Below are 72089 nucleotides of genomic sequence, written 5' to 3' on the forward strand. Positions count from 1 at the left end.
TATGTGCTGAAAATTCAATGTGTATTTGAAGATAACGACCAGTAATCAAGCTCAAATGTCCTTCGGAGCATTACATTGGAGAAGAGCAAATACGGGCCTTTTAAAGAAAATCATCAGAGGTTGTACTATGGAGTAGTAAGCATCCCCTGTCGACCGGTCACACCCGCTGTTGCTCATCTCGCGTATCGAATCAACTCCATATGCAGGTGATAATGGTATTCTGCTAGTTGAATTCATCACGTTTATCCTAGTTTATTTTGTTAGATTGTCATTAGTGTCTTTCTCTAGTAAAATATCCAAACACAGGTATTTATGGACAGCCCCCCAACCCCACCCCCCACCCCTCGAATATACCCCTGGGTCAAATTTATTTTTCATGGTATTATTTACAACTATATTTAATAATTGTTAAATCTAGCTTAAGAAATGCAAAACTGTTTTACTCAGTTTGTGGTATTGGCAAGATATAACCATAGTCATTGTGAAAATCATAGTTAACAGCTTTTTAAATCCATTAAATAACAATATGATTGATTGTTTATTGTTTTTATCCCATTCGAGAATATTCCCTCTCATATACCAGTGTCGGAGGTTGTTGAAATCCATGAAACAAAAACCTCCGTCCTTTTTTGCGCTTCGAACAATCATTGGTATAAGGGAAAGGGTCCATAGGACTATTATATAAAGCCATAAAAATTAGGCTGAAGTGGTACCACCAAGTGGTTCCAAGGGCGGGTTAAATTTCAAGCAGCTATTATACCTCTTATCTTTGAAGTGTGCTTTAAATCATTACAGTGGCAAGATAGAGGATTTCTAGGACTATCATTTCCCGCAAACGGAATGGAGATGTAGTGGCACCACTAAAACAAACAAACACTGGTAAAAGATTAAGGGCCTTAGGGAGTACCCCTTGTCAGCTTCTTGAAGGGTCCCGATGAAGGTAAGGGCCAGTTAGCTAACCTGAACTTTGTTGATTTTCAAATTTTTCACGTATTGATATACGGGTTAAAGGTCAGCTATTATAGCCCTTATTTTGAAGTGTGCTTCAAATCATTATTGGGGCAAAGTAGAGGGTCCCTAGGACTATCTATTCCCACTAGCAGAATGGGGCTGTAGTGGTACCATTAAGTGGTGCCATGGGTGGGGGACGTATTTCTTGCAATCATTTTGAAACCATCTTTGGCTACTAGAACAAACTAACACTAGTGAAAGGTTAAGAACACTAAGGAGAATCCCTTGCCAGCTTTTTGAACGGTTCCGGGAAAGGGAAGGGGCCAGTTAGCTAACCCTAACTTTGTTGATTTTCAAATTGAATATTGAGATACGGGTTACTGGCCAGCTATTATAGCCCTAATCTTTGAATTGTGCTTCAAATCATTACTTGATCAAGGTAGAGGGCCCTAGGACTATCATTTCCCGCTATCAGAATGGAGCTGTAGTGGTACCACCATGTTGTGCCAAGGGTGGAGGACGTATTTAATTAAGCATTCATTTTGAAACCATCTTCGGCTACTAGAAGAAACTAATACTGGTGATAGGTTGAGAACCCTTGAAAGATTTTATCGGGTTTTGTCGAACTTGATGGGGTCAGTTGAACTTCATCGTTTATTTACATTGAATATTGAAACACGGTTTAAGGTCAGTTATTATATGTCTTTTTTGAAAGTGCATATTCATCATACCGTTAATTAATATGGCGTAGTAGAGGGCGTATCGGGCTATCATTTTCCAATCTTAGATTAAGACTTTAGGGGAACCACCCACTCGTGCTTTGGTTGAAAGGCCTTTTTGAAGTTTTTATTTCTTCGCAATCTTTGAACACCAGAACAAACCAACACAAGTGAAGGATAAGGGATCATAGGGAGTATTCCTTTTCAGTTTTTGAGCGGTCTTTTAGACTGGACAGGGCCAATATTCTGATAGAAAGTTTATTTTCTTCATGTTCACTTTTCAAGAAAATTTAAGCTTCGTCTATTACCCGCTTATCTTCGAAGTGTGCATGAAAACACTATTGTGGCAGAGGGGGGGGGGGGGCTTATCATTTTTCGCTTTTAATTTGGACCTGTAGGGGTTGCACTAAATGGGTTGTTTCATGCATTTTTTATTCCGCCGTCTTTGAATAATATAACAACCAACACTAGGCAAGGCTAAGGGATCATAGGAAGTATCCCTTGTCATGTTTTAAGACAGTCTTTGAGGCAATTATCTCATCCAAACATTGTCACATTTTAACATTGCACTGGGAGATAAGGTGGTTCATTTACTAAGGTGACTTATTGCTTATCTGTTTTCGTCTGTTGTCGTTTGTCGTGTGTTATATTTAAACATAATACAGCCTCTTTTTCTTTGTGACCTCTGTATCAAGTTCAATCAATTTTGGTATATATACTGAAACGCGAAAGAAACGCAACAAGCAGTAATCTACAAATATCTGAATCTTTTATTTAATGATATTTAATACTCTTTGCCATTTTTAAATGCCTGTTTTACAGATGATGAGATCGAATTTTCTCTAGCCAAGCGCAGTGTAGTAACCCTTGGACTTCCGGTTTAAGGACTGTCATTCATGCTAATGATACGTAAAAACCTGTTGAGGCGTGATGTGGCTCATATTTGCATCTACAACTCTTCATCACCTTTATTTTGAGATTTTCCAACTAGAGCAATGGAAATGTGTTCTTAAGTCATTTTCAGGAAGCCTTGGCATCGCTAACGAAAAAGAAAGGGAAATTTATTTTTCGGAACATTGCTTCATTACTTATGATGAACAGATTCAAATCCTTAAAACCCCATATTATTGCCAAATGTTTTGTTAAACATGCAATTTTTGATTTCTGTTAAGCGGACTCAAACTTAACTTCCGGTAATGGTATGAAAATCATTCAACCGTTAAATTACGATATTTACAAAGATGAAGATGTCCTTACATTTTAGATATAAAATTATATCTTATATGTAATATTTCCCCCTAAAATATGATGTTGCGTTTCTTTTGCCTTTCAGTATAGCATCTATGAGTAAAGAGAACAAAGTTGCGAATATCATGTTCCTGGCGCTTTGGAGCCGATTTATGTCCAAGACACGATGTAGCTACGATATCGACAGATTACTTATTTATAGTTTGCTACAATATTTCTTTTTTCTCGTTCGTATGTTACAATGCTTTCTATTTAAAAAGCTTTTCTTCCTGTGCATATTCACGATATCGTATCGATATTGAATCATGATTGTTCAATGGATATTGGTTACCTCCTTCAATGTTATGTTCAAAATTTGAGTTACTTGAATGTTTTTCCTGTAGTGTCGATATCGTCGATATTATTTCGATGTCGAATCATGTTTCCTCAAGCCTTTCTCGGTTCTCGGTGCTGTCCTTGCCATTGTGTATGTATGTCTTTGTTTTTAATATTTTGAATTAAGGAAGATTGTACTTGCTATCAATATTGTCGATATCGACGATATCGTATGGATATTGAATCATTTTCGACATCACTCTTGTGGCTGTATTTCTTTATGCAACATTTATGAGTATGCACTTTATGATTATTAAGTTTGCGCTACTGTCGAAATCGTATCGATATCGAATCATGATCAAGATTGCTCAACCCATAATATTTTTATCAACGCTCACCCTTACTCCAAATCCTTTCCCTAACCCTAACCTCCTGGAAAAACAACCCTTTGCCCTTTATTTGTCATCCTTATTTATTTAGATAATAATGAATCCATATCGACATCAGAATTGTTACCTTCTATAATTGTTATAACTTAATCTGGAAATAAATTGTACAGATCTGTATCGATATCAATGATATTATCGATATCAAAGGTATCGAAATAGAATTAAGTTTAATATTTATCCAGTATTCCAATTCCGTAGTACTGAACAGGATCGATATCATTACGATATCAACTTCTTGGAACATGAGGGATGGGGTTCAAACTACCAAATCTTATGTAACTTTTAAAAGTCTTCTTTACTCCTAGACATCAAGCAGACTTTTAGCATTTAGAAAATATGAAGATTACGAACAATCAAAGCAAAAAATACAAAATTGTTGGCAGAGCTGAAAACAGAGTAGAGATCAGGTGCCATGAATGAGTGAGCATCCCCTGTCGTACGGTCACACCCGCCGTTTTCTTTTGTTATTATTGAGAAACCAGAGAAATCAGAAGACAATTCATGTAAAAATAATGGACTTAGCGAGAGATTGTAGTTGCAATCAAAACCATTGTTTCAACCATAGAATTTGCAAAATAGTGTGTATAAACGAGAATCTTTATATCATTGTATCATCAACTTATTGGTCAATTGCTTGCCAATTTAATGAATTCCAATAAGCACTGATACCTCAAAAACAAACTGTGAAATTCATGGCCCTTAAATTAGGAAATTTGATGTAAGAGTTTAGCTTTATAGATCATATAGTAAAGTAATATTATTTAAAGTCTTCTTCTTTCAGCTTTATATTTAGGAGACAGAATGATAAGCAAGCGTGCCTCTATCAAAATTTTGAATTAAGGCCTCTTGGTCATGGTTATTTTGTTAGGATTGGGCTTTATTGGTCATACATGTATAGTGGAATTGCTTCAATTTTTTGAGAATCTTTTTCTCTGCTACTGGATAATAAGCAGACAAACTAAGTGCATGGTTATGAAAAGAAATAAGGAAGAGTGACCTTTCCAAAATTCTAAAACTGTCCAGTGGATCAAATTTTCTGGTTCTGAGCAGGATACCATTGATCTTATGAGTAAACTCTATACTGAGAGAAGTTATTTTCTTTTGTCCCTTCAGTTATGATAATTAATCAATATGAATACTGTAATTAATGGATCAATTAAAATAAAACAATTATAAAAGAATTTTTAATGTCTACTTAACAAAAAAGTAAAGGGTCATGGAATTAAGTTAACATTTATTTTTTTATGCAAGAGTTTGTGAGAATGGTTTTTATATGTGGCTGTCGAACATTCTGCTTTCTATGTGCACAAGTTCGATTACCGAGTGACCGAAATCACGTGCACATTTACAATAACCCCTTCCCAAGGTGAGAAACAACTGTCAAAGGTCTAGGTAAAGAAATTCTGTGTAAGAATTAAATTTTCAAAAATAATTAAAGACTTTGAAATTTGACAATTGCTGACCTTAATTAATGACAACATGCCACAGAGGCGACATATGGATGTACAGCACAGTGGTTGTACCATAGGCAGTTTGCAACTGGGTATGCCTCAAAGTCAGCTGGTTCGACAGTTAAACGTTAGTCAAAGCGTAACTAGGAGGTTAAAGGAAAGGTTCCAAAACACAAGGGGAGGGGTGTGTGCAACAAAGACTTCGCAGTGACAGGCCAAAAAGAACGACAGCTCATGTCTGCCGAAACCTTGAACAGGAAGTATAAGAATGATCATGGGTTGCAAATACCCACTCAGACGTTAAGAAATAGGATACCTGCAGCAAATCTGGATGTATGCAAGCCAGCATATCCGTCCACGTTTGACTGCAAGACATCACAATGCTCAACTTGAGTTTAGCAGGAACCATGAACATTGGCAAGTATGCCATTTGAGACCGATTCTGTTCACAGATGAATCCAAGTGTTGTGTGGACTTCCATGATGGTCGCATGAATTCGGGTATATTGTTGTTACCCTATTCTGTCGGTCCGTCTGTCACATTGTCTTCTTCCTAAAACTCCTCTTTTATTTTAAGCAGTAACCAATAAATCTTTTGGAATATGATAGGTGGTGTCTTGTAGATTTGCAATAAGGTTTTGAAATTTTCAATTTTACCCTAGAGGCAAAACGGGACCAAAAATGACGTTTTTACTACAAAACCTCGTTTCCAGAACTACTTTTACATTTAACATAGAAGACTAATCATCTTTTGGAACATGATTGGTGGTGAGCTCACACACACACCCTCACACACACACACACCCTCACACACACACCCTCACACACACCCTCACACACACACACACACACACACACACACACACACACACATATATATATATATATATATATATATATATATATATATATATATATATATATATATATATATATATATATATATATATATATATATATATATATATATATATATTTCCAAAAGTGTTTGAAACGTACGTGGTTTTTGTTTTGAAATGTATTCTTTATCACAAATAAAATAATTATTTTAATGGTGGCGTTATTTCAATAAACAGATGTATCCTGGTTTTGAAACGCTATTGAAATAATTATTTCAGTATTGAATGTTATAAATAATAGTGGTTGCAACTTAATTTAGCTTTTGAAATGCATTTTTAACCACTATTGAAATAATTATTCCAACAGTGCGCGTTATGTCAATAGTGGTTGCAACAGAACTTATGCATCACTGGATGATACACAATACAGCAACAATCTGAGGTTGGAAAATGGTAGCCATATGGGTCCTTTACAATTATCTGCACACATATAAATATAAAGGCGTGAAATAAAGTCTTCTACTATGCACCAGTAATTGTTTGATGGACTTTTTACAGATTCATGAACGGAACCAACATTTCATCCATATGACAAAAGTTTGGGTAAAGTAACTAACAGCAGACCTTTCCAAAACCTGATAAGGCCTAAGGTAATCTAGACTTCCTCAATGTTGATGTGTTCTGGTGGCCATGAATGATATAGAAATAAATGAACGATGTTCACTATAGTTAACTATTGTTACTTTAGTACATACTTATGCTTAAGTTAACATTTTAAAACTCTTCAACTGTTTTAGAGGTAATGAGATCAATATTTCATAAACTTTATACCAGTAAAGTAAATGTGCAAATAATAAATGAACATACAAGCAATTTTTCCTTTTGAAATGGAAAAATATCGTATGCTTAAAAGAATTAGAGAATGTGAAAAGTTGAATTCATTGCAAAAACATTATTAAAGAATAACCTTTGATTTACTTTAGAAAAAATAAAAATAATGTAAATAACTAGGGTAAAATAAGGTATTATGGAAATGCTTATTTCTCTCCAAATATCATTTAATGATCACTTCAAAGATATTGGGTATAATTTGTGACCTTTAACCCGTATACCAATAGACAATGTGAAAAACAACAAAGTTCAGGTGGGCAAACTTGCCCCCTCCAGTCACTGGAGCCTGTCAAAAAGTTGACAAGGGATATTCCTTAACGTTCTTAACCTATCACCAGTGTTAGTTTGTTTTATAGCCAAAGATGGTTTCAAAATGAATGCATGAAATATGTCCCCCAACCTTGGCACCACTTGGTGGTACCACTACAGCCCCATTTTGTTAGCGAGAAATGGTAGTCCTAGGGGTCCTTTACCTTTCCCTAGTAATGATTTAAACCACACTTCAAAGATAAGGGGTATAATAGCTGATTATCAACCCCGTATATCAATATATAATGAAAAAAAAAAGTTCGGGTTAGCTAATTTTCCCTTTCCCGGGAACCTTTAAAAAGTTGTAAAGGGATTCTCCCTAAGATCCTTAACCTTTCACTTGAGTTAGTTTGTTTTGAAAGCCAAAAAGGGTCATTACGCCTTTCTAAAAGGGTTATTACGCCTTTCTAAAAGGGGTTATTACGCTTTTCAAAAAGGCGTTATTACACTTTTTCAAAAGGCATAATTACGGCTTTCCAAAAGCCTTTATTATTCCTTTTGAAAAGCCATTATTATGCCTTTGACAGGCCCGTGCTTTTGAGGGGGGGGGGTGGGGGGGTGGCAGCCTCCCAAAAATTTGACAAGCAGACAAAAAACAAGAAATAAACCAAACCACCACCACCCACCACCCCCCGAAAAAAGCTAAACTGCCTAAACTCGAGGGGGATCTTTTTTCTAACTTTTCGGTAAAACTTTTTTTAAATGCAATGATTTGGCAGAGTTTAACCATACTGCTACAAAATGCCCAGGGATCAAGCAGCCAATCAATGAATTTTTTATATTTAAACTATAGCAAGACTATTCTCCAAAAAAGTGGGGTGGTGGAGCCCCCTCCCCCCTCGCACTCGTACTACCGGCCTGTTTGAAAAGGCGTTATATCCAAAAATGGAAAGGCGTTATTTTATATTAATAAATATATGAAAGATTGAATCAAAGCCAACTTAAATAATTTCAATATTCCTGCACATCTTGCAGAAAACTGTTTGCATGCGTATTTAGAGAAGTCAACACTCTTCTTGTGAAAATCCAGGATATAGGCAGAAGCAGCTTCGGGCTTTGCTAGCCATGTATTAGAAATTCATATCAGAATTTGAAAATATTTATAAAATAGCAGGCAAAATATTTGCATTGGTATAATGAGCAAGAAGCCTTCATCCAAATTTGTAAAATCCATGACCCTTGGAAGAGGTGTCTGGCATCAGATATGGACTAAGTTGGTTTAAGAAAATACGCAACGTACCTTGCCTACTAATAATTTTTCAAGATATTCTTTATTTAAGATTATAGTCGTAGACAAAAAATCAGCATGCATTACCAGGGATTTTGAAAAGGTATCAATTGATGATTGATTCATTGATTGTATGTTGTTTACGTCCCATTCGAGAATTTTTCACTCATATAGAGAGGTCACCATATACCGGTGAAGGGCTTCAAATTTTGACCTTTACTCGGCAGTGAGGGATCTTTATCGTGCCAACGCCTGCCGTTTTTCTCGGTTTTTAAGGTATCATCCGAAGGACCTGCAACTTTCACTTCGAAGTGCCGAGCGCAAGGCGAAGGAACAGTTGCTACCCATTTCTTATCGACTTATGTCAGTCGCGGCCGAGATTCGAACTCACGGCCTCCCAGTCACGAAGCTAGCGCTCTACCGACTGAGCTACCGTGAACGGTAATCAATTTATGAAAATTCTTGTATAATCCAAAGAAAATATACAAAAAATTACTGAACATATGCTAGTATTCTAGATGTTTTGCTTATCCAAACTTGTTTTTGAAGAAGTTTACAACAGCATATATATATAGACTTTAATAGCGATTCTCTGTAACCACTTAAACTTCTTTGCCACGCATGGTCACCGATTTTGATGAAACTTTGCCCATTATTACAACTTGACACCAGAAACATATATCAAATAAAATTTCGTTGCTATGTGTCTTGGTTGCCATGGTAACAACCAGAAAAGTTAGAAAAATTGAGCTTTTCAGCTACTTTGAATCTTTATTAAGCCTTAATAAAGACTAAGAAAAACAAACAAACCATTCTCACAAAAACCTGACACCTTGTTGCCACTTATGCTATAAAGAAACTTTTTAGAATTTATCTCTAAGAAAGTGGTAACCATGGGTACATTTGGAATACATTTTAGATGCTGAAAAATGCAGAAAAACGCTCAATATTCACTAATGATAGATGTTAAATGATCAAACTCAATCAACAACCGAAGAAAGAACAATAAAAATATTTGACCTTAAGAAATTAGGTATTGGCAATATTATTCTAAAAATAACTTTCATGGTTGCCATGGTAACACAGTGTAACCATGCAAAATATGTTGCTTAGATTGGGTTAATGCTACTATCTTCAGGAAAAACAATAAAATTCATGACTGGCACAAATACATCCCTAGGACCTTGCAACACCGAAAACATAAGAAAAATTGGGATTAATTGTTACTTTGGAGTGTAACCATGGAAACAATGTACCAGTTGTTTAAAGTGATATTTTTTTTTGCTGCCTTTGGAATTTACTTATCTTTTATTCAAGAAATATATTATTTGAATCACCTTGAATAGTACTTATCTGGTAGAACTAAAGTTGAATATCAAATATTGATAAAGTTTGTTGAAAAATACAACACTGTTGCTATGGTAACCAAGAAGGGAAAATGTTCGATTTTGTGAATTTTATATCAATATTAAACCCTATGTGCCAGTTTTTTGCATCCAGTTAGAGATTGGGTGGCAGTCAAAATTTAAAGTCAGGTTTATTGTTCATAATTTTCAATCATAAAAGTTTTGGGAATCTATATCCAAGGGTACGTATCCAAGGAAACAGAATATTTTTCAGATTTTTATGCATATTTTTTCGACTTATTTCCATAGCAACGCTCTATTTAAAGAATTGAATTTGAATTTTTTGAAATGTTAAAATTAGTGTCACATGAACGTCTTCAAAAATTGATCATTAGTTATATAGAAATATGCTTTTTAAAAAGATAGGATAAGACTAAAACACTAAGAGAGTAAATTTAAAATCCCTTTGTGGTATTAAAACCATGGCAACCATTGCTAACCTATAAGAAATATCATATTTCTTCCTTGGTATATGTTACAAGGATCTTTTGTCTATAATTTGCTTGCATTTCAACCTATATTTTTTTTTTATTCTTAAGTGTATGATTTTGTAAAATTAAATGAGCAAAATTATTACTTTTGAATTCTTTGTTTCCATAGTAACGTATGTAATAGTTGATTTACCAAACATGTTTATCATGCATTTAAGACATCAGGCCTTCAACTTTCAGAAACAATCATTGCTACTTGTTTGCTTTGCTGCAAACGTTAACTGTGGGACTCTGAGCATGTTGAAAAATGCCATTTTTCAAACTTTAGGACATGTTGCCATGGTAACCATGACATGTAGAAACCAATTTCTGCCTGATTTGAGTTTACGGTATCAAAGACTTTTATCATAGAGAGTTTGGAGAAATTCTGAGACTATGCGTGCCACAGCTTCTATATAAAAGTTCAAGTCGTTACAGAGAATGGCTCTTAAAATGTAATACACAGTTCCTTTATATATTTGAACTCTTCAACTCCAGGGAAAAAGGCAATGAAGTTCAAACTACGTTGCATATGTCCTTAACATTGAAAATATATTACATATTTAAAAATATTTTTTCCTGAAAATCTAATTACTATAGGTTTAAAATATTTTTGAGAAATTAGCCCTATATTTAATCGTAAAATTCATGACCCGAGAGTAAGATTACAGTCTACGGGATGGGCTAAGTTTGTCATGTATTTGAAAATAAAGGCGTAATAACACCTTTTAGAAAGGCGTAATAACGCCTTTTGGAAAGGCGTAATAATGTCTTTTGGAAAGGCGTAATAACGCCTTTTGAAAACGTTTAATAACGCCTTTTTGAAAGGCGTATTAATTCCTTTAAAAAAGGCGTAAAAACCCTTTCAGAAATGCGTAATTACGCCTTTTTGCGTTATTACACCTTTTTTGCGTTATTACGCCTTTTCGAAAAGGGTTATAACGCCTTTTAACTTTCTTTTTTTTTCCTTCATAGATTGATCCTGATAGGTTTTCGAATTTTCTAGCCAAGTCTCGGGAATAGATTGATTGATTGAAATTTGTTGTTTAACGTCCCATTCTCATATAGAGAAGTCATGTAATTGAAAATAAAAGGCGTGATAACGCCTTTTGGAAAGGCGTAATAACGCCTCTTGGAAAGGCGTAATAATACGAGGGGTGATCAAAAAGTTCGCCAACTAATTGAATAACTTCCATAAAAGAAATGAAATTAGGTTTTAGTGTTCATTATTTTTTAAAGTTGTCCTCTCCGATTTAAATGCACATCTGCCACAGTTCTGCCCATGCGCAAATCACGTGATACAGGCGGTCACGTGACATGCTCCGAAGCGTTCCGTTCACAAGATGTAAAAGATTTTTTCGAGTCTTATATTCCTTACCATGCAAGTTATTTTTTATAACAAGAAGAGTCAACTTGTCAAAAATGGCCAAATCTCGGCAATAGGATGGGTGGATAAGGATATCCTTTCCCGGAATGAGCATGGTGACCATCGCAACCCGAGTTTTTCGTCTTGGGAGCGTCGTTTATCCAATGTGGATATAAGGCATGGCGCCTTCTTATTATCATATCTGATATGATTAAATTCTAAAGTAAACGATATTTTAGGGATTTAATAACTGTATTATTGTTAAGATATTCAACTATTTTTCTAACTGTAACTTGGCGGTCTTTCATATCAAATTGCTCAACTGTGGACACATCTCTTCCCCAGCTTGCTTTCACTGGGCAAGAGAACAAACATCATTTTTAACCATCTCCCTTCTTTCACTATAACAATCAATCCAATTAATGATTAAACTCCTGGCAAGTCTTTTGTCTTCATAAACTTTGTACAAAGTATTATATGCTATTGCAAAGGAATTTCCAAGATACACATTAAACTTTACAGCAGTTCGTTGCTCGAGTACTACTGAGTCAATCATTTTTTGTCACAAGTAACCTACCTAATGACGTCATTTTCACATTGTGACGTCACAAACATGGATCAAAACATTACATAAAACTGCTATATATAGAACACATGTATGAGTATATGTGTGCCAAATTTCATTCTGATCTGAATTGTGGTTTTGAAAATATAGAGATAGTTCGCGAACTTTTTGATCACCCCTCGTATCTTTTGGAAAGGCGTGATAAAGCTTTTTGAAAAGGCGTAATAAAGCCTTTTGAAAAGGCGTTATAACCCTTTTGGAAAAGCGTAATAACCCTTTTAGAAAGGTGTAATAACGCCTGTTGGAAAGGTGTAACAAAGCCTTTTAGAAAGACGCAATAACGCCCTTTGAAAAGGCGTAATAATGTTTTTGTGGAGGAAAGGCGAAATAACGCCTTTTGAAAATGCGTAATAACGCCTTTTTTAAAGGCGTATTAACACCTTTTAAAAAGGCGTAATAACGCCTTTTAGAAACGCGTAATATCGCTTTTTTGCGTTATTTCGCCTTTTTGCGTTATTACGCCTTTTCGAAAAGCCTTATAACGCCTTTTGAATTTTTTTTTTCATAGATTGATCCTAATAAGGCTATCGTGTTTTATAGCCAAGTCTCGGGAATAGATTGATTGATAGATTGTATGTTGTTTAACGTCCTTTTCGAGAATTTTTCACTCATATAGAGAGGTCAACATAAAGCTGTAAAGGGCTTCAAATTTTGACATTTACTCGACACTCAGGTCCATTGAGCAGTAAGGGATCTTTATCGTGCCAACGCCTGCCGTGACACGGGGCGTCGGTTTTTAAGGTCTCATCCGAAGGACCCGCAACTTTCACTTCAAAGTGCCGAGCGCATGGCGAAGGAACAGTTGCTACCCATTTTTTGACTTAGGTCAATCGCGGCCGTGATTCGAACTCACGACCTCCCGATCACGGAGCGAGCGCTCTACCGACTGAGCTACCGTGAACAGTCTCCCGGGAATAGAAAACACACAACTCGTTGGATTAAATTAGTATTCAACAACAAACCATGGAAGATGCTATAGGTTTGACTATAGTCAGTTTCACTTTTTTTGGCGTTTTTATCTCTTGACTGGCCTTCTGCTGCTTGTCAGGCGATCTATCTATAGACTGAATATGCCATTCCAATCTCTGTAGTATTATGACATCATCAGGATTACAGCTTAGTTCATAACTTTTGTAATTATTCTTTTCATCTTTTGTCTTTGAACCTCTAGTATAAGGTAATAAAACAGTAATCGAATGCGTAATCTGGCAATAAAACAGGATGTATTTCTCTCGGTACTGGGGACAGCACATTTTGTTAAGTTGACCTCAACCGTTGGCTTCGGACAATAATATAATTTATATAGTTTACGCTATGAAAGCCGGATTTATCAAATACATAAACTAATTTACTCATTTCCGTGACTTAATTCCGCATGCCATACAAAAGAGTGCTCTGTCGTGATGGTTTGTCATGAGTCATCAGTATTTTATCTTAAAATATCAAATATAGAATGAAATTACGTAACTTTGTAGGCTTAATTTCCTGAAAATAAAATCGTTCTACATCAAACTTTTCAAAGGATTTTTGCTTTTAATTATACTTTACAACTTTTTGTAAATATACTTGCTTTAATGTAAAAAAAAAAAAATCCAAAAAAATCCACTTTCGGTTTAGCTTTCAGGTTCCTGGTTACGTTGTTGCAATACTATAGTATAGAAGTGTATTTGTCACCTTAGATTAAACAGCAGTGACAGGAATGGCAGCTGCAAAACTGTTCAAGTAAATATTCATCTTTATTTATTATATAGGGCGTTGTCTTTGCTTTGTTTGCTATTTAATTTTGAGTTTTACTGTTACTTAGCATGTTCATACATGGATTTGGCGCCTACATAAAGTGGAATAAGTTAAGGTTTAGAGAAAAAAAATCAATTAATACAGAATATAAAATATAATCGACACAGCAAAGTCTTATTTTTGATACTTTTGTCAAATTTCTGCAAAAAAAAAAGTCAAAAGAAAGATCTAATTTCATCTCACACTGTTTTTAATGGATCACAAAACTGTCATGAGAACTGTTCATTAATGCGATGATGTTGGTTTCTGTGAATGTTGAGTACACTATGTTAAAAGTACTTAAGTTTACTGATAAAAATTACACAAAACATGCTGAATTTATAGGTTATTAATCTATAATATAAAACGAAGGTCTTTTCAGAGAAGTTCCTAAATTTAGCACATAGTTTATCCTTAGAATAGACTCATTTGGTAAAATGTATTCTTTCCGAGAATCACTACCAAAGATCGTAGTGGTATAATATTATAAATACATCTTACGAGTAAATGTTATATGTATTCTAGTGATAAACATTCATGTCATACACAGTCAAGGTATTATTAGGCATATTACAGAACCATTAAAAGATTTTATTCTCATAAAACACAATTATTATGGAATATATTGTCTTAACAGACAGATAGATGATAATCAAAACAAATATGTGAAGAGACTGGCAGATACAGTGGCGATCAGAAGTGTGTCAGCATGGCCAGAGAATCGCCCTGATATTACGACGATGGTGGAATGGGTGAAGGCTGTAAGTCAATCTGATCAACAGGGATCTGATATTGATTACTTCCTCTGTGGCACAAACTGTGTATCTGGTAGATACACATGTAATGAAAATAAATAAGTTATGACTGAAAAGGACAGTATCTCTAGTTACTTTAAATAAATGTAGATAAATTATAGTCACAGATTAGCAGTAAGTACTGAAGGATGGAATTTGTTTGTTTCAATTCTTCAAGTCACGTCAACTAATAAAGGTTTACCCAACTTGAAAAAAATTTTACTCTTGAATTACATTTTAAAAAATCTCTAGCAACATTTATTGTTAATCAATAGGGATTTGAGAAAATAGGTGCCACAACAGAGTTAGCTGAAATTGGAGAGCAGACATTACCAGATGGATCTAAGCTTCCCCTCCCACCAATTCTTCTTGGAACCCTGGGAAAAGACCCCAAAAAGAAGACACTACTGGTGTATGGTCATCTGGATGTACAGCCAGCTAAAAAAGTATTTTTCATATTTTTCACCTAACACAATTTTCTTAAGTTATTTTAAAATAAATGGAAGGGTTTCTCTTGTATATACGAGGGGTTATCAAAAAGTTCGTGGACTAGCGCCATAAAAATAAAACCGCTATATGTACATCAATGAATTTTTAAACAATTAATAAGCATCATCTTTTCTAACTGTAAAATAAACTATAAATCATAAGTTTTATTTTTTTAGTGAATCGTTAATGTTTTTGTAAGCAATGATATGTCCAGGCGGCGCAACCTCGAAAAGAACGTATTTTACACCTGAGTGTAACTTAGAAAAACTCTATCTTAAATGAGCATTTGGCATCCGAAAATCCCATTATTTCACTCAAGTGATATGGCACAATTTTTTCGTAAAAGTTGCAAGTTTTACTTCATTCTGTACATTCAATGAAATTTTATCGTAAATTTTATTTTGAATGTCCAAACAAAAAAGGGGTTAAAAATAACGTCGAAAGGGGGTAGGGTATCATTTTACAACATTCTATAAGGTTTCAGACCCTGGAAAACCTGGCATAGCCTTAGAAAATGTTTAACAGGTTACAGAAAAATAAAATTCATCCAAAATACTTGTTTTTAAATACCAAAAGAGATTCAGCAAGAAAAGAAACACACGGTTAATATCGATTTGTAGCCAGGGTGTCCAAAGTCAGCCACATCGAAAAGTGACGTTGATCATTGGTTGACATTGAACGCCGACGAGAAAAATTATGTGGCAAAATCAAGAGAGGATCTTTTCCTACGTATTGATTTAATAATTACAATATTAATGCATTGAAATCAGGAGTTCATGACATTGTAAATTCATATAAACTTGACGGATTTAGGTCTTTACTTTACTCCAGAGAATCTCATCAAGATATGTGTATTGAGGCAGAAGGAGCGTGCATTGAGAATTAATGACGTTGTCGGACGTCATGAAACTAAACGGCGACAGCGCCGGGTGATCATATAATTCCCTTTTTATTTAATGATAGTTTGGCAAATAATCAACATATCAAGCTGAAATTTTCAACACTTCTTCAAATTTTGTTGTTTTATGTTCCCTATAAATTTTGTAATCAACGACTACATAGTATTAATTTTATCGCATCAGTCCACGAACTTTTTGATAACCCCTCGTATACATCATCCCTAGTTATAGGTTATATGCGACCTCTCCTGGTGTTTCTTGGGGGTGATAACACGTATGAAATATGTGATTTTCAATGATAAAAAATGTTTTATATTTCCTCTGGGATTTTTTTTCTGTTTAGGAGGATGGCTGGAACACAGATCCTTTCGTATTGACAGAAATTGATGGAAAGTTGTATGGAAGAGGTAGTACGGATGATAAGGTATGTACAGTTGCAGACACTGGACCTTTTATAAACTTCTGCTGTCTACTGTCCACTCTGGTAGACAACCTTGACATTATCATGACTGGTAAATTTAATAGTATTGAGTAGACAAGGCAGATTAAGTTGGGTTTGTTGTACAACTTTTACTCTTTTCTGAAATGTTTTATTTTCTTTTGAAATGTTGTTGGATGCAGATTGCATTCCTAAAAGTAGAGAAACCAATTTAAAAATTATTAAACTATTGTATAAGCATATTAGGAGGCACATTACTAAATGATATACCTGATGCAGCTTTGACAGTATAAATGTCTTGTAGGGACCTGTACTGGCTTGGATGAACTGTATTGAAGCCATGCAGGAAATTGGAATGGAAATTCCAATCAACCTCAAGGTACGGGAACAAGTTAACCAAAACCTTGTTAATCAAAATAAATGTATTTGAAATTATTGTCTCCATGTTTAGAGCACTTTTTTATATATATTTTAAAACCATTCCGTTTTTAGGAATTGAACTTTTAGGAACTTTGTCCAAGAATAGGTTTATGACATATAAGGCAGTAACACTTTGTATCTTATTTTGAAAATGCATATATCTTTTTCTCCATCTTAAGACTTTTAGTTATCTATAAAACTCTCTTATTTATTATATTATTAATTATTATAAGCTCAAACATCATTGTCCATTTATGGTGCGACATACATGTATAGATACATACTTGTTTACAGTTCATATTTGAGGGAATGGAGGAAACGGGATCAGAAGGTCTTGACGATTTTGTCCTCTCCAAGAAAGATATATTCCTTAAGGTAATACACCGGAAATTGTTTCCAACAAAGTGATATTAAAAGCACTGAGTACGGACTTAGTACACCGTACTGCTCTGCATTGTAGGATGTAGACTTTGTATGCATCTCTGACAACTACTGGCTGGGGAAGAAAAAGCCATGCTTGACCTATGGTTTAAGGTAGGCTAGAAAAATTGTTCTCTTTATAATCAGATTACGAAGAAACATGTTCTGCAATGGATCAGAAAGTTCGCGAACTAATTGAATAACTTCCCTAAAAGAAATAAAATGAGGTTTTAGTGTTCATTATTTTTTAAAGAAGTCCTTTCCGATTTTAATGCACATCTGCCATTGTTCTGCCCATGCGCGAATCACGTGATCCAGGCGGTCACGTGACATGCTCCGTAGCGGTCTGTTCACAGAAGCTGAAAGATTTTTCCGAGTCAAAACTACAGATTTCATACCATGCAAATTATTTTTTTTATGACAATAACAGTCCATCTGTCAGAAATGACCAAATCTCGGCAATAGGATGGGTGGATAAGGATATCCCTTCCCTGAATTAGCGTGGTGACCATCACAACCCGAGTCATCTGTCTCGGGAGCGTCGTTTATCCAATGTGGATAAAGTATGGGCGCCTTCTTTTTTCATATCTCATATGTTTAAAGTCTAAAGTAAACAATATTTCAGGGATTTGATAATTACAAACTGTATATTATTGTTAAGATATTCAACTACTTTTCTAATTGTAACTTGGTGATCTTTATAACAAGTTGCTCAACTAAAGACACATCTTTTCCCCGGCTTGCCTTCGCTGGGCAACAGAACAAACATCATTTTCAACCATCTCCCTCTTTTCACTAAAACAATCAATCCAATTAATGATTTAACTTCTGGAAAGTCTTTTGTCTTCATAAACCTTGTACAAATTATCATATTCTACTGCAAAGAAATTTTCAAGATAAACGTTAAACTTTACAGCCAATCGTTGCTCGAGTACGACTGAGTCACAAGTCACTTAAATATTGACGTCATTTTCACATTGTGACGTCACAAACAAGGAGCAAAACACTATATAACATCTGCTATTTATAGAACATGTGTATGACTATAATTTCATTCCGACCTCAATAGTGGTTTAGTATATAGAGATAGTTCGCAAACTTGTTGATCACCCCTCGTAGTAGACTGTTTTGTTCAATAAATTCATTCACATTGTGTGATATAGATTCAGATGCATGTAGATTAATTTTTGGAAATGCGGTAAAGTTTTATTTCACCTTAACGCGTAAACGTACTTACGCTGTGCATTATTTCATATACATGTTATTAAATTATCATACGATAATTTGATTGTTTTTTTTTTCTACAGAGGAATCTGCTATTTCTTCCTGGAAGTAGAATGTTCCACCAAAGACCTTCACTCTGGTGTGTTTGGGGGCACAGTGTGAGTCAAACATTTTATAACACATTTACCTGTTTGAGCTGTAAATATCTTTGGTATTATATTGTTGATATGCTGATTTCCTGTTGAATTAAAAAAAACGAATTGTGTGGATAATTCAAAATTATGTAATGACCCCCCCCCCACCCCCCACTGCCGACAAAGTTTGACAATTCATACTTCTACTCCGGGGTCATATATTCATGCAAACAAAAGTCGGGATGAAAAACCCAGTAGACTGAATAAATCCATTTTTTCAGCTCGGCTTCAATTTACATGGATTTACATATGTATTTACCTATTTGATTTGTGTTTGATCTACAGACATGAAGGAATGGCTGATCTCATTGCACTCCTTAGCACGCTGGTAGATAGTAAAGGCCACATCCTGATTCCGGGGATATACGACTCGGTGGCCAAACTGACAGAGGAGGAAAAGAAAATGTATGAACCCATTGATTTTGATCCTGTAAGTGGAAACTCTAAAAAACTGCTTTAAAAAATCTTTTTTTTAAATTATTAACTTTTATTCATGTTTTAAGTAGAACATCAGTATAGGAAATTCAGCCAGCTGACAGGTTAGGCATATCAGAAAATATCCATGATAGATATCTTTTTAGTGAAATATATGGAGATAACGAACAGTATTCAAGCTCAAAAAGTCCATTAAACATTACAAAATAGGTGCAGAGCAAACACGGACCTCCCAAACATCAGAGGCGGGATCCAGGTGCCATGGAGGAGTGAGCATCCCCTGCCAACCGGTCACACCCGCCGTGTGCTCCTTTGCATGATCGGGAAATAACGGAAAAATCCGTCGACAATTCAGTATGTAAATAATGGTCTAACAATTAGTATGAAAAACGTCAGTCAGCATTTGACTCAATGATAAATTGTATTTGCTGACAAGGTCATTGTATCGACCATAGAACTTACGAAATGATGACTTTAAACGAGACTGCTGAAATTCTTGTTTCATCAACTTGTTTGTCAATAATTTACCTCGTTTTAAAAATTGTACATACGTAGACCGTGCTCTTGCGTATCGAATCAACTGAGAGTGTAATATGTAAAGACAAAAATTGTGTAATCAGAAGTCATAAGTAATTATATTAGTAGGAGTTCACACTATTTGCATTTGTATGTATTTGCATGAGTGTATCCATCTTACATTTGAAGCATAAGCTGTATTACCATTGTACAAGTATAAAATAATTCTTTTATAGGAGGAGTATAAATGTGTTATATACATGTATATAGGAGTATAACTTTTACATCTGAAGAAGGAGTATCAAATAATTATAATGCATTTGTAGTGTAAAAGGACTATAACTACCCCGGTATTACAATTGTAGGAGGAGTGATAGATTGCTGTATTAGCTATTTAGGTAGCATATAACAGTATTACATTTGCAGAAAGAGTAAGGAACACCTGTTTTACTTTTGTAGGAGTATAGGATAACTGTAATTGCATTTGTAGGATATAAAAAAAACTGCATTAAAATGAGTAAAAATAACTCTATAACTTTTAAAGAAGAAGTATAAGATTTGTAGGAGTACACGATAACTGATCACATTGAGTGTAAAGAAAATGTATTACATTTGTAGGATGAGTATAAGAAGGATGTAGGAGTGACAAAGTTAATCCACAGTAAAAAGGAAGATATTTTAATGCATCGTTGGAGATACCCCTCACTGTCCATACATGGTAGGGTATTTGCAGCTTTAACCCCTCCCCTCCATCCACATAGGAAATTTTAATCTTTTTTGTAAAAATAAAAAGTACAATGGTTATGTTGGAAAATTTCACAGACATAAAAAGTCAAATTAAGAACCACACATTTTTTATGTAAAACTTATCATTAGGATGGGAAAAAGTATCTTTGTTTTCCTCATGTCCATCTTACTTTATTTTATTCAGGGATTGAGGGAGCTTTCAGCGAAGCTGGAGCTAAAACAGTGATTCCTAAGAAAGTGACTGGAAAGTTCTCCATTCGTCTAGTCCCAGACCAAAATCAAGACGAAATAGAAAAACTTGTCAACACTCATATACAGAAGACATTCAGTGAGAGAAATAGTCCAAACAAAATTAAGTAAGAATGTAAAATGACACTGATAAAATTGATATAGGTTTACATTGTTTTTGACTGCAGGAAAACTGAGTACAAATCTTACCTTCACAACAGCAATACTTCTTTGAAGGAATGACCTGAAGTAAAAGAATTCTTTATCAAGTTAATTATGACCTAAAGTACATGATTAACTTGATAAAGAATTCTTTTACACTTCAAGAAAAGTAATGCAATTTTTTTTTTCTCACTCTCTCCAGGATAAATTGTATTGGAGCAAAGCCATGGGTCAGTGATTTTAATGATCCAAACTATATTGCTGGAAGAAAAGCAATGAAAACAGGTATTTTCCCAGTCAGGAAATCAGAGCATAGTTCCTTTATGTAAGGGATTTTAATAGCCAATGTTTTGAATTTCGTATTTTCAGTGCTTTTATTTGCATGACCTTGCATTTTCCACATATATTGTTTGGACTCTGAATATTATATACTTTTTTCTGTATTTTATATGACACAATGATTCTATATTTATTGCAGTGTTTGGAGTTGAACCAGACTTAACGAGGGAAGGAGGAAGTATTCCGGTGACCTTGACCTTTCAAGAGGCCACGGGAAAGAATGTGATGCTTCTGCCCATAGGGGCATGTGATGATGGCGCTCACTCCCAGAACGAGAAAATAGACAGATCAAACTACATCAAGGGGGTAGGTTTAAACTTAAAGAAGAATGCAAATGAACTTCATTTCAACAGACGCATACCAATACTTTGAAAATAGTTTTTGTTGATTATAAATGTGTTTTGGGAAGGAAAGACCTAGTGAAATCACCAGATATGTAGATACAGGTATATCAGAAATATGTATTCTTAAGGAAGAATACTACTTTAATACTTTAATTTGCCTTTTAATCCCCATGATGTTATTAAGGTCTGTTATTTTGTAGACCAAAGTTCTGGGAGCCTACATGATGGAACTGGCCGCCTTATAGGGAAGAAAATCTCAACACTTAATACAAAAAAAATCATTTCTGATATCATATAGTGTCGTGAAAATTAACCAGAAATTGATTTATGCACCTGGAAAAAAATTATTCATCACTGTATTTAAACCAGACTGAGAGTGTTCTCGTACATGTATGTTTTTTTTTTTTACATGAAACAAAATTACATTTTTATTTATTGTAAATACACATATTAAGAATTATGTCGTTTGTCTCAGATTGTCTTATGAAGTTAATTACATGTAACAAGAGTGAATTTTATGTTTTCTTTATATCGATATTTTTACGATAAATCTATATTTTTTTGTTGGAAAGAATTTTCTGGGTTTTTTTTTTATCTGTTCACGCTTGATGTAATACTTTAATTTAGCAATACTTTTTTGCCAGCTAAGATATAATTATCTATATATTCTCATTTTCTTCTATCTTTAAATATGCATTATGGCGACTTAACAAGGATTTCTTGTTCTATAGGTTCTACAAGCATCTTTATAGATTTGACGTCACTTTTATCAGATGATGTAATAGTGCACCAATAGTAAACAATCCTTCTTTGGGGTATTATTTTTATTTGGTTTTTATTTAAGTACTCTCACTTGTTATATTTGTAGAGAGCGGGAATAATATCAGCATATTTCCCAATATCAATTCTGTTATAATTATTATTTGTGTGTTTGTAATTTTGTCTACTTGTCAATAAAATTTTGTTAAAATAACAATCTCTAGAGGCAGTATATGTATTTATTTAAACAATATTAAATTATGAATAAGATAAGACAAAGATAGTTAAAGAAAGATAAATTATTGGAAGTCAGAATCGGTCATAGGTCTGAGTAACTGTAACAATGAATCATCCTGGGAGTTATTTCTAGTTAACAGGGTTATATATATCGACTGAAATTAATATTGATAAAACGTCGTCGATATATCTATAATCTAGTAATGAAGGCGAAGGCAAGAGTTTTTTTTTTCCTCATATAGAAAATTTTGAATAAATTCTGCTTCATAAAAATATAAATACAGATTGGCGAAAAGAATAGTTGATTCAAATGCGCATGCATTTGAAATGGCAGAATTTTCGGAAAATCTAGCTCTTTAATTTACGAGTATTCAGTGGCAAAATGATATTCACATATATTGAGAAAATGCAAGCTAGAAAATTTTTAAAAAATTATTACAGGATCTTGTAAGCAATACAATTACTATTCTTCTATGTAATACCCAAATTGACAAATGGTCGCCTATTTTCAGTGAGGATCAAGTCAGATTTTTATTTACTTTATCAATGAAATATGGAGATAACGAACAGTATTCAAGCTCACAGTCCATTCAACCAATATAAATTGTGAGCAGAGCAAAAACATCAGAGGTGGGATCAGGCGTCATGTTGGAGTAAGCATCCCTTGTCGACAGGTCACACCCGCCATGTGCTCGTTGTCATGATCGGATAAAAAGCAAAGTCCGTAGAAGTTTTAGTGTGTAAATAATGGCCCAACAATAAGTATGAAAAACGTCAGTCAGCATTTGACCTGATAAATTGTATTTTTTATAAGGTCATTGTGTCTACCATAGAACTTGCGAAATGATGACTTCAATCGAGACTGTTGATACACTTGTTTCATAAACATGTCGTTAATAGCTTGCCTCATTTTAAAAATTGATCGTACGTAGAGCATGCTCTTGCATATGGAATCAACTGGGAGACATAAAACCCATATGCAGGTGATAAGGGTATATTGCTACATAAGTATAGGGAAAGTTGACGATAGAAAAGTCGAAGTCATCACGTTTATCATAAAGTTTTGTTGTTAAGTTACAATTAACGTCTTTTTCTAGTAAAATATCCAAATATGAAACAGATGTGCCAAACTCTGTGGTGTCTTTTATTTCAAGTTCACTAGGAAATATAAAATCGACATATGAATGGAAGTAAGCATTATTAATTGATAATACGTCGTCGATATACAGCAAGCGTTTTCTTCTTCTCAGGTAGAAGTTTTTGAAGAAATCCTGCTTCATATGAATACAAAAATAGGTCTACTAATAACGGGGTGCTATTGGGACCGGGAAATCCAACAGATTATTGGAAGAGCTAATCTAAAAAAAAACTACATAGATATTGTCAATTAGAAACTCAAGCCTCTTTTTGATATCTGCTTCAGAGACTTGTATGTACAAACAGAATGTTTTTTTAACAAAATAATGTTAACGTTGCAATGACCAATGACAAGGTAAGTCTATTTACGAGTTCCATTTTTATTGAAAAAGCAGCTGTCTTTGGTGTCAAAAAGCCTCGAGTTTAATCTATTGTGGGGAATGGTTGTATAAAATGTTGAAAAGTCGTACATTTTGATGTTATTGATTTTGGTAAAATTTTATGATTTCAAAATTTTCTAAAAGTCCCTTTGAGTTTTTGAGTATCCACATCTTATTTACCCCACTTCCCGAATATACTATTGCACAGTACTCCTGAAGTTTCTTCTTCACTGCTGGAAATATTTTAGTGAAGAGTAAAGAAAGGGGCTTGGTAGAACATTTAATGGAACCCGCTATGTATCTTTGTCAGGATTTTTATGGAGTTTTGGAATCCAGTATAGGTATGGCTATTCAAATTCATGTTGGTTGTTGGGAATGTCAAAAATATTTAAAACTGACATATGGTTTTGAAGAATTTCCTCCTTAGAAACGAATCTCTGGGTATAAGATGGATTACCACTTGCAGAACTAAATCCTAGTTCCTCTAAAATACAATTCAAATAATGTCTTACAAACAAAGACAATATTTTTACCTGCTTTGTCAGCTGGTACCAGTACATACTGATCGTATAATCTCTCTTATTTTGTTTCACGTCTGCATTGTGGAAGACAGAAGGATAGATGGCTTTCGAATTGCCCCTCAATCGCTAAATGCGAGATTTCAAACATCCATCTGACACTTTTATTCCATTCTGACAAAGTGTCAAGGTCTTCTTTTTCATATTTGGCCCATCGTCTGGTGTAATCTTCCACAGAATTCATAATAGCTATGAAATTATGACGCAATTATAAAGATCGGGGTACCATAAATTTTGGCCTTTTTATAATAAGTGATTTAAGGTCCTCATTATCAAGTATCTTAATCAACAGTAATGACGTCCAAAAACATCAGAGGCGGGATCAGGTACCATGGAGGAGTAAACATCCCTTGTCGACTGGTCACATCCGCTGTGTGCTCCTTGTCAATATCGCCAAATAAGCTAAAATGCTTGCTTGCACTTTATATTCATATGTGAAATAGTTTGAATATCATTTTCCGCTAATACTCGTATTTTTTTTTTAGGAATTCCACTTTTGCAAAGGGCATTTTAGTTTGTTAATTTGTACATAGGATATCTCTTATTTGAGTATACTGTTAAGTAATCTTTGTGAACTTCATAAATTTGTTTTGCAGTGTTGTAACTCTCTGATCACAACAATTAGGAGCATTAACAAAATCTAGCTACTGTTAAAACTGTTTCTACAAACAAAAAATTGCCTTTAATAGAACCTTAAAGGGGCATAGACACACTTACCTTGCCGTCTGTTTATATTTCTGAGTTTCACTATTTGTCCTAAAAAACTCTGCTAAGATTTTAACTTACATGAAAAGTTTAATAAATACTCAATGGCAAAGGCATTCTTTACCGCGTGTGTTCGATTTGCTAGTCTTGGACACATCATTCAACACGAACTTATTACACTGGTGTAATGGTTTTGCTCCTTACATTTCTATTCTGATTTTTTATTACTGTGGGTTTTTTTCATATCTTTTATTAACACACCGCACCTTTTCATTTTTTTTAAAAACATTAAGAATAAATTATAGCACATGATAGTGGTAGAATGTGTGATAATCAAACGCGCACTTCGAAATTTTGATTCTTTCCAGATGAAAGTAGTTCCTGAACTTTTTTAAAATAATATATTAGTCTGCAACACTCAACATTTCAGGAGGTATGCTAATTATCAAAATTTCATTTACTATAAAACTTCTCTTTTCAAATATGAACTCAGCATTGAAAGACCGGTATAAGCTTTTAAAGGGACAAAGTCTCTTTCATTACCGGTTTGTTAATAATTTTTAGTTTCTCTATTTACCAAAAATTGATTTCAATTTGACTAATTGAAATTACATGAAAATTCTTGATATTCAGTAACTTTTTTCAAAAGCTAAGAGACACCTGTGTGTGTCTGGTGTTACTTAAAGGTTTGACCCGGGTTGAAATTTAACCGGGGGGGGGGGGGGAGGGTCATTTTTCAAAGTCGAATATTGAGGCCGGAGGTGTTGAATTTAGATCCCAGTCCGTTGAAAATTGAGCCAAGTCGTGGAAATTTGATGGTGAAATTTGATAGTTCTAAATTCAACAACATAAAACAAACATAAACATCTCTTTGAAATACGATTGGCTCATAAAATGTGGAGAAAACGAACAGTGAGCATGCTCAAAAGCCCTCATATAATACAAATCATACCTGTAAATCTGCATCATGAAACAATTTGAAAAACAATTAATAAAACACTGTATACAATAATCTTTTTATCATATTTCCTGAGACGACTTGATTTTAAAACTGACTTGAATCTAAATAAGTGTACATACATGAACAATTGTTGTTTCATGTAAAAGTACATACATTACTTAAATATACTAAGTCTGGTTAGCATACAGTTATAAATATAATACTCATAGATTGTAGTTTGTATACACCGGTATATTGTTATCACTATCTGATTTTCCTACACTACACCATATCAGAAATGTCCAGTTTTTACCACAATCGTTATCAGTGTGAAGATTTTCATCCCTACAAGGAGACCAGTTCTATAATATATGCTCTCAGAACTTTGGTCTGCAACAAAAGACCTTACTTTACATCATGAGGATTAAAAGCAAACTAATATCACAAGTTTGTCCTCGCTTGGCATTGCAATTATGTTAGATTTTATTACTTAAATGTTCTTTTTGTTTCTTTCATAAAAGATTGATTGCATGTTGTTTTACGTCCCATTCGAGAATTTTTCACTCATATAGAAACGTCACCATATACCGGTGAAGGGCTTCAAATTTTGACCTTTACTCGGCACTCAGGGCCATTGAGCAGTGAGGTATCTTTATCGTGCCAACGTCTGCCGTGACACGGGGCCTCGGTTTTTAAGGTATCATCCGAAGGACCCACAACTTTCACTTCAAAGTGCCGAGCGCATGGCGAAGTAACAGTTGCTACCCATTTTTTATGGGCCGAGATTCGAACTCACGACCTCCCGATTACGAAGCGAGCGCTCTACCGACTGAGCTACCGCGAACGGTCTCTTTCATAAAAGAAGATCTGAAATCATTTTAAGCTTGTGTAAAATTAATTTTAATACTGTAAAAATGATGAGAAAAAAACTGGTAAAATAAAAACGGAGAAAAGTTCTGAAAATTTTGTTACGGTATGTCAATGCAAGACAACCTGTCTGACTTGTAATTGACTTCTTCATAGAGCAATAGGATTAAGCTTTTCATCAAAATTATGATAAAATGTCATTTTTGCATTGACAGCTTCCCATTGTTGCACCTTTTGTCAAAAATACATTTTACTGATAAACCTGTATCTAGTGAATATAATTATTCTCAAATCACATTAAGTAATTGAAAATGTTTTATTTTCAAAAAATTGATGTGTTATACACATGTACACATGTTGACATGACGTCCATCTTTGTGTTTCAATAAGTGTTGACTTATCCCCTTGATGTAGTTTGATCTGTCAATTTTCTTGTTCTTGGACTGAGCGCCATCATCACAGGCCCCTATAGGTAGAAGCGTCCCATTCTTTACTGTGGCCTCAAGAAAAATCAACGGCACTGTAACACTTCCCTTTCCTCTTTAAGTCTGGTTCAACTCAAAACACTGTGATAAATAAGTACTAGGATGTCTTGAAAAATAAAGAGAGCTTCTAATATATATTATATTATATTCCAATGCATGGTATCTGCAAAGTCTATGCACATACAAATGCTGAAGCAGAACTGACTTTTTTCCTTTGTAAAAGAACAATGTTCAAAGAGCAAGAGCCACTTAGGGCCTTTTTTGGCACTGAGAGTTACTGCTTAGTTTTGGTTGAAGATGCAGTATTTTATAACTTCGACTCTTGGTGACCGTGTATCTATTGAGTATGACGTAATTTTCTCTCTAGTCAATGCATTATGACGTCATAAAATGTGTCATTTTCCCCATATCCTGTAAATTTTCTTAAAAATGGCCAAAAATTGAGATATTTTATCAATATTTCATAAAGAGCACAACCTCTGATCCAAAATATGCAATTACACAATGAAAGATCTGTTTCTGAAGATCACAAAACATGTTTTAATTTTTGGATCGTGGGCTGTCCTCATATTTTAATTCTTTGCTGAAGATAGTCAAATACGCATGTTTTCTGCAAAATTCAAGAACATTGGATTTCCTCAAAGCCTGTTTTCCAATACCTGGATTCTCAAAACGAAATTTTGTTATACGAAATGAAAGCACTAAGTCTCTACTTTATTTTGATATATGAAATGGGACAGAGGGTGATAGTCAATTAATTGATATAAGGACAGGGCATTTTATGCTTAAAGTGGACCTAGCTCTTTATTATTATGGAAACAAAATACCTGTTTTCATTGCATTCCTGCCAGCTATATAGTTAGGATCATTGAAATCACTGACCCATGGCTTTCCTCCATGACACACTGAAATCCTTGGGAGAGTGAGAAACATTACGTTTGCAAGAATACAATTAACTAGTAAATTATTCTCATTTTGTCAAAAATGTTTTGCTGCTGTTTAGATATTATGAATATCAGGGCTTTGTACTCAGTAATCCTGTAATCAAAAAACAAATTATACCTATTTTAATATTAAAGTCTACAACATTACTACTTACGTACAAAATTAGAAGTATAAATTAGATTGATATATTTTTTTTTCTTCATTTTAATGATAAGCTGTAAAAGCCTAATATGTGTTTGCAAATAAAATACTCTATTTGTTTCTGTGAAATTTTCTTACAAAACCATTATATATGTAATTCTTAAAAATAATTTCAATTTCGTACAGGGAGGGGTGTGAACCAGAATTTTAGGGGAGAGGGTGTATGGCTGCAAAAGTTCTACCATGTATGGACAGTGAGGGGAATCTCCAACGATGCATTAAATTAAAATGTCCTCCTTTCTATTGTGTTTTCTATTCTTCACCCTTCATACACTCCTCCTACAAATTTAATACAGTTCATGTATATTACAGTTATCCTTGAACCTACAAATGAAATACAAATATACTCCTCGTGGAGACCGTATAAACCGAGGTCCCGTGTCGCAGTAGGTGTTGGCACGAAAAAGATCCCTCACTGCTCAATGGCCCTGAGTGCTGAGTATAGGTATGAATTTGCAGCCCTCCACAGGCAAGTGGTGGCGCCTCCATAAGAGTGAAAAATTCCCGAGAGGGACGTTAAACAACAAACAAAAAATATATATATATATACTCCTCCTACAAATTTAATGCAGTTTCTTACAGGTATACATTTACAGATGTAATAGAGGAATCTAATACGCCTCTTAAACATAATATATTTACCTACAAACGTATAATAATACAATTACTTAATACTCCTTTTACAAAAGTAACATAGTTATCCTGAACTCCCACAAATTTGAAAAAAAAATTTAATATCTAAAAATCTCGTAAAAATGTTAAAGAGTTAACTTATAAATATATAACTTACACAAATCGGGAGCAGAGCAAACACCGACCTCTAAAACATCAGAGGCGGGATCAGGTGCCATGGAGGAGTAAGAATCCACTGCTGACCAGTCACATCCGCCATGTGCTCCTTGTCATGATAGGAAAAACGGAAAATTTCGTAGACAATTTAGTAAGTTAATAATGGCCTAACAAATAGTATGAAAAACATCAGTCAGCATTCGATTGTATTTGCTGACGTCTTTGTATCGGCTTTACAACTTGCAAAATGTTGACTTCAAACGAGACTGTTGATATCCTTGTTTCATCAACTTATATGTCAATAGCTTTCCTCGTTTTAGAAATTGTTCGTACGTAGAGCATGCCCTTGGGTATCGAATCAACTGGGAGACATAAATTTTATATGCAGGTTATAAGGGTATATTGCTAGATAAATAGGAAAGGTGACGATAAAAAAGTTGAAGTCATCACGTTTATCGTAATGTTGTGTTGTTTGGTTACCTTTAACGTTCTTTTCTAGTAAAATATCCAAATATGAAACAGATTGTCAGACATTTAGTATCTTTTATTTCAAGTTCACTGGATATATCAAGTCGACATATGAATGGAATTAAACTATTCTTAATTGATAATACGTCATTGATATATCTAAATGTTGAGTTCAAGGTCACAGCAATTTTTTTTCTTCCTCTCATGTAGTTTTTGAATATATTCATTTTCATATGAAAATATCCATACTAGTAGGTCTGCTAATAAAGAGGAGCAAATGGTACCCCTGGGAATTCCTACAGATTGTTGGAAGACGTGGTTTCCAAAAACTCTAGATATTGTCAATTAGAAACTCAAGCATCTTTTTAATATCAACTTCAGAGTACTCGTGTGTACAATTTCAATGTTTTTAATAAAATTTTGTAAATGATCAATGACAGTGTAAGTAAATTTATTATGATTTTTAAAGATGTATTTGTGATTTGAACAATCATGAAAGAGGTTCATTTGTAACATGCACATATCCATATGTAATTACAAAAAACACTGGACAATACTTGAATTTTTTTTTACTTTCAATCCATGATAACTACCAGTGCTCCTGGTAAACATGTACCATCAACCATATCTTTGTGTGGCAAGTCTGACATTCTAATGTTTCTCTATTACAAAAATACGGCTACACAAGAATATTCCCAATTCCTATTAACTTAACCTTTGACCTTTATTTAAGACCCATATAGTCTTAATTTCTTGGCAAGTGCTTCAAACATATCAAGTATGAGCTTCTGATGCTAGAAACCAGAGTTTCACAATTCCAATACGTCTGACCTTGTTACAATGACATTGGTTTAATGTCTCCAAACACCTGTAAACATAACTATCTGAGAAAGAGGCAGAAATCAATTCGCCCATGATTTTCAGTAAGAATTGGGGGCAACCATTGACTATTTGATGGACATTATCAACAAAGCAGACAATGTACTGAATTGCATCATTAGGTCCAAGACTTTACAGTTGAAAGAGGAAGTAGTGATGAGATTGCAGGGAAAGTTTCATTTGTTTGACAGTCTGAAGTCATTGGATATATGTTACACTGATTTAAAAACTGGCTCGTTATTGAAATGGCTTTGTTAAACATAGCTGATTACAGAGCACATGTTCAAGATGTTTAAGTCTAACATTTGGGTCTGATCTACTCAATAAACCTCTACTTCGATTTTCATGGTTTCTTGTTTATTTAAAAATAAGCTTTAATTTCATTTACAATATAAATCATATAAATCAATCTGGATCATGAGACAGAATGAAATAATCAATACAACATTCATTGTAATTAAAATACCTAATCATTCCTGTAATTTTATGAGACACTTTGAGATGACATAAATCTAAATAATTGTCTATACTAATTACTGAAATATAAATTTGTTTCACTTAAAAAGCACATACACTGATCAATGATCATGCAGAAAAAAAATGGCCTGGTTAAATGGTCAATGTACTTGTAACGTTTTTTGCAGCTGTGCATATGAACTGTAATCACACACTTCCCTACATTACTTGATATCAGAAATGACTTGTATCACAATCACTTTCGAACACTTTCTTCCTTATAATGCAGCCAATTCCATCATGTAGGCCCCCAGAACTTTGGTCTACAACAAAACAGACCATACATCATGAGGATTAAAAGCTAATTAATATCACAAGTTTATCTTCGTTTCACACTGCAATTATAATAAAAGTACATTTTAATACTGAAATTTTCTTTTTAGTGCTTTCACAAAAGAGGATCTGAACTTGTTTCAAAACTTTTGTGAAATAAACTTTAATACTGTATAAGTGATAAAAGACAGAAAATGGTGAAATCAAACAGAGAAAAGTTCTGATAATTTGGTTATGGTAGGTCAATCCAATATAATCTGTCTTACTTGTAAATGCCTTATTCATAGAGCAAGGTTATAATTTTATATAAAAAGTTAATGATTTCTTTTTCAATGAAATTACACTTCAGCTCTCCTTTGTTGCATATAAAGTAAACAGTATCTTTTATTAGGAAAAATTTACCTGTACCTACTGATTTTACAAGGCCTGCCATTCTCAAAACACATTTAATAATTTAAAAAGTTTATTTTCAAAGAATTGATATGTGTTATATAAATGTACACATGTTGATTTAAAGTTCATCTACATGCTTTTATGTGTGTAAACCTACCCCCTTGATGTAGTTTGATCTGTCAATTTTCTCATTCTGAGAGTGAGCGCCATCATCACACGCCCCTATAGGCAGAAGCATCACATTCTTTCCCGTGGCTTCTTGAAAGGTCAAGGTCACCGGAATACTTCCTCCTTCCCTTGTTAAGTCTGGCTCAACACCAAACACTACAATAAATATTGCGTAATTATGCGATACAAAATGCAAAAATTTCCTAAATAATATCAGATTACAAACAATACATGTTAAATGCAAAGTCCATATGCATGCAAATACAAAAACAGAAAGTTAAAACTTAAACACAATGACTTTTAAAGTTCTCTTCATAAGGAAACAATCTACAGATTTCCCCATTGTGAAAAAAAATACCTGTTTTCATTGCTTTCCTGCCAGCTATATAGTTAGGGTCATTGAAATCACTGACCCATGGCTTTCCTCCATGGCCCATTGAGATCCTGAGAAGTGAGAAAAGAATTCCTACATTTGTCAGAATACAATCTAGTGTAGTCAGTTAAAGAGCTTCATAGCTCATGTTTCCAGTTACCTGTAAATAGTCTGACTATAAATAAAATTTCTTAATACTTAGCTACAATTATTTTTGACACTTCCTTGAATGAACAAAAAAATACTTTCACTAGAAAATTATGCACGGCTCATTTTGTCAACAAAGAATTGCTGAAGTATAGATATTATGAATTTCAAGGCTTTGTACTCAGTATTTCTGCTGCTCAAGAATAGTTACACCAATTTTAAGATCACTACCTTTTTTACATTCTTACTTAATTTTGTTTGGACTATTTCTCTCACTGAATTTCTTCTGAATATGAGTGTTGACAAGTTTTTCTATTTCATCTGGATGTTGATCAGGGACTAAACGAATGGAGAACTTTCCAATCACTTTCTTAGGTATCACTGTTTTAGCTCCAGCTTCGCTGAAAGCTCCCTCAATCCCTGAATAAAATAAAGTCAGATTTCCCCTGTCAGGTCTCACAAACAAAAACTAGATAGATATAATGGGGAAAATGAAACATTTTTTTTTTTCATTCCAATGATAAGCTGTACGCGAGTCTAATATGTGGTTGCAAATTACAAAATAGTGACTTTTTGTGCCTGTGAAATTTTTCCTACATTTTCCTACATAATCTTATAGTACATGTAATTCTTACACAAAGATTTCTTATTAATTGTATATGAGGATGAATAGGAGAGGGTGTACAGGGATTAAGAGGAGGGGGTTAAAGCTGCAAAGCTGCAAAGATCCTACCATGGATGGACAGTGAGGGGTATCTCCAACGATGCATTAAAATGTCTTCCTTTTTATTGTGGATTAAACTTGTCACTCCTACATCTTTCTTATACTCCTCCTACAAATGTAACATTTTCCTTAAATTCCTATAAATGTTATTTTATACTTCTTTAACAAATGTAATATCTATAACTATACTTGAGTCTTCTCCTATGTATCTATAAATTTAATTTAAAAGGGTTATACTCCTACAAACATAACAGTATAAGCATACATACTTATTACTTCTATTACACAATATATTTTTTATATCACACACAGAAAATCCTCTTTAAATTAATGTATCATGAAGATCAGATTATACATGATCAATTGTTAATAATACACTAAAATATCTAATCAGGATATTTTGTGATCACCCAACTGAATTTTCTCAACTTTCTAAAGTATTATTCTACTAAACATTAAAACATTCATAAAAGTTAATCATTTAAAGGAATGACAAAAAACAAGTTCATATATATACATTTGTGGTATCTCTCTATTATATAAACATGCAGAGAGCAAATATCTTCATACCTGTATGAAGTTTTTCGAAGGTCATAGGTCATTACGTGACTTAATCACACAGCGCAGTAATATCCACATAAAAAGACTTACTCCACTAAGCAATATAGCATGTTTTTCATGCATAAAAATGTACAAAATACGCAAGTAAAATAATTATCATTTTATTTACAATGTAAACGAGTATTTAATACAGTTCTTGATCTATTTTACATAGAGAATAGAAAACTACATGTTATAAGTTTCATGTCTGAGCTGCATAGTCTCAACGTTTAACGTTACCCTTATTTTTCTCGCAGACCTCTGAATGCTATAATTTTTTTCCATTAAACTTTACTCACAATAAATTTGAAAATCTGTTGAAAAATATCAATGTAATGCAATCACGCCACAAACAGCTGACAAACACTGCACTTTGGAAGTTCGGTAGGCACACCTCCATCATCGAGATCGTTGTAATGTTGTCTTAACAATATAAGCTGTCGCCAGTGTCTCCGTGTCAACATCATAAATTAATAAAAATGCCTTAATGAAATCGTAGATTTTATGTTTTTGATCAAATTTTGTACTTGATTTCAAGTTATCTGGTCCGGACAAGTGTCTCCATCCATCCCTTTCCGACCGAAATTCCTCCAACTTTTTAGTATCCAACATCGGACGTGTTTCTTGTGTTTTTTAACATCGAATATGGGTTCTCATGAATACAAAAATTCCCAGACACCAATATGCTCACTATAATAATTGATCACATGTAGCCTTTCACAGAATATTCCCTTCAAAACAATCCTTTGCCAGATGAATTTGAAGCGTAACCGCTTTTCAAGCCGATTTACACCTAGCATAATTTGTCAAAATCTACGACGTACAGTTAGTGCAATATTTATATTCGATTACATTCGATTGTCCGTCTCAAATGTATATATAAGTAATAAATAACAAGTTTAAAAACTTCAATGGGAATTGAAGTGGGTCGGTACGTGATCAAATCTTCTGAAAAAGGCCTTCGGCCTTCACAGGATTTGATCATGTGACCGACCCACTTCAATTCCCATTGAAGTTTTTAAACTTGTTATTTATTTCTTAATTAAATTTTCCACTTACAGGCTCAAAGTCAATGGGTTCATACAGCTTCTTTTCCTCTTCTGTCAGTTTGGCCACTGAATCATATATACCGGGAATCAGGATATGACCTTTACTATCCACCAAAGTGTTGAGGAGGGCAATAAGGTCAGCCATTCCTTCATGTCTGAAGATAAAACATTTTAAACAGTAAAACATTTACACAAAGCTAACACATAAATGGAAGGGGAGCTGAACAAATGGACATTTATCCTTCTATCCTTCTAGTTGTTCACCTCCATTTTTGGGGCCTGGACATATCCTTGGAAAAATGTATGGGTTTTAAAAATTTGTCTGCTAGGGGAACATCAATATAAAAATTTTAAACTGTCTATACATTTTCACTTTGTTTCTCTAACAGAAATACAATGTATCAACAATATGATACCAAAGATAAAATTCACTGCTCAGGTAAATGTGTTATAAAATGTTTGACTCACACTGTGCCCCCAAACACACCAGAGTGAAGGTCCTTAGTGGAGCATTCTACTTCCAGGAAGAAGTAGCAGATTCCTCTGTAGAAAAAAAAAAACATTCAGCTGGTCATATGGTAATTAATTTATATTATATGAATGTACTTTGTAAGCACACATAATGGTTTAACAAGAAAGATGTCAAAGTGCATTTATACCAAACAGTAAAAAGAAATATCCCTTCCCTCTTTGATCTGGAGTAATCCTTTATGGAATTCATGAAGATGAAATAAGAGCAAAATAAGAAAAAAGGGGAAATTCTAGATCATATGGAAGGTCAAGGTCAAAAAATTCTAACATACTTTAAATGCTCTCACCAATGTGTATCAATTTACAAAGAACTGCGAACGATAGTATTGTTCTCCCGCCTACCTCCAAGTCAATTTTCAAAAGTTAAAGTATTCGAATGATTTTTAATATTTATATTGATATTCATATGGATTTTCATGAAACATTACTTATTTGGGAAAACAACGAGAGATAACTCTAAAATTTTGGTAAAACTCGTGTTTTTCACTATAGAAATCAACGGAAAACGAAAAATATTTTTAAAACATCTTTCCCCCCCCCCCCCCCCCCCCCCCGTGAAACAAAAATTCCTTTTTACGGGTAATATGGACTGTCATTTCACAAATTCATACCAAAGCTTTTTGTGTTTCACGGGGGGGAACATATGTTTATATACAAAAAACAACAAAAATGCTTATTTTTTCAGCAATTTCCAAGTGCTTTACAACTGAAACATTATATTTTACTAATATATATGCTTAATTTTATATGCATAAAACATAAGAAAAGATTTAAGAAACATTTATTCATATCCAAGACTATTTCAGAATATGGTGATGCTTTATAGCCCGATTTCTGTGGAAAATATCGTCTACCCCCCTTATTTCAAACGCTGGAATTAGGGATATTTTACTATTTAGCACTGGAATTAAAATAATTAATCAATTACCATTGAACTGTTCTTTGTATTAAACAAAGATTTTATGGCCAAATTGTCATCAATATTGAATTAAATGGTTGTAAAATGTAGGCGGGAATCGGGAGTTACCGTGCGTAGTTCTTTAATGAAAATATCTTGAATACTTTTTTTTTTTAAAATTAAGTAACCGCAACATGAAGGAGAAGTGGTAAAGGTCTTTGGAAAGGTCAAGGTAAAAAATAATAACACAGTTGAATTGCTGTCACTGATTTGTATTAGTATATGAATTGAAGTTTGATGAAATACATACATATGTATAAGGGACAGTTTCTTCTAAATTATGCTAAATACAAAACAATTAAAGGTGAGGTCAAGGTCATATAGGAGGTGAAGGTCAAAGATTTTTTAAAGTTGAATATCTTTTATCCATTTGTATCTTTGTATGAAGTTTGATGAAAATATCTTGAACAAATTTCTTTGAAATAAAAAGATGCAAAATGAAGAAGTCAAGAGTGAGGTCAATGTCATTAGAAACGTCGAGGTCAGAAAACTATGACACAATTTAATTGTGATTACTTCCAATTTATATCTTTGTATGAGGTTTGATGAAAATGTTTTGAATGGTTTCTTTATAACTAGAATAAATGCAAAATGACAAATAGTTGGGTCAAGTCATGGGAAAGGTCAAAAGTCATAAATATTATTATACAGTTGGATAAACCCCACCAATATTTATCAGTCTAGGAGTTTGATGAAAATATAATAAACAGTTTCTTCTAAACTGTGCTAAATGTAAAATGAGATCAAAGTCATTGTTAAAATGATGACATCATTGAATAGCTCCCGTCAATATGTATCAGTGTATGAGTTTTGATAAGAATATTTTGATTAGTTACCTTGAAAATGAGATAAACACAAAATAGGGAATAGTGAAGTCAAGGTCACAGAGAAGGTCAAGGTCAGAAAATTATGCCAAAATTGAATAGCTCTCATCAATATGTATCGTTAAATGAATTTCATTTCAAATATCTTATTTGAAACTGAGCTAAACACAAAGTATGAAGAACAGACTGACAGAAGGACTGAGATGGAAATGACAAACACTATATCCCCTGGCCATATTCATGGCAGGCATAATAAAACTTTTTCACTTTTTCTAATCTTAATCTACATATACTGCGTGCAAATGAAAGTAAAAGTTACATTGTTGTAATTTCATATCAAAGATCCCTTCGTAACAGAATTGAGCATGCCTCATAATCTGGTTTTAAATGAGAAAATTTTTCTAACCTACCTTAGACCATATGTCAAACATGGTTTTTTCTTTCCCAACCAGTAGTTGTCAGATATGCAAACAAAGTCGACATCCTACAACAGAGAGCACCTACATGATTATGTTAAGTCCTATAAGTGCTTTTTAAGTTTTAATTAATATCAGTATCAGTTAATACCTATTTGTCTTGGAAACAATTCCCCGTGTATTACCTTAAGGAATGTGTCTTTCCTTGAGAGGACAAGATCATCTAGGCCTTCTGATCCTGATTCTTCCATTCCCTCAAATATAAACTGTAAACAAAATGTGAAATGATGTGACATAGAGACAGACAGACAGACAGTCTATTTGTTCACTCAATGTCAAAGGTCTTAAGACTAGGAGAAGGAAGTATGCATTAAATAGATTGATACTTAATTTAACTGCCTTCATTGTCTTAAAAAGTTCTAGTTAAGTTCTAGTTAAGAAGTAGACAAAGTTCTCAAAAGAAGAATGGATAAAAAGAGGATTTTATGATTATTCTCAACATGTGGAAAATAATTTTAAATAGATCTAGCTTGATTAACAATTAGTTTCTTTAACTAGTACTGGTACCTTTAGGTTGATTGGAATTTCCATTCCTATTTCCTGCATGGCTTCAATACAGTTCAACCAAGCCAGTACTGGTCCCTTACAAGAAGGAGGTACAGTCATGTTTACATCAGGTATATTATACAGAAAGAATCAAAAATACAGTTGAACTTCATTACTTCAAACACTGATATCTTGAATGCCAGGGATATGTCAAAGTGAGTTGGCAGTCCCAGCCAATTTTTTTATCTAAAATCTTCAGATATCTTTTAAGTTCAATTTTACGTCCAGCAAAGTTCAAGATAACAGAGGTTTGACTGCATGATAACCTGTTATTCTAATACAAAAAAAACTTATTCATTTTTAAATTGATTTTACTGTTTTTATGAATGAAAACTGCATTGAACAACATTTCAAAAAAAAAAAAAACATAAAAAAACAAACCCAACTTAAATTTCCCTGCCTACTCAAACACCCAATCATAAGAATGTCATGTTTGTTTACATGAGTGGAAAGTACTAACCTTGTCATCAGTACTACCTCTACCATATAACTTTCCATCAATCTCTGTCAGGATGAATGGTTCTGTGTCCCAGCCATCCTCCTATACAGGAAAATACAGGTAAAGTCACAAGTTTTCCTGTCATTACAAGTCAAAGATAGCATACTTGATACAGCCCCAAATAGGAAGCAAACAAAAGGAGAGGTACTGTATATATATAGTTATCCTATGGTGTATACAAAATGAAACTGCTGCATTTATTCTAGAATACCTTATGGAAATTGTGTTTGATGAAAAATTTTGAAAATACATGTACTTTTTTGGCTGGCTGCACATCCAGATGACCATACACCAGTAGTGTCTTCTTTTTGGGGTCTTTTCCCAGGGTTCCAAGAAGAATTGGTGGGAGAGGAAGCTTGGATCCATCTGGTAACGTCTGCTCTCCAATTTCGGCTAACTCTGTTGTGGCACCTATTTTCTCAAATCCCTGTTGATAAAGAATAAATATTGCAGATTTTTTGATTTATTTCATAAGTAAAAATGTCAAAAAGAGTAGACCTTAATCATCTCAATATGTTGATGTGATTAGAATTTAAATCAACAAAACCCATCTTTCAATTCTCACCATTAGTCAACACTTTCCTATCATAGTCTAAATTTATCATAAGTAAAAAAAAAATTGTCTATTTCTGCCACAAATTTATTCATTTTTATTTCAGGTATATATATATATATATATATATATATATATATATATATATATATATATATATATATATATATATATATATATATATATATATATATATATATAAAGTTTTCTTTCTCAAAATTATATATTGTTTGCCACAAAGGAAGCAATAGAGGTGATGACAGATTTAGTCCATAGTACTAAATAGTGGTCTATTAGTCAGATTGTAGTAACTTACAGCCTTCACCCATTCCACCATAGTCGTGATATCAGGGCGAGTCTCGGGCCATGCTGACACACTTTTGATTGCCACTGTATCTGCCAGTCTCTTCACATATTTGTCTTGATTATCATCTATCTGTCTGTCAAAACAAAGAATTTCACTGTTGTGTTAGATGTATTTGTGAAAGTAGATGTTCTGAATGGAATTTCACAAGGTTCTGATACACAATATTTTGTCTCCTTACAATGGATAACATGACTTGAAACATACAGTATGTATAAGAGGATGACCATTTGATACTGAAAGTGTGTGTGTGGGGGGGGGGGGGGATTATTGCAACATACAAGGGTAGAAGATTTTGTTTTCTGGTCAGGCAAGGACAAATTTATTTTCAATATTCTCTAGGACAGACAAATTATTTCCAGAATCTGTCCACTTTCATAATCAAATGGTTGTCCCCTTATGCATTTTTGAAGCAAAACTTAAGACCTTAGAAATAGCATTTAATACTAGGAAAAGTAAAAATTAAGGATTAATAACACAAACAAACTTTTTTCACAAATAAGCAATATCTCTCATAGATTAATATTCAAATAGGTAACCTGTAAAATGTTTGCTATGTAAATTGGGAGAATTTTGTACGATTTTGTCACAATGTTAAAAATATGTGCAAAATTTTGTATAGAATTACATAAAAAGCAATACAAAGTCGCATATCTAAGTACCTAAGAAAACTTACGATTTCTTTATATTTTAGGAATTTTTTATTTACATCATTTCTAATCAAATTCAGTCAAAAAATATATGTTAATCCATGCATCAAATTTTTGTTTGTTATGTATCCTTAAGACATTTGAAATAGCATAATTAGGAAAGAATTAATTTTTACCAATGTACTTGTATATGACTATAATCTTTGTGCAAAATCTTGATAAAATGGAGACTCCTTTATCAAGACTTCTACTTCATGCTTTAAAAATTGTGTGAAAAAATTAATCCACAAATTCAGCAATCTTGATATAGGCTAATTGTAAACAATAAGTATTTAAAAATCATTTGGTGACAGAGGATAGTTTTTTTTCTGCAATCAAAACATTTGGCTTATGTTTTCCATAGTACTGAGCTGATTGTAAAATGTGCATTTCATCCCTTGAACCACCCCCCCCCCCTTTTCTGGGGACATAACAGACTTTAGTTACACATTTCCATTCCAAATCTTATGAATGGTACTCATGGTAGTTGTAACACCAAAGTGTATATCGTAAAACACAACCACTACCCTCCAAAAGAGTTATGAATTATTCTGGCAAATATGCATTTTAAACCTTGGGTTTTACCTATATTATCAAATATTTGACTGGTAATTTTTCCAAAACGATCCTCTGTCACCTTTACTGCGCATGCTATGGGAAGATCCATCTGATTAATGACTCGTACTCATGTAGACCGTGTGATTCTACTTAGAGATGATTAAAGAACGAGATTAAATTTGACATTTTTTTTAATTACTAGATCTACATACTTTGCAGAGATAAAAAAAAAGGAATTCATCGCTTTGTTTATATTGTTAAATTTGTTTTTGATAAAGTGATTTTTTAACTTTTACTAAACATGTTCTGCACATGTCTGCATATGACATGTGGGCGTCAAAATTCACGGGTATGACTGAGCATCCGAGTATTAAAAGTCAGACCCAAGAAGTACACAGCAACACAAGCAATACTGTATAAAATAATTTATAAAAATGCATATTTACTTGAACAGTTTGGCAGCTGCCATTTCTTTCGTTATCCCTCTTGAAGATGTCAACGACACACTGTGAGAAGCAGTCCAAACCGGATGTAGACCTCGAAAGCTAAATCGAAAGTAGATTTTTGTTGTTGTTGTTTTTTCCTACTGCTAGCCGTTAGTACATGTAATTTGTAAAGCACACTGAAATCATACAACTTTTTAAAAGTATTGCGCTGCAGAATTTTTTGTGTTAGTCATGCAATTTCACATTTTTCAAAAAGTTATATTTTTTCCTCCTAACTGTCTCCTGTACCGAGTTGTCGTTCTTTCCTCTCCGTATGGCAAGTCAAACGGGTAGAGTCTATAACATAACCCAGTCACGGTTTTCGGGAAAATTATTTCCGGTATGCACACTGCTCAACGCGTTATCGGCTATTCGGTTGTTATCGGGCATTCGGTGGATAACAACTTTTGACAGGTTATTAAATTGTTGCAAATAAAAAACTATAAAAATAGAAACAGAGACTGTTGATTGTGCTTTCTGTGAACAAGGATGAATACAGATACAAAATAAAGCCCCAATATATCCTATTATAGTATTTGTAAGTCTTGAGAAGACTTTAAAAGTTAAATTTGTTATATTTTGCAAGTTTTTGGCCGATTGGCATTGCTGCATATAGCCCCTTTCTTCAAAGTCCTTATATTTACCTCACATTAATTATTGTCCACAATATGACATCGTCAGAATCTCGCAAAGATGTGATTAAAGGGTAAAAAAAGCCATTTTTTAACTTTCAGGATGTTATCGGAAATGCGGTTGAATGGTTCACTTTGTTATCGGATATTTCGGTTTTAGTTATCGGAAACAAAGGTTGTCATAGGTTAGGAAAAATCTAAAGAAACAACAAAAATCTTCATTAAATCTAAATATTTAAAGTGGCAAAAACACAATTTTAATTTTTGGATATCATTTGTCTCTTTTTAGAATATGTAACTTTAAGAAAAGGAGTGTTTTTTGATCATGAATGTTTTAGCATTTCTCATAATCACTGAAATATGTATGATCTTGACCTGTTCGAAAATATCGTATTAGTTAACTCTCTGAATTATAAATCTCTGTTGTAACCAAAATACAAATGCCAAATTTATTTATTGAGATTCTTACGTTGCATTATGCGCAATATAAAAGCATCGCAATAATTGCTGAATATTCACAGTAATTCACTCTTAGTTGTTTGTGTGTTGCCTTCCAGTTACGCACTGTTCTTCGCTTATGTCTCTTTTACTTGCTTCGTTTTTATTCCTTGACTTTGCATTTTTGATCTCCCCTTAACCGTCGTTGTTCCTTTTGTTAGAACTAAGTACATACATGTATTAGTTTGGTATAAAGCAATTAAAGAATCTAAACTCAAGGGTGGTTAAATGAATTTTCCAAAATTAAGGGTGTTAGACAAAATATGACCAAGAATTCCAACTTTAGAGAAAATAAAATGACTTTACTAGTTTACAAAAAGCGTTACTGACGGAAAGAAACTATTTTTAATGAAATATAAAGATAACTTATTCAAGTTCAAAAGTCTATTGAAACAGCATACATTTGGAGCAGAGTAATCACGGAATTCTAACAACATCAGATGTTGTTTCAGGGGCAAAGAAGGGATAAGCATCCTGTCGACCGATCACACCCGCGGTGTGCTCTTTGTCATTATCGTCCGAATGGAAAATCCGTAGACAATTCAATGTGTAGGTGGAGCTCATATTCGGATTTACGATAGGGGTGTCGGGGAGGTTCGGACCTCACCTGGAATTTACAGAGTTATATTGAATATTTATAGTGAAGCAAATAAAAAAGAAAAAAATCTTGGCATACCCCTTTCCCCATTGAAAATGCGGATCAATGATTGTAGAAAAGGTTAAACATGTGAAGAATTGAAGTGAATCGACCAGCAACCCCCCCCCCCCCCCAATAGGTATTTTTAACATTTGGGAAATGAGTTCGACGTTTTTTTAAAAATCAATTTTATTTATTTTTACTGAACAATGTTTTTGTACAAGGATAGTCTCCCTAATCTAATACATACCTAATTATAACAAGAAAGAAATATTTCTTTGCGGTATATTTGCACCTCATTCGATTTCCTCTATTTCAAACCTTAAAATGATTTGATACAAACAATACTATCGCTCTGTATTGGACAAAACAAACTTTTAGCTCATTGGGGCACTTGAAGTGACGATGTTTTTGCAAAAATGACATAATAGATCGTAAGACCTGCCTAACTAAAGAAACTATAGATTTGTTGTATACATGCACATTTACGTCTGAAACCGATGGAAGCCAATAGTGGCTATCTTTAAAGGAAAACAGAAAAATGATTGAACAGATAAGTAGTTCTATTATAAAATCATAATTATAATTATTTACATGTATATCAAAAAACTAACAATGGACAGCTAGAAAATTTTCAAAAATCACTTAAAAAGCATTACGTTTGTAATTTTCAAGGATTGACAGATTATAATGGACTTTTTTCCAATCTATTTCTAAAGCTGAAGGAAACTTTTTAACCTGAGTTTCCGATAACTTACACCCGTAAAAACCGAATTATCCGGCAACATCAACCTTGTTGACGATAACATGTTTTGACCTACCGAGACATTTTAGATGCCTGTTAACTAACCCTTAATTTGGATTTTTGATCTCAGTCTGCTTATCTATAGGTATGTGATTGTCTATAGAATATATAAACTATTCTGTTTAATAAAAAAAAATGAAAATGACTTCTACAAAAGCTTAAATGTGATGAAATATTCCGAAATTTTTATAAAATATCATTTGAAAGAGTTGTAGATCTTTTGAAAGAGAGTGATTTGGTTTGTATTTTTTGCTGCTGAAAGTATAATCATATATCTGCCAACGATCACAAACTTTTTTTGCTGGAGTACGCAATTATCGTTGAATTAAGAAATTTAAAATCACCTACGTTTTGTAAACATTGCTTTTCTTGCACCGAATGCCCGATAACAACCGAATTGCCGATAACGCGTTGAGCAGTGTGGTATGGTTTTTTGTAATATAACGCATATTCGATCCCGATGCAATATAGTTTTGTAAACACTATGGTGTGTGGTAAATAATACGATCAATAGCCATAATCGGAGTCTTAATATTAAGACATTCAGGCGAATGAACGACTTTCACGAAGGTTAGGGTATTTAATAGTTATAACATGATAAATTAATAGATTCCGTTTAGCCACTGGTAGAACTAGTGACCTAGTTTGTAGTAAAAAAGTGACTCCCATCAAGCCACGAACCCCGTTTTCACTTAGATCCGACACTAATTTAGTGTTTCGGCGGTGTGATAACAGGCCAAGCAATAAATAGATATTCTATACTAATTATAATTAGTTATATAAGTCCGCTATCATCAGGAATCCACTTATATATATCAATATTGTATATTCATTTTATTTGTTTTATTATATACCGGTATGTTCTTTTTAACTAGTAGAACCGGTAAGGGAATTTCCCAAGGTCACGTAATGTTTAAATAATAAACACAGATGAAAGTTGTTTGTGTAAATAAATATGCTCGAAAGCGATAAATTGTTAACTGTCTCTGACTGAGATATGTCAGTAAATGATATGGTTGATTACATTGTAATTGACCAGTAAGTGAGACTTTACTAACTTTTATTAAAGTTTTGAACTTGTTAGGAGATCTCCTAAACTCCTGTGTTTTTTATATGCTATAATTGGTTTGTCTTTGAATATATCTTTGAGTTCGGGCTCTCTTGATAGAGTGTGCCAGTATTTTAGCAATTTCTTTTTGATATTGCTAATGGCTGGGTTGTATTTTGTAACCATGACCAATGGTATATCAGAATTACTGTTAACTTTCTTTTTTTGATTTAAATGGTCTCTTTTGTAATTTTCTAGAACATTGTTCATTGAACTGTTAATCTCATTTTCATTATATCCTCTTTTCAACAGAGAAAATTTGAACTTCTCGATCGCATTGTGAAAAATATTAGAATCGCTAGTATTGCGTAAATGACGAATGATTTCGCCTTTAATAATTCCCTTGAAAACAGAAGGGCTATGTGCACTATTGCGTTCCAGATACTGGAAAGTATTAGTAGGTTTTATGAAAGTTTTGACATCAAGAATTCCTTCTAATTCAAATCTTTCTCCCTTAAATAGGGTGATGTCAAGGAAGTTCATTTCTTTGTCAGAAATTTCATATGTGAATTTTAAAAGAGGATGATGTGAATTTGCTATTTGGAAAAATTGATGAATTTCATCCATTTCCCCATGATAGATTATAAATCTATCATCTCGATATCGACCGTGATAAACAATATTATGTTGAAATGGAAATTTGTTAAGAATTTCCGAAGTGACTTCATACATTCTGATATCGCACACTTCAGGACTGCATTTTGAGCCCATTGCGTAGCCTATAATTTGTTTATATTTCGTAGAATTAAATTCAAAGACATTATTTTCTAATATTGTTTGTAACAACCACAGAAGATCATCTGTAGGTGGCGAAGGAATTTTAAATTCTCCTTTGTTGAATTTAGAGTATGCTTCACTGACAGCTGTGAGTAATTCGTTGAACTGCATATTTGTATACAGGGATGTTACATCATAACTGACCATTATGCATTCTGCTTGCGGTCTAAGTTTTTCTTTTTTTATTATGAAATCAGAGCTATCTCTGATGTAAGTGGATTGTTTTTTGACTATTGGTATTAGGAAGTAATCAACATATTGGCTGATTCGTTCCGTCGCCGACCCGCATTGCGAGATAATAGGTCGTGCCGGGCAAATGATTTCTTGATTGTAGTGGCCCTGTTCTTTGATAAGATCAAACATCGTCTGATCTAATTTGTGAAGTTTAGGTAGTAAGTATAATCTACCTATTCGTGGATACGTAATATCCATTAAAAATCTATATGTAACTTTATCTAGATACCCATTTGCCTTAATTTCATTGATTTTATTTTCAATATTCCTTTGGAGCAATGATAAATCAAAATCGTCAATTATTTCGTAATATTTAGTGTTCAACTGGCGATCGCCCTCCTTAATATAATCGTGTTTGTTCATAACAACACATATGTTGTTTTTGTCTGCCTTTTTAATTACAATATCGTGGCGATATCGTAACTGGTTAAGTGCTCTTCTCTCAAGTTGAGATAAATTATCAGAGCATTTTTTTATCTGAATTGAGGAAAGTTCAAGTTTGGTCTTATCGATGTAGGTTTCAAGTGCACCAATCATCTTAGGTGGTTCATATCCACTCTTTGTGTGGAAAGGATGAATCTCATCGTTATTAGTCTTGAAATTGAACTTACATCTCATTTTACGTGCAAGTTCATCAAAATCTTTGAGTAAGTCGTTTTTTGCGACTTTTGTCGAAGGTGTTGGGATGAATTTCAGCCCTTTTGCTAACAATAAGTATTCACTATCTGTTAACTTGTTTTTGGTCAGATTGAATACATGTTCTCTTGCATAAAGAACATTGGAGTAGAACTTCCTATTTTTGCGGGCTTTGTATTTCATTGCCCTAATAGATCGTTTTCTTCTTTTGATGTTTCGATCGAAACGACGTGCCATTCTGTTGGCTGTGTATGTGAAAATGTGAGCAAACCTTCGCACGTGGTAAAAAATATGCCGCTAGCGCATGCGTACAAATCCCTGTATGTTATTATTGAATAATCCAGACGTAATCATGTTTGAACTAACCAATTAGAAAATTAGAAATACAATTTCCTTACCAAAAGGCATATCAATAAGATAGCAAAATTCCAAAGGAAATGAATATTTTATTCATTGATCATTCACAGAACATAATTTGTCACAGTATGTAATCAATAGCGAATGATACTTTAAAGAAATGACTAATTCCCATAGGGATAAGTTCGTTAGAGTTAAGAGTGATACACTCAAATATACTAATCGGACAATAGAGTCACTTTAGTATAGCGAATCCGTTCAGTTGCGCATGAGTGATACACTCAAGTTTTTATAACTGGACATTAAAGTCACTTAGTAAGGTGAAAATTTTCGAAGTGGCTGTTCCGATATTTTGGTTGTGTTTTACGATATACACTTTGGTGTTACAACTACCATGAGTACCATTCATAAGATTTGGAATGGAAATGTGTAACTAAAGTCTGTTATGTCCCCAGAAAAGGGGGGGGGGTGGTTCAAGGGATGAAATGCACATTTTACAATCAGCTCAGTACTATGGAAAACATAAGCCAAATGTTTTGATTTCTTCTCCAAAATATCGGAACAGCCACTTCCACCTCAGGATTAGCCCGAAACGAGCTCAATACCCGTATGAATGCCAGCAAGGAAAAATTTGATAAGGAACTGTTGCAATTTTGCACAGCAATAAGAACCAAACCTAAACAGGCGGCTGGAAAAAACAAATCCACTACCGGTAACTCATATAGAGGAGGCAAAGGCAAAGGACATAAAGGGCGAAAATTTTCACCTTACTAAGTGACTTTAATGTCCAGTTATAAAAACTTGAGTGTATCACTCATGCGCAACTGAACGGATTCGCTATACTAAAGTGACTCTATTGTCCGATTATTATATTTGAGTGTATCACTCTTAACTCTAACGAACTTATCCCTATGGGAATTAGTCATTTCTTTAAAGTATCATTCGCTATTGATTACATACTGTGACAAATTATGTTCTGTGAATGATCAATGAATAAAATATTCATTTCCTTTGGAATTTTGCTATCTTATTGATATGCCTTTTGGTAAGGAAATTGTATTTCTAATTTTCTAATTGGTTAGTTCGAACATGATTACGTCTGGATTATTCAATAATAACATACAGGGATTTGTACGCATGCGCTAGCGGCATATTTTTTTACCACGTGCGAAGGTTTGCTCACATTTTCACATACACAGCCAACAGAATGGCACGTCGTTTCGATCGAAACATCAAAAGAAGAAAACGATCTATTAGGGCAATGAAATACAAAGCCCGCAAAAACAGAAAGTTCTACTCCAATGTTCTTTATGCAAGAGAACATGTATTCAATCTGACCAAAAACAAGTTAACAGATAGTGAATACTTATTGTTAGCAAAAGGGCTGAAATTCATCCCAACACCTTCGACAAAAGTCGCAAAAAACGACTTACTCAAAGATTTTGATGAACTTGCACGTAAAATGAGATGTAAGTTCAATTTCAAGACTAATAACGATGAGATTCATCCTTTCCACACAAAGAGTGGATATGAACCACCTAAGATGATTGGTGCACTTGAAACCTACATCGATAAGACCAAACTTGAACTTTCCTCAATTCAGATAAAAAAATGCTCTGATAATTTATCTCAACTTGAGAGAAGAGCACTTAACCAGTTATGATATCGCCACGATATTGTAATTAAAAAGGCAGACAAAAACAACATATGTGTTGTTATGAACAAACACGATTATATTAAGGAGGGCGATCGCCAATTGAACACTAAATATTACGAAATAATTGACGATTTTGATTTATCATTGCTCCAAAGGAATATTGAAAATAAAATCAATGAAATTAAGGCAAATGGGTATCTAGATAAAGTTACATATAGATTTTTAATGGATATTACGTATCCACGAATAGGTAGATTATACTTACTACCTAAACTTCACAAATTAGATCAGACGATGTTTGATCTTATCAAAGAACAGGGCCACTACAATCAAGAAATCATTTGCCCGGCACGACCTATTATCTCGCAATGCGGGTCGGCGACGGAACGAATCAGCCAATATGTTGATTACTTCCTAATACCAATAGTCAAAAAACAATCCACTTACATCAGAGATAGCTCTGATTTCATAATAAAAAAAGAAAAACTTAGACCGCAAGCAGAATGCATAATGGTCAGTTATGATGTAACATCCCTGTATACAAATATGCAGTTCAACGAATTACTCACAGCTGTCAGTGAAGCATACTCTAAATTCAACAAAGGAGAATTTAAAATTCCTTCGCCACCTACAGATGATCTTCTGTGGTTGTTACAAACAATATTAGAAAATAATGTCTTTGAATTTAATTCTAAGAAATATAAACAAATTATAGGCTGCGCAATGGGCTCAAAATGCAGTCCTGAAGTGTGCGATATCAGAATGTATGAAGTCACTTCGGAAATTCTTAACAAATTTCTATTTCAACATAATATTGTTTATCACGGTCGATATCGAGATGATGGATTTATAATCTATCATGGGGAAATGGATGAAATTCATCAATTTTTCCAAATAGCAAATTCACATCATCCTCTTTTAAAATTCACATATGAAATTTCTGACAAAGAAATGAACTTCCTTGACATCACCCTATTTAAGGGAGAAAGGTTTGAATTAGAAGGAATTCTTGATGTCAAAACTTTCATAAAACCTACTAATACTTTCCAGTATCTGGAACGCAATAGTGCACATAGCCCTTCTGTTTTCAAGGGAATTATTAAAGGCGAAATCATTCGTCATTTACGCAATACTAGCGATTCTAATATTTTTCACAATGCGATCGAGAAGTTCAAATTTTCTCTGTTAAAAAGAGGATATAATGAAAATGAGATTAACAGTTCAATGAACAATGTTCTAGAAAATTACAAAAGAGACCATTTAAATCAAAAAAAGAAAGTTAACAGTAATTCTGATATACCATTGGTCATGGTTACAAAATACAACCCAGCCATTAGCAATATCAAAAAGAAATTGCTAAAATACTGGCACACTCTATCAAGAGAGCCCGAACTCAAAGATATATTCAAAGACAAACCAATTATAGCATATAAAAAACACAGGAGTTTAGGAGATCTCCTAACAAGTTCAAAACTTTAATAAAAGTTAGTAAAGTCTCACTTACTGGTCAATTACAATGTAATCAACCATATCATTTACTGACATATCTCAGTCAGAGACAGTTAACAATTTATCGCTTTCGAGCATATTTATTTACACAAACAACTTTCATCTGTGTTTATTATTTAAACATTACGTGACCTTGGGAAATTCCCTTACCGGTTCTACTAGTTAAAAAGAACATACCGGTATATAATAAAACAAATAAAATGAATATACAATATTGATATATATAAGTGGATTCCTGATGATAGCGGACTTATATAACTAATTATAATTAGTATAGAATATCTATTTATTGCTTGGCCTGTTATCACACCGCCGAAACACTAAATTAGTGTCGGATCTAAGTGAAAACGGGGTTCGTGGCTTGATGGGAGTCACTTTTTTACTTTATGTTATAGACTCTACCTTTCGGTTGACCCCTGACTGGAGTTCGTATAATACCGAAATTTTCAGTATTATTACAGGTATTACGTATTTTTTTATTTACAAAAAAATTCGATAAAATTGATTATAGAATATATATATAATTTATTATAGAAAATATAAATAGAATAATTATAATCTATAATTTAAAGGGCTTTTCGTGTTGGGGGGGGGGGGATACTATTAGTAGGTTCAGGGCAAACTCCCTGCTCCTGAATTCTAGAGATTTCGAGGGTAAAATGTAATCTTTTATTAGGCCTAACGCTCCATAGGCGTAGTCATAGGGGGTTTGGTATGTACCTACTCCTCAAATATTTCAGTATCAATTTACGCAAAATTTTTCATCAGATTTTTTCTTGATTTTCAAGCTTAGAGCTTTTTGCATAAATGCAGAGTGATTTCACTGTTCGTGACCTTCTGACGCTTTGCTTGTCGAGAATTTTAAAGTTACCGAGATCGCTTCTCTCCCACGCTAAAGTCGGTCAATTATTAACTGCAATACACATCGCCGACGTTTAACGGCCGGGTTCCAAATATACTAGGTAGACTCCGCCGCTCATTAATAAAAGGGGACAGACAGTCCAGCTGTTTTTTTATCCAATATTTCCTGCACAATTAGTGTCTTAAATAATGAAATAGAGTACTTGTAGGTAATTATTTCATTATATAGCAAATTTGCACTTTTTCAATCCGTCTTATGAAAAGTATTGCATGATTCATTGATTAATTACTGGATTTTTATGTATCAATCCGGGTCATTCTTTGATTTGAAGTATTTTTTCCCAAATCACTGCTGAAATTGAAATAGAGTTAAAAAAGTTTTGAGAGAGATATTCAAGAAGAGGTGGAGTTAATGTAATACAGGCTCATAGGAAACAATTACGGGGGGGGGGGGGCGAAAACGAAACAACGAACTTAATTCATTGAAAAGCATAAAAAGTAACTACACCTTATTTATTATTTAAGGACACAACCGTAAATCAGCTTTGTTTTCTATTTATGTCATATTTTGTTAAAATTATCGGTTCCTATAGTACGGGGCTGTCTTTATAATGTGCAAGGCTTAAAGAAAAGTCTTCTTTTTCGTATTTTTTCATAAACAAAACAATTAACTGCATGGGCGTGCTTGATTTACCTAACTTGGTGTACACAAATGTACACTGGTGTAAAAGCTATAGGTGGTATTGCATATAATCAAGTGCATTTTACAAGGTGCAGTGTACATGGTGTTAGTATATGTTTTGTGTCTCGCCAGTGAGTGACTGAAAATGTTTTTTATTCAATATCAAAAGACAGCTTGAATGTTGTTTCTTATCCTTTATATTACATAAAATCATTTCTTTAATTTTGAATTGTACCTTTCTCTGCTATATTGGATTCAGTGCTACACCTTTCAACACAGGTAAGAAAGTGTACACCGAGTGTACACCAAAAGTCTACACCCCTGCACTTTATTTAGGAAAGGTGTAAGTGAATCAATTTCGTCCATCATTTTAACATGAATTAAAGTGCAGTGTTTTTGGTACTTTGCTTCTATAGCAAGAACATATTACAGTTCATTTAATAAAAAAAAAATCCCATGATTTGATGTCCAAGTGTTCCCTCTAAAGGAGAGGTTTTGAATAAAAAAAAAATTAAATAAAAAAAAGATTGTTCATCTTAACTTGTGCGATGCAAGTGAGCGATCCAGAAAAAAGGTAAATATATACTAGTAGTCATATTAAGTTTCTGAAGTTGGATTTCATTTAGTTGCTGTTAACCCTACCCTGTATATATTTTGAAGAGGTTTATCATATATTTTATACATGTTCTATACATACAAACCCTAACAACGATTTCCAATCGGAGATCTCCTTGTCTATATTTCACGCTTTTTTCAGTTTTTTGCTTCAAACTTTTGTACTTCGACCTAAGTAAAACATACTTATGATTATAAGTACTGCTGTAACAATAACGTATTGCCTTCTTAGAGAATTTTTGTGACAGTTTCAATTTCACAATTGCATTAAATGACTCTGTTTTAATTTTAATATCCACGTAGATAGTTTTCGTATTTACAGTAAAAAAAAAGATGAAAGATTGAAATAGGAGCATATACCCTCCCCTACACTTTTTGTCGCCGAGATAACAGTTTAAGCGGTACGTAGCACAAAAGAATTGCATATTGATATAAATTGACTTTATATTTAGATTTAGATTCATGCATGATGAACTTTAAATTTCAAGTATGAATCGGTGATAAATATTCAGGAAGCAGTTTTCTCTTAACATATTTAGTTAATAGAAGTATATAATGTAGTATGAAAGCCTACAAAAATTAAGGGGAAAAATGGTATCGCATTGTCAATAAAATATTTGCATTTCATTGTGATGATTTTGTCCCGCAGATGTTGAAATAGCACATGTTCTCTCTCTCTCTCTCTCTCTCTCTCTCTCTCTCTCTCTCTCTAATCCCAGTAAACACGTAATAATGGGGGGGGGGTTACTTGCAAACTCCTGTAAAAACTGTGGATATACGTGTACAGTACTGTGCTCTTTTATACGCGAGATGGGCACACTTATTGCATTGTTTATTGCATTTGAATGCCAAACTTATTAAGTCATTTTATGTATTGTAAAAGTCTTCCCACAAAAACCTGCATTTGACTGTCGTGGAAGTGCAAAGATAATCGGTTTAAATCTTGTCTACTACATATAATAAATTGAAATGGAATGTGTGTTAATTGAAAAATGAAAGTGACAAAACATTTTTCCCAACGATTTTCCCCTAGAGAAATCACTTTTTATGTATACGATATGCAGAATGTAATTTTTTCCAACGATTTACCCCTAGACAAGTCATTTTTTATGTAAATGATATGCACACTGTAAAAGCTTATTAAAATATCGCCAGAAAATCCAAGATTGTATACATGTACATTTTACATATGACAGAAGAGTCAGACACCCCCCCCCCCTCCAAAAAAGAGAAAAGAAAAGAAAATACCCGCATTTGAATTCACAGAGATATAAGCAAAGGTATGAACATGTACTTAATATTTTGATATTCATGTTGACAATTCTGAATACGAATTCCTCTCTCGATCGGCAGAAAAGTTCGTGATTTCACGTGTACATGAAGGGGTATAGATCTATACTTTCTAAAGCCCTTCAGGGTTTAATGTATTGTAGATACTTTTTCGAAGAATAAAAAAAAAATCCTTGTGCTAAATACAAATCAAATGGTATTAAAATTACATAACATTTTGAACGCCTTTTATTCTAATTTGAGGATCTTTTGTAGTTGTCAGACTTTGCCAGATAACTATGTTGCATTGAACGACTTTAACGTGGGAGAGACGTCAACTCGGTTACTTCCTTTGATGTGGTGATAATGTGACGTAGTATTTAAACTTCTCGACATGGAAAGCGTAAGTACGTCACAAACAGTGAAATCCCTATGCATTAATGCAAAAGGCTCTATTTGCCCTCACCAAGTCGTGATATGAGCCCCTCTGTTTACATTTCTTGAATTTTAGCGAAACTGAGCCCACCCCCACCCCACTCCACTTCATCATGTTCAGTTCTCAACAAGTTAGGCTTTTCATTCATTACTAAAAAAGAAAATTCAATAAAATCACTTCTGAGAAGCATAAAGCAAAGAATATCAGATCAATGCTTACAAGAGGAATATGCAAAGATTCATAATTTACCAAAACTAAAATTTTACAAAATTGTTTTTGATAATTTTAAAAGCTGTGGATATACTGATATATTTAAAAAGAGAACAGAGAGATAAATTTTTAGCAGGTTGAGACTTAGTGCACATTATCTTGCCACAGAAAAAGGGAGACATTTTTCTATACATTGTACCCACAGATAAAAGATTTTGTAATATTTGCAATATTTGGTAATATTTGCAACACAGGAGAGATTGAAGATGAATTTCATTTTCTATTCAGCTGCCAAAAATACAATATAATCATAGGTTAACTTCTGAAAGGAACTTGCTGATTTTTTTTTCAAGGGAGAATATCAAATATGTCTTATGCTAAAAAAGTTCATCTTTGCTTTATAATAGCCAATGCCCTGAAATACTGACAATACACTCATTTATTAAAAAGTGTCATATATCTAGAAATGATTGTGTTACATAATTATTGTATACAAATGATTGTATGATTTATGCATATCTTTACATTCTAAAATATTGTTTAAATGTATGAACAATTGATGGTTCTTATATGTTGTGAATTGCCAATTATTGTAATAGTGTTTGCGCCAATATATTATATTGTATTGTATTGTATTGTCCGTAAAATCTTCTGGACTCCATGCATATCTATTTTCTAGTTTTTGTAAAAATCATGCAATAAATGTTCTGCAAAAAAGAGGAAAATATTTTCCAAAACATTGCATGTAGGAAAAGATTTTTGAGTCAAAAAGACCTAACTGTGCATATATTCCAAAACAAGAGGCCCGTGGACCACAAAGCTCACGTGAGTAAGTAAGTATTGCCCTGCTGTTCTTTAAAAGATTTCTCCTATATATTCCTTTGTAAAACTTTGATCGCCCATAGTTGCTTCAACCTATCCCCGGGGGTCATGATTTGAATAAATTTGAATCTATAGCTATACTACCTGTGAATGCTTCTGTAGGACTAAGCATGGCTTTGCTGTTCTTGACAAGATAATTTCTAACGATCTTTCCTATATACATGTCACAGGCCTATTGTGGCCCCACCCTACCCCTAGGGGTCATGATTTGAACAAATTTGAATGTACACTATGTAAAGAAGCTTTCATACAAGTTTCATCTATTTTGGTATAGTGGTTTTTGAGCAGATTTTTAAAATATTCCATTAAGTTTCACTTGAAAAAAGGCGTTGCCCTAGGTCTTATATTATTTGAACCCAGGATACTTTGTTGCAAGTTTGGTTGAAATTGGCCCAGTGGGTTTGAGATGAAGTCGAAAATGTGAAAAGCTTACAAACAGACAGACGGACGCCAGGCAAAATGTGAAAAGAAAAGCTCACTTGAGCTTTCAGCACAGGTGAGCTAAAATATGGCAGTCAGGCAAATTTGTTTCAGCATCTTCAAATTTCACAAAATTATGCGAAAATGTTTTTAAAATATATGTACTTATAATGTGTAGCATTTCAGTCGGACATCCATGTTTATTTTAGTGATAACCCCCTTCCCCCTCCTCCCGCTCAATGATTTTTTTAACAAGTGTCATTTTGACAACATACTGCATAAAAACTGAGGCTCTATCCAACCCCATTGTTTTGCACAAAAGTATGAAATATACCGCAACTACGTAATAGCACGCAATGCAGGCGTAATCAATATGACATTGTATAAGTGCTGAACATTAGTCTTTTAACAAAAAGTATCTAAAAAAACAGGCTTCTCGGTACATAAATCGCAACCTATTATTCACTCTCTGAACAATTGCTTCAACAATGCATTCATCACTTAAAAAGTTGTAAATCACAACTCCGAGATATGTTCTTTACATTCAATGTTATGGTCATTATATACAACCTGGAAATTTTGAACATTTTGAAGCTTTCTTTTTGAACCAAATAAAATGCACTCAGTTTTGCCTAAATGTAACGATAATTCATTATCTACAAGCCAGTGCGAAGTCTGATCTAAAACTTATCTGAGCTTTTCTGATATAAATCTGGATCTTTATGTGCAAATAAAAAAAACTACAATCTGCGTCAACACTAAGTCTAGTTAACATGTTATTGACGTATATCAAAAATAATAAAGTACCTAGAATGATGCCCTGGGGTACATCACATGTAATAATACCAGCATCTGATGAAATTCCTTTGACATTTGTTGTGAACATACTGATTCCTTTCAGACAAATATGATAAAAACCAATCAACAGATTAAACACCAAATGCTTTGAGTTTTTTTTTTTTTTTACAAAGTATAACATGGTCTAGATCTACTGTGTCAAATGCCTTTTGCAGATCAAACATTCCAGGATATAAACCCTTTGCAGTATTATCTGTAATAAAATGAAATAAACTTTGTCAAATATGAATGTCCTATCATACGTCATTCAAAAGTAATCACCATATACAAAATTTTTGAAAACTAGGTCAAACTTGAAGGTCAAGGTTACAAGGTCAAATATCATAGCACATTCAGAAACATCTTGTCACAGTAATGCACATGTCAAACATGAAAGCTCTATCTCTTTTCAATCAAAAGGTATAAGCAAAGATAAATGTTTTGAAAATTAGGTCAAACTTCAAGGTCAAGATCATGGGGTCAAAAACCTTAGCTCATTTGGAAAGGACTTGTCACAGGTAATGTACATATCTAACATAAAAGACCTATCTTTTCTCATTCAAATTTTATGACCAATTTAAAGTAAAATTAAAGTTTTTGAAAAGTAGGTCAAATTCAAGGTCAAGGTCACGAAGTAAAAAAAATCATAGCATATTTAGAAAGGTCTTGTCACAGGTAATGCACTTGTCAAATATAAAAGCTCTATCTCTTTTCAATCAAAAGTTATAAGCTAAGATAAAAGTTTTGAAAAGTAGGTCAAACTTCAATGTCATGGGGTCAAAACCTTAGCTCATTTGGAAATGTCTTGTCACAGGTAATACATGTTTAATATGAAAGCCTTTGACCAATTTAAAGTAATGTTGAAATTTTTGATAAGTAGGTCAAGGTCAAGGTAACGGGGTCAAAAACCATGGTATATTTGGAAAGATCTTGTCACTGGTAATGTACATATGAATCTGAAAGCCCTACCTCTTCTCATTCAAAAATTATGACCAAGGTTAAAGTTTTTGTGAAAGACAGACGGACAGACTGACAGACGAATGAGATTTTCGCGAAAGCGGGGAACAAAAATGAATTCATACAATACTTTCACAATCATGTTGGTCGCCCGAGTGGCGCAGTGGTTAGAGCGTCTGCTCTAGAGTCGCGGAATAAGGAGTTGATCCTTACGTCGCGTGTTCGAATCCCACTGCGGGAAGTGGAGACCGGTCCTTCGGATGAGACCGTATAAACTGAGGTCCCGTGCCGCAGTAGGTGCTGGCACGAAATAGATCCCTCACGGCTCAATGGCCCTCAGTGCCGAGTATAGGTCAAAATTTGTAGCCCTCCACCTCGAGAGGGACGTTAAATAACAAACAAACACAATCATGTTGGCTTTAATCCTCTCGCGTTGTAACGGTTTACCGTGTAGTTATTTATGTTGTTACCTGGATTTAAAGGTGCTTGGACACAGATTTGAAGTTAATATTTTTCTTAAATTTTCGGTATAATATCATGACTTATATGTTTTTATAGCATTTCACATGGAAATAAAATTAAAAAAAATATTTTATCTGGAAATTATTGAAACTACAAATTTCGGGACGCGTTTGATTGACACATCTATGCACTTTCACAAAGCAAACTTTATCCTTAATACTTAAGAAAAGTAGAAATTTTGTTGTGCATTAATGAAAAATATCAAACTATAATCCAGAAAATAAAGAGTAGAAATGTGAGAAAGCAAAACCAACTCACCAGTATTGTGCTCAGTGATGTGTGCAGAGTTTAGCAAATTGAACACACCCGTGAAACGTAAACTGTTTTTGTAAACAGGGCACGAGCTCTGTTATTGTTAATGTTTATGTTTCACCTGGTGTGTTCAATTTGTTAAACTCTGCACACATCACTGAGCACGGACTGACAATACTGGTGAGTTGGTTTTGCTCTCTTACATTTCTACTCTGAATTTTCTAGATTAAAGTTTGAATATATTTCATTAATACACATCAAAAATTTAACTTTTCTGAAGTATTAGGGATAAAGTTTGCTTTATGAAAGTGGTAGGATGTGTCAATCAAACGCGTCCCGAAATTTGTAGTTTCAATAATTTCCAGATAAAATAAGTTTTTTGATTTTATTACCGTTTGAAATGCTATAACAACATATAAGTCATGATATTATACCGAAAACTTGAGAAAATATCAATTTCAAATCTGTATTCCAAGCACCTTTAAATCTTTCGTAGAAAAAATGCAATGAACTGTGTTTCTGGTGTAGATGGAAGTTACGATGTAATAAACTTTTTGCCCCCCCCCCCCCCCGCTTTCGCGAAAGCGAGGGAACATTAAATCTCATTCGTCTGTCTGTCCGTCTGTCTAGCTGTCCGTCTGTCACAAAAACTTTAACCTTGGTCATAACTTTTGAATGAGAAGAGATAGGGCTTTCATATTCATATGTACATTACCTGTGACAAGACCTTTCCAAATATACTATGATTTTTGACCTTGTGACCTGGACTTTGAAGATTGACCTTCTTTTCAAAAAAATTAACATTACTTTAAATTGGTCATAACTTTTGAATGAGAAAAGATGGGGCTTTCATATTATATATGTATTTAACCTGTGACAAGACCTTTCCAAATGTAGTTTGATTTTTGACCCCGTGACATTGACCTTAAGTTTGGCCTACTTTTCAAAAATTGTATCTTTGCTTATAACTTTTGATTGAAACGAAATAGAGCTTTCATATTTGACATGTGCATTACCTGTGACAAGGCCTTTCCAAACATACTATGGTTTTTGACCCCGTGACCTTGAACTTGAAGTTTGACCTACTTTTCGAAATTTTTATCTTTGCTTATAACATTTGATTTAGAATAGATAGGGCTTTCATATTTGACAAGTGCATTACCAGTGAGAAGGTGTTTCTGAGCATGCTATGATTTGACTCCTTGACCTTTATGATTTGACCTAATTTTCAAAAATTTTAACTTTTGTGATTACTTTTGAATGACATATGATAGGGCTTTCATATTTGACAAGTGCATTTCCTGTGTCAAAATGTTCCTGAATATGCTATGATATTTGAACCCGTGACTTTGACCTTATAAAGTTTGATCTATTTTTCAAACATTTAATCAGTGTTGTTAACTTTTAAAGGAGCGAAGATAGGGCAATCATATTTGACACGTGCATTACCTGTGACAAGCATTTCAAAATGTACTATGATTTTTAATCCCATGACCTTGACCTTGAAGTTTGACCTACTTTTCAAAACTTTTAACATTGCTTATTACTTTTGATTGAGAGAAGATATGGCATTTACATTTGACATGTGCATTACGTGTGTTTCTAGACCTTTCCGATTGTATACTCTGGTTTTTGATATTTTTTTCACATGTGCATTACTTGTGACAAGACCTTTCGGATTTTATTATGATATTTGACCTCATGATCTTGATCTTGAAGTTTGATTTAGTTTTGAGAAGCTATAATCTTTGCCATAACTGTTATTAATTCAATAATTTATATCTTTTTTGTATAGTGCACAGATAAGACAGGACACACAAATAAGACAGTTACAATAAGCCAAGAATAATGGCATCCCACCCACTAAAACACCGAAAGCGGGGGACCAAAATTCTTCGAATTTGCTTGTTTAATTTAAAGCAAAAGATCTGCATTTTTCTTTTAATTACAGTTGAATGAAGTTTGATAAAACCCAATTAACGGTTACAACTTTGTATAATGAATTATCGTTAAACATACATATATTCAATTCAATTCAATTCAATTAGTTTATTTACCAATTAAGGGCTCTCATGGGGCAAAAAGAAAGTACATTGTAAATTAACATTTATATATAGTCATATTAACATGTAATACAATATACATACACACAAGAGAGAAACAGTTGCATGATTGATAGGAGAAAGACGTAAAAAAGAAATAAACCAGATAGTTTTTAGCTCACCTGAGCTGAAAGCTCAAGTGAGCTTTTCTGATCACCCATTGTCCGTCGTCCGTCCGTCCGTCCGTCCGTCTGTAAACTTTTCACATTTTCGACATCTCAAGAACCACTGAGCCAATTTTAACCAAACTTGGTACAAAGCATCCTTGGGTAAAGGGGAGTTTAAATTGTTAAAATGAAGGGCCAAGTCCCCTTCAAAGGGGAGATAATCAAGAAAATACAAAAATTGGGTGGGGTCATTAAAAAATCTTCTTCTCAAGAACCACTGGGCCAGAAAAGCTGAAACTTATGTGGAAGCATCCTGGGGTAGTGCAGATTCTAAATAGTTCAAATCATGACCCCCGGGGGTAGGGCGGGGCCACAAAAGGGAATCAAGTTTTACATTGAAATATGTAGTAAAAATCTTCTTTTCAGGCACCACTGGGCCAGAAAAGCTGAAACTTATGTGGAAGCATCCTGGGGTAGTGTAGATTCTAAATTGTTCAAATCATGACCCCCAGGGGTAGGGCAGGGCCACAATAGGGAATCCAATTTTATATTGAAATATATAGGAAAAATCTTTAAAAATCTTCTTCTCAAGAGCCACTGGGCCAGAAAAGCTGAAACTTATGTGGAAGCATCCTGGGGTAGTGTAGATTCTAAATTGTTTCAATCATGACCCCTGGGGGTAGGGCGGGGCCACAATAGGGAATCCAAGTTTTACATTGAAATATATAGGAAAAATCTTTAAAAATCTTCTTTTCAGGCACCACTGGGCCAGAAAAGCTGAAACTTATGTGGAAGCATCCTGGGGTAGTGTAGATTCTAAATCATTCAAATCATGACCCCTGGGGGTAGGGCGGGGCCACCATAAGTACTACAGGGGGGGGGGGAAGAAATCAGGTGAAAAACAGCAAGGCCAAAGTTACTCAGGTGAGGGCTGTGGCCCATGGGCCTCTTGTTATACATATACATATACATAAATTCTGTGCAAATAATATCATACATCATATATATGCAAATTTACATATTTATATCATACACATATTAAAGTACATATTTTTTTGCTTAATTTATCATAAAACAGTTCACATGCCTCAGACTTGACTTATGGTAATGCTTTTTGTAAAAATCTTCCAAGAGAATTCAAAATATCTAATTCCTCATAGTTAGGAACCTAGAATAATTTTTGTTTATCAGGCAATTTTGTAAAATGTTTTACTTTGGATGAGATTAAGTTAAATAGGTCTTCTCTTTCCTTTGTGAATTTGCTACAGTGAATAAGGAAATGTTCTTCATCTTCAATTTGATTATGTCCAGTAGAGGCCCTCTCATGCAAAGCAAAAATGGTCTCTCTTTTTTTTTTCAAGACTTATCCCCCAAAAAATCGAGTCGGTAGTTTTTTGATAAAAAAAAATTAAAATCAAAGAGTCATTTAGATTTATGTAAGAATTTATAATTAACACTACCATCCCCCCTCACAACCCCCCCCCTCCCCCCAAAAAAAACATGGATATATCAAATGCTACTATATTCCAAAATTATATAATTAAGATTTAACAGTTCAAAAAATTGGAAAGGTCTCACTTTTCATGTATAAGGTAAAAAAAAATCCCAGAATCTTATTTTATTTTTAATTTTTTTTTTCTTCAAATTCTTGAATATATTTGTCAGTCAGTCTTAAAAACAGTACGGTCATTAACAAAGAATTAAGAATGGGAAAGGGGAGGAAACCAACTTATTCAATCTAAAATGTTAGAATGTGTATCATTTGGAGCCATTTTAAACAAAAATTTCTCGAACCCTATCCTAGCTCCCATATTTATATACTTCATGAAAATCTTCATATGAAATTTTGTAAATTTATCATTGGATCAGGGAAGAAAAGTACCAATATTGCAGTTCAATCAGAGCTGGGTAGTCAACCAATATTTTATTCTATTATTATAGCAATTATCTCTTACTGGCATAGACTTGAGAACATGCCCGAGAATTCTTTGTTATACAATGCATACAAAGAAAGTATGATCTTGGACAGTTGTAATATTAATAAATCGTTGGTTTTCAAATGTAACATATTTTATTATGTAAGAAAATGGGCATACTTTGGTCTAAATGTAAATCAATGAAACTAATAACTTTCAAGAAACAACTGAAAAAAATTATTAGAAAGGATTTCCTTCAATACTGGTTCATAAAAAGAGAAGAGGGTTGTCTGTCGGGTAAACTTACAACATATTTCTTTGTAAAAAGAAGTTTTGAAATTGAAAAGAATTTATTTTTAAAAAATTTTGAACAAAGAAAACTTATATGTAAATTTAGAATAAGTGCACATAATCTCAGAATTGAAAGTGGAAGATATGAAAAAAATGTAAACACAGAAGGACAGCAAACCACCCTTGCAAGAAATGAAAGGATTTGTAGAATGTGCGACATGAATTGTGTGGAAGATGAGATTCACTCACTGATTGAATGTCCATTATATAAACATGATAGACATGAATTTTTTGAGAATATTGCTAAAAATAATAAAAAATTTTATTGTTTAACAAATAAAGAAAAATTTTTGTGGATTATGTCTAATGAGAATGATATATTGCTTATCAAGTTGGGTAATTTTCTAATCAATATTTTTAAAATAAGAAATTGTGAATTATATAATGTTAAAAAGAACCAAATAAATGCAAAAGAGTAATAATATTAAATTATTAATACTCTAGTACAAATATACATGTTAAAAATCTTTGTACATTTGCTAATTATATATATGTATATAATATATTTTAAAGCATTTATTATTGGTAATCCCCATCGCTGCTATAATCAATATCATCTTCTTTAGTTAGTTTCTTTTCTTTTCTCTTAATATCGACATGTTGCTACTATCAATTTGAAATTTCTTCTTGTGTATATAATTCTTTCCTTGTATGCCCAGTGAGGGGCCCCAAATTGGGATCAATAAATCTTATGTTATCTTGTACTCACACAATGTAAACTCTACTAAAAAAATCTTGGCCACAAAATTTCATTTCGTGGCCTCGAATTCATAAAAAAAAATTCATAGCTAGCCTCCGTAGGTATCAGATCTTCCCCACCTTTTACCATAAATAAAAACTTGGAACAAAAAGTCCTAGGTGGGTAGAATAGCTTGGGTAAAAGTGGATTGTAGTATGAATTTTTTTTTTTACGTCACATCCGTTTTCACATCCGGGCATTCGGCAATATGGTCGCCGACGAGAGATCCATTTACGATCGGTGAACTTTGGTGAGCAATTAATCTTGCTCTAAAGCGAAGTATTGAGTCGGATTTAATATGGAATATTCATAATTTTATCACCGACATTTTCAAGTTGCATAATTAGCCTCATGCAATATTTTCATTGTGATTTTATGCATGTAGTAAGTCTCATCTCTTGTTGAACTTAATTTTCATGAGCAAATACAAAGCATACCCAAATATATCTGTGCTTCAGCAATAGCGAATTTTGATGGAAAAAGCAATTTAAAACTTCACAAACGGGGGTCGGGAAATGTTTAGGCAGACCATTGTTCTGATGGTACAATGATAATCATTCTATTTTCATTATCTTAAAAAGTGGGGTATACAGGTAACCTCTAAAGTTGTCAAATATTGGTTTCTTAAGATAAACTGTAAACGTATTGTACATGATGAAGGTAATTGATGGGTTCACTGCAATTATATGTTCACTCTGAATGGATAAGTCTCGAGTGATTTTGCCCGGATTAAACCCGCATTGATCTACCTCTAACAATTAGTCAATACATTTGAAAATTGAAATTATGGCACTTGTGGATTTTGGCAGTTTGTTTTGACAAATTGCTAACAATGATGAAATTCTAATTTTGTTCTAAATATGATAAAAGGTAGAGATCATGTATAATAAATTGGAAACTCTATATAGTATGTTTTGTATGTTTTCATCATGCATAGACATAAATGAATGTTATGTCTCTAGTTTTGATCATGTATATTTTATTGACAAATAACCAAAATTAAAGGACATGCACATTTAAAGTTACTCTCCTCTACTAAATGTAGGCCATTCAAAGTAATGAAAAAACATGCTATCTGAACCCACAGGATTCAACTATGAATTTGCAAATAGCAGCAATAAATGTCATTGTTTAGCTTTAAGAATAAGTTAACATTAAAACTGGAAACAATTTGGGACTGCTCAATCAATTATTATCAAATTTAATTAAAGTACATGTTAATCTATTAAACACTGACTTTCCAACCAGCGTTGCTGAACATAAAATCCATTACTCTGTACATTCAATCAAAACTATTTGGGACAAATCCATGCACTTACGACAAAGAGTAAATCGGAGCCAAACACAATGAATTTCATGTTAAAAGTTTGATAGCTTCCTTGTTCACCTTTTATTTAGAAGGGAGATGTTAATAAACTCCCAGTGATTTTCTTGATATTGAATGCTTTATAAAGTAGCATAAAGTGTCTTTGTTTTCCCCTTGAAGTTGAAGAAGATATGTGAGTTCCCATGACTACAAAGAAAATAAAAAGAAACAAAAAATGTCTCTGAACAAAATATTCTAGATTTTAGGAGAATTTTTTTCAAATTTGCAAGTTTTGACATCATATAAGTTGTTGACAAATGCATATACACCAATGCTACAACATTTTAAAAGTGCTTTTCCCATTTATATAGAAATTCTGATGGAAAACACAAATAGCCAAGAGAGAAGCTCTGTCAACCCTGATGCAGGGTCTGAGCCTGATGTCAAGGAAGATAACCCTGAAGGTGAAAGTCCTCCTCCAATCTGGATCATAAATTCATAATCATTGGTCAAAGTAGCATTTCCATCTCTTAAAGAGGAATTAAAAATGTCTATATAGGGGTCATTGCACAGGACATACCATTCTAAGTATTATAATTTTCTTATTTCTGTTGCTTAATGTTATATATTACCAAAGTTTGATTATGGTGGTTTTGAAACGTGGAATAGATAATCAGCTGTTCCTTTGGATGAGGTGCAGAGGGAAGCAGGTTAACTGATAGTAGAATTAAATCAAGAGAAAAAAAAATCTGCTCGCGTTTTGTCAGCAATGGCTGCAGAAGAGGATGAAGTCTTTAGAACATGGTAGTTAATTTCTAACTTTAAATTTAAGGCTTATGTATTGTTTTTGCTGTGAAAATCAGAAACTTACATTTTTAGTCTGTATGCTCCCGAGTTGTTGGTAGGTGAGGGGGCATTTCTTGTAAAGTCTTTCCTAATTCCAAATGTCTGTATGAATGTCTCTTTTCTCTCTGTAGTTTTAATCTGAAATTTGAATTAAACAAGAAAAAATTTTTTTTTTGCAATGTTGAGACATAACTTTAATGGAGAAGTGTTTAAAGCTTGTAGTAGGTACAAAGGAACATACAATAAAGTCGATTAGAGGATGCAGTTTGACTCTTAACCAAGTCCATGTTACAACTTGCTGGACTTGGGACTCCAGTTCTACACAAACACCTTGTAGTTTATTGTTTTTTCTGCATGTATCTATAACAAGAAATCAATAAAATTCAAAACTGCAGAAAGAATATTAATTGAACAAAATAAATTTTATCAAAAATTCAAAGGAATCTTGATAAATTAACAGAGAGATTTTTTTTAATTCCTATAATGCACCAGCTGCTTTTTTTTATGACTGTAAAATTCTTGAAAGGGCACTTGGAATTCCGCTTGGCTATTGATGTGAAATTCTACTTTGGCTATTGATTAAAGATGGAATTGAGTTTGTCTTTTCTGATTTTCACACTTTTTTGTGAATATTATTAATGGTAAATGTTTATTAATTAAAGTTCTTAAAAAATCTTTTCATGAAATATGATATGATTTTTTTTTTAAATTTGATGTAGATCTAGGCTTTTATTTGTGATAGAATAACAATAAGAAGAACCATTTCATGAAATTTTTACATTATGTTTTTTTTATTCTATGAGGAAGAAAACATCACAAACCTTGTACAGATTTTTAAGTACACAAGTGGACAGTACATTGCTTTTAAAAGAAAAAAAAAATTCATGAAGTTGATTTTTTAATGAAATGTTTTAGACTGGGAGACTGAAGAGGATACAGATGATGAAGATGATGAAGGAGAAGATGATGGAGATGATGATGATGAAGGAGATGATGATGATGAAGATGAGAGTACAGAGGAGGACTCTGGGGAGGAGACTGAGGACTACGAGTTTGAAGAAGAAGAGGAGGAAGAAGAAGGAGAAACTTGTCCTATCTGTCTAGATAGACTGAGGGACCAGGATCTAGGCACCCCCGAGTCCTGTGATCACACATTCTGTCTAGAATGCATACAAGAGTGGTCCAAGGTAGAGAGGGAAATATTTACCTTCTCAGCACTCAAACAAAAACAGAAATGTGATTCTTAATTCCTAGTATTGAGATATCGTTTGAAGAAATCATTAAGGTTAAAGATCCATAATAATGCAGCTTTTTGAGGTGTTATATTTAAAAGAAGCTACTTTTCTCTGATGTTGACAATTTGTCACAGATGTACATCTTACTTATTATTTATTTACAAACATCATTAGGTAGAAGAATTTGGTAATTGAGGAAATTCTAGATTTTTGTCATAAAATCCTTTGAAAATTTTTCTGATTAATGTATAGTCTAGTTCCTTAATAAATATCTTTGCTGGTTGAAGTGATGAGACAGTTTAGATCATCTTTGTTTTCTAGAATGTTAATACGTGCCCTGTGGATAGGCAGGTTTTCCACCTGATATTTGCAAAGCATCCTGGAGAAGATGCAATATTTAAAAGGGTAAGAGTATAAATATTTTTTATGAGTCATTATAGAAAAGAAATTGCAACGTACGTATTATATTTTCTAAATAATTTTTTTTTCACTGTTAACATGTACTTGATAATGGTTATAATTATGTTGTACACATTATAAGCATGTTGTTTTTATGTTGTCTTCTGATGTAGCATCTTTAATTTCTGTAGATTACAGTGGCAGATAAGCAACAAGATGATCCAGAAGAAGAGGAGGATCCAATATTTTGTGAGGCATGTGGTAGAAGTGATAGAGAGGACAGGCTTCTTCTCTGCGATGGTTGTGATTTAGGGTATGTCACAGAAGTTCACATTAAAAGACAAAGCTTTTCCTTGAATGATTAAATTTTCTATTATCTCTTTAATAATTATTTTTCTTCACCTCATCTAAACCTGAGCTATAAATGAATTTTGACTCCTGGGAACAATTTGACATTGTTATACCTTTAAAAATTTCTTCCTATATAAACCAATATTAATAAAAGTCTAACATTTCCAATGTTTTATTGAGTGGTCATAAAAAATCTATGTTTGACAGCGGAGCAAAATATTGGACCTGTTGATGAGATATTGGACCGCTTATGTCACATAGTGGGCGGGATCAGCTAAATCTCATTTGCATTTGTTGGCGTTCGACAAATGTATGTCAAAATAATAATAATAATAAAATAGATAAATAAAAGGTATAACAAAGCATTTATTGACTGTGTTCTTGGGCAAAAGCGTTTTGTCGACCACTCGAACCAAGCTGCTTGCCTTCGGCCTAACAGCCTCAGGCAAACAGTTTGATTCTTGGGTCCAACAAAATGCTTGTTACCCTCGAACCCAGTCAATAAATGTATATTATTAGAACATTTGAATCCTTTTGTTAGCTGTGTTGTTCAGTGGTTAAGCAGAAGAAAATTCTAAAGTATAATGAGTGTCTTCCCATGGTTATATGATTGATATTGGTAGGTTTGTTACAGATTGTATTTTAATTGACTGGTGGTGTTGTAGGTACCACTGTGAGTGTTTGGATCCACCCCTGGCTGAGGTTCCAGCAGGAGAGTGGTTCTGCCCTGACTGTGAAGCACTACATGAAAGGGAGAGGGAAGGTATTTACTAATAGCTTCCAAGGTTTTGAAATCATAAAAAAGATTGTGCATTAAATGAAGCATATTTTAGTTCACAAATTATCTTGAATTGATACTGTATAAAAGTATTAATGATGTAAATTAAATGGTATTTTGTATGTTACATTGAGTACACTTGACCTACCTATTTTTAGGGGGAGCAGCAGAAGTAGTGAATGATGATGAGGAGATTTATCACATCATTCAGGAGAACGGCATCCTCCCTCACTCCCTCAGACCCAGGGTACACAGAAGACAGGTGGCCCGGACACGCATGAGTGAACGCATTTTTCAACACATCCAGGAAATCAGACGTAGCAGATTTAACAGGAGAATGATTATTTTATCAGATTCAGAAAGCTCCTCTGAGGCCGAAAATACAGAGGTAAACACTTTAAAAAGCTTTTTACGATGATTATTGATTAAGACCCATAAGGGAAGGGTTTTAACTGTAAATTATCACAAAATATTGGAAAGAGAAATTTTATACACCAAATACAGAATTTATTCATATTATTCTGTCAGCATTGAAGAATGCCATATGTATATTGTTTTAAAAATTTTGTTTTCAAAGAAGTAAATACATCATACATTGAAAACTTTATTAGAATTGGATCTAAAATTTCAAGATTGCCTGCAGAAATCAGACAATGTCAATATCAGACAAGTTCCTGTAATAAACTCAATATGAAAATTATTCAGCTAAACTGAACAAAATGGATGAAAAATCTGAATGTCTATTCAATTATTAGCAGCATTTTAAAGGTGTAAATTAATTTACATGTAGAATGAAAGCATTGATGAAGATGCCCCATCTACAAGTACAGCATCTGCACCTAGGAAAAAGCCAGCTAAAAAGCAAAAGAAAAGAGTGACAAAACGCAAAACCAAAACAAAGAGAAAATCTACTGGCAAAGGAAAGAGTACAACAAAAAAGTCCAAAGGAAAACAACCAGCTAAGAGAAAAGTCAAAGGTAGAAAAAGGAAAACCCGCAGGACAAGGAAGTCCACTGGTAAAAAGAAAGGGACAAGTAGAAAGGTATATTCTTGATAGAGGTGTAAGAACACTATCATCAGGGCTGCATTAAAGATTGTAGCAGCTAACCTAGAAGCTAGGTGGTAGATATCTAGCTCTATAGAACACAACAGATCATTTAGCCACTAAGTGTTAGATTTTAGATACAAATATCTTGGTTATAACTTATTTTTCGAACAAAGTTATCGGAACTTAAGCAAAAACGTAAATGTAAATTTACATTTATATGTAATTTGCTTAGATGAAGAAAGAAAAAACACTTTTCCTGTGTATCTCATGTGATGCGAAGCGGTAACTAAGGCGGCCAATTTAAATTTGGTATCTAGCATCAAACACATCTATTTATGCTAGCTTTCCCTATGTAGGGGCTAGGCTAGCATATCATTCAAGATTGTAGTTCTACATAGAAGCTAGGTAGCTGCTACAATCTTGAACCCACCCCAGATTAGAAATGATTCTCTTAATTGCTTTTCAAATTTTTATGGAAATAAAGGAAATTTTTAGAGTTGTTCAAGACTTATTTTACATTTTAAAAATTGAATTTCAAAAATCTTGAGTAATTTTTAGCTGAAATTACTATCTGTTTTAAAAGTAGAGTAAATGTGAAAATTGAACAATTTCAGACTAGTGCATCTCATTGTTACAAAACAGTTACAAATATTAAATTTTATCAACTTAAAATGATTAGATGTTTATGTTTTATTTTATAATAATGTATTAGTAATTTTAAATTATGAACATCGATATTTTCTTGATAGAAATTAATAAGAAGAGTGTTACCTGAGGCACCAGTTACCACTGTTAAGTCCAGAATTGCTAAAAGCTTGGGACTTTCCAAACCCCCTACAGGTCGGACTATACCCTTACAGAAACGCCCCAGAGAGAGGGCCGAAGATTATGGCCCTGCACCACTTCACATACTAGGGGCACCAAATGATCTCATTTATTTTCATGAGTAAGTATGAATCTGATTTAGAAAAAAAAAATACCTTCCCTTATTTCTCTTATGTACATTAAAATAGGTGAATAATTTAATGCATGTAATTTAGAATTACAGGCATGTTTAATTTAATTGATTTTGATGAAATTACTGGATCTTGAAAAGAAGAAGTTTTAGTCTTTGTTTTATTTGTTCAAAAAGCCTTATAATAAAAATAAAACTGAATGATTTTTAATGTATTTAGTGAAAGTGATGATGAGCCCAGTACCTCAGGATATTCTTCAAACTCTGGGAAAAAAGCTAAAACATCATCAAATGTCAACTTCTCAACAGAAGAAATCATGAGAAGAACCCCTGTGGTTAGGCTAACAGTGGATTCATCTCTCAGGTACAACTTGGGGATTAAAACATACTCTCTCTCTATCTCTCTCTCTCTCTCTCTATATATATATATATATAAATCAAATCTGGCTGTATTGATGAGGAATCTATGGAGGTTATTAGAAAATGAGATAAATGTGTAGATTAGTGCCATTTGAAAAGAATGTGATGGACAGGCTGCATTAACAGCGCTAGGGATAATTTCATGAATTGTAGACCAGGTCTTATGTATTTTAAGATATATGTTGAGTTGAATAGATTTAAACATATATATTTGCCTTTATTTAGGGTTGCAAAGTTTGTGATATACATGTACATGCATTTGTATTATAGTTAATACAGTTCAGAGGTGTATTTATTAATGTGTTGGCGTTTTACAGGTTCCGCCCTAATGAGGAGTCTGCCTCAGTGTCCCCCTCCTTCAGCACTGCCAGCGCCCCCTGTGATCTGTTAGGGAGTATATTTCAGAGTCAGCAAATGCTCCATATGAAGACAGACAGGATAAAAATTCACAGAGATGGTATATTGTATGAAAAGAAGCTATTATTAATAAGTTGGTGACCTAAATATAAAGCTTGGATTGGAATTTATTTATTTGCACAATTTTATCGGTGTTCAGGTATATTGTGATTTTTTATAGCACAATAGGAAACATGTTACAGAGAATAAAATACCACTATTTAATATGCAATTATAAATTCTGGAAATAATTCATTTTTTGTTAAAACTTTTCAATTACAAGTACTGGATTTGTAAATACTGCTGTAAAACAATGGCATGCTAGCATCCAAACATGCTTTATTAGTATATAAATAAAATGACAAAGGTGAAGTTATGTTTTTCACAATATATTTGATAGCAAAATTCATTTAAAATCTTAGGAAAAATTGTGTGTAAAAATGTGGATAAGTGGTATGTATAAGATGATAAGGTTCATTGACCCTAAGATTAGAGGGATAACCCTCGTTAGAATTATTCTTATATTTCTTTATAAAATCAGAAAATAAAAAGGCAGCTT

At 33.4% G+C, this 72089-nt stretch overlaps 3 protein-coding genes across 4 annotated transcripts in view; 2 read left to right on the plus strand and 1 right to left on the minus strand.

Moving 5' to 3' along the window:
* Positions 1 to 13925: 13925 nt before the first annotated feature.
* LOC133186782 (cytosolic non-specific dipeptidase-like) lies at positions 13926 to 22119 on the plus strand. Its single transcript, XM_061322088.1, has 14 exons — positions 13926 to 13988; positions 14680 to 14803; positions 15112 to 15282; positions 16568 to 16648; positions 16968 to 17042; positions 17378 to 17458; positions 17544 to 17617; positions 18811 to 18885; positions 19207 to 19351; positions 20491 to 20590; positions 20804 to 20975; positions 21212 to 21294; positions 21488 to 21654; positions 21893 to 22119. The coding sequence occupies exons 1-14, from the start codon at positions 13966 to 13968 to the stop codon at positions 21935 to 21937; spliced, it is 1416 nt and encodes a 471-aa protein (XP_061178072.1). The 5' UTR covers positions 13926 to 13965; the 3' UTR covers positions 21938 to 22119.
* Positions 22120 to 27828: 5709 nt separating this feature from the next.
* On the minus strand, positions 27829 to 41857 carry LOC133186766 (cytosolic non-specific dipeptidase-like). Of its 2 annotated transcripts, XM_061322066.1 has the most exons (14): positions 41750 to 41857; positions 40009 to 40132; positions 39396 to 39566; positions 39101 to 39181; positions 38602 to 38676; positions 38220 to 38300; positions 38029 to 38102; positions 35774 to 35848; positions 35316 to 35460; positions 33666 to 33765; positions 33181 to 33352; positions 32771 to 32856; positions 32402 to 32568; positions 31512 to 31841 (listed from the first exon to the last, which is right to left on the minus strand). In XM_061322066.1, exons 1-14 carry the CDS (start codon positions 41770 to 41772, stop codon positions 31797 to 31799), a joined length of 1419 nt encoding a protein of 472 aa, XP_061178050.1. In that variant the 5' UTR covers positions 41773 to 41857; the 3' UTR covers positions 31512 to 31796. The 2 variants fall into 2 exon arrangements, with proteins under 2 accessions (XP_061178052.1, XP_061178050.1); XM_061322068.1 differs by lacking the exons at positions 31512 to 31841; positions 32402 to 32568; positions 32771 to 32856 and adding exons at positions 27829 to 27861; positions 28608 to 28693.
* A 23624-nt stretch (positions 41858 to 65481) lies between these two features.
* LOC133186767 (PHD and RING finger domain-containing protein 1-like) overlaps positions 65482 to 72089 on the plus strand; it is a 12795-nt gene continuing 6187 nt past the window's right edge. Inside the window, exons 1-10 of the mRNA XM_061322069.1 lie at positions 65482 to 65566; positions 66864 to 67135; positions 67505 to 67588; positions 67774 to 67895; positions 68599 to 68696; positions 68870 to 69099; positions 69502 to 69753; positions 70509 to 70705; positions 70935 to 71078; positions 71452 to 71591. Of these exons, the coding sequence (XP_061178053.1) occupies positions 65482 to 65566; positions 66864 to 67135; positions 67505 to 67588; positions 67774 to 67895; positions 68599 to 68696; positions 68870 to 69099; positions 69502 to 69753; positions 70509 to 70705; positions 70935 to 71078; positions 71452 to 71591 (1624 nt within the window). The remainder of the gene's footprint in view (positions 65567 to 66863; positions 67136 to 67504; positions 67589 to 67773; positions 67896 to 68598; positions 68697 to 68869; positions 69100 to 69501; positions 69754 to 70508; positions 70706 to 70934; positions 71079 to 71451; positions 71592 to 72089) is intronic.

Source organism: Saccostrea echinata, unplaced genomic scaffold (assembly GCF_033153115.1).
Source record: "Saccostrea echinata isolate AGI-Se365-2 ecotype Australia unplaced genomic scaffold, CSIRO_AGI_Sech_v1 ptg000014l, whole genome shotgun sequence".
NCBI lineage: Eukaryota > Metazoa > Mollusca > Bivalvia > Ostreida > Ostreidae > Saccostrea > Saccostrea echinata.

Bases quoted from the DNA above. Each gene is read 5' to 3' on its own strand.
- LOC133186782 (XM_061322088.1), top strand. From the start codon at position 13,966: ATGGCAGCTGCAAAACTGTTCAA. The intron at 14,804-15,111 runs GTAAGTCAATCT...GTTAATCAATAG, and splicing joins TGGTGGAATGGGTGAAGGCT to GGATTTGAGAAAATAGGTGC. The intron at 20,591-20,803 runs GTAGGGTATTTG...TATTTTATTCAG, and splicing joins CCCCTCACTGTCCATACATG to GGATTGAGGGAGCTTTCAGC.
- LOC133186766 (XM_061322066.1), bottom strand. From the start codon at position 41,772: ATGGCAGCTGCCAAACTGTTCAA. The intron at 40,133-41,749 runs GTAAATATGCAT...TTGTTTTGACAG, and splicing joins GCAGCTGCCAAACTGTTCAA to ACAGATAGATGATAATCAAG. The intron at 39,182-39,395 runs GTACATGTATTT...TTTCCTGTATAG, and splicing joins ATGTGCAGCCAGCCAAAAAA to GAGGATGGCTGGGACACAGA.